The sequence below is a fragment of the Oreochromis niloticus genome, linkage group LG4 (assembly GCF_001858045.2).
Source record: "Oreochromis niloticus isolate F11D_XX linkage group LG4, O_niloticus_UMD_NMBU, whole genome shotgun sequence".
Classification (NCBI taxonomy): Eukaryota; Metazoa; Chordata; class Actinopteri; order Cichliformes; family Cichlidae; genus Oreochromis; species Oreochromis niloticus.
The window spans coordinates 548480-619740 of record NC_031969.2 but is presented as its reverse complement, the minus strand read 5'-3'; the positions used below and the strand labels follow the sequence as shown (position 1 = coordinate 619740).

General features: G+C 43.5%; 3 protein-coding genes across 7 annotated transcripts in view; 1 reads left to right on the top strand and 2 right to left on the bottom strand.

Annotated features, from left to right (window-relative positions):
* fbxl16 (F-box and leucine-rich repeat protein 16) overlaps positions 1-27241 on the top strand; it is a 30188-nt gene extending 2947 nt beyond the window's left edge. Inside the window, exons 2-8 of one of the 2 annotated variants that reach the window (XM_025906668.1) lie at positions 6821-6934; positions 9949-10654; positions 12158-12400; positions 12575-12840; positions 20645-20729; positions 20988-21051; positions 22309-27241. In XM_025906668.1, the coding sequence (XP_025762453.1) occupies positions 9956-10654; positions 12158-12400; positions 12575-12840; positions 20645-20729; positions 20988-21051; positions 22309-22457 (1506 nt within the window). In that variant the 5' untranslated portion in view covers positions 6821-6934; positions 9949-9955 and the 3' untranslated portion in view covers positions 22458-27241. The remainder of the gene's footprint in view (positions 1-6820; positions 6935-9948; positions 10655-12157; positions 12401-12574; positions 12841-20644; positions 20730-20987; positions 21052-22308) is intronic. The other variant, XM_003457929.5, reaches the window with a different exon arrangement.
* A 5932-nt stretch (positions 27242-33173) lies between these two features.
* glyr1 (glyoxylate reductase 1 homolog (Arabidopsis)) lies at positions 33174-51639 on the bottom strand. Of its 4 annotated transcripts, XM_003457941.5 has the most exons (16): positions 51483-51639; positions 50436-50472; positions 50277-50356; positions 50055-50193; positions 45913-46023; positions 45393-45476; positions 39514-39567; positions 38351-38401; positions 38106-38179; positions 37893-37992; positions 37624-37734; positions 37080-37181; positions 36772-36934; positions 36052-36231; positions 35705-35829; positions 33174-35533 (listed from the first exon to the last, which is right to left on the bottom strand). In XM_003457941.5, exons 1-16 carry the CDS (start codon positions 51518-51520, stop codon positions 35459-35461), a joined length of 1524 nt encoding a protein of 507 aa, XP_003457989.1. In that variant the 5' UTR covers positions 51521-51639; the 3' UTR covers positions 33174-35458. The 4 variants fall into 4 exon arrangements, with proteins under 4 accessions (XP_003457989.1, XP_005462921.1, XP_005462922.1 ...); XM_005462864.4 differs by lacking the exon at positions 39514-39567 and having other exon boundaries at positions 35408-35533; XM_005462865.4 differs by lacking the exon at positions 45393-45476 and having other exon boundaries at positions 35408-35533.
* A 3203-nt stretch (positions 51640-54842) lies between these two features.
* On the bottom strand, positions 54843-70932 carry ppl (periplakin). The gene is made up of 22 exons (XM_005462862.3): positions 70717-70932; positions 67457-67556; positions 67004-67158; positions 66538-66658; positions 65943-66068; positions 65813-65854; positions 65198-65359; positions 65013-65120; positions 64482-64577; positions 64281-64403; positions 64045-64191; positions 63811-63962; positions 63618-63727; positions 62311-62468; positions 62007-62185; positions 61760-61898; positions 61382-61575; positions 60633-60783; positions 60463-60546; positions 60251-60367; positions 57987-58079; positions 54843-57911 (listed from the first exon to the last, which is right to left on the bottom strand). The coding sequence occupies exons 1-22, from the start codon at positions 70764-70766 to the stop codon at positions 55239-55241; spliced, it is 5280 nt and encodes a 1759-aa protein (XP_005462919.1). The 5' UTR covers positions 70767-70932; the 3' UTR covers positions 54843-55238.
* Positions 70933-71261: the final 329 nt, after the last annotated feature.

Genomic DNA, 71261 nt, shown 5'->3' with positions numbered 1-71261 from the left:
GGTGGCCCCCACCAGAATATATATGTTATTACCATATTACCCAAACAGAGCTCTTAGAAGCTTGTACTTATAGTTTCTAGAGTTTTCAGCTGCCCGGCTCCTGTCCTGCTCCAACACACCGCTTCTCACGCTCACGACTTCTCTTTATATCCCCCAGGCTTTTACATGCAACTGTTGAATGTGACTGATTACTCTCTGCCATCATTTTTTGGTGTGTTTTGCGGTTTGATCTTTATGTCTGGCGTCTCTTTTCCAAGTGCATGCAGCAAATGGCTGCCTCTCCTTGAGCCCCATTCTGCCATAGGTTACCTAAAAAACATCCGACCCTTTGGTGGTCCGCTGTTTCTGTGCTGCACGTCTTTTGCCTGCATTGGTCTTCTGGCTGCCCATGTTGTCACAATTTTCAGATTGTAGTGCTTTTACCAGAATTTTTGATAATAACATCCTAACTTTATAACAAAAGTATTGCATTAGTTTATATGTATATGAACATGGGAGAAATACAAACATACATATTTACATGGCGATGAAAGGTGTTTAAGCCATTCACAGACCAGTACGATCACGTGTATTCTTTTATATTGTAGGTTTTTTGATCCAAAGCAGAATTAGCACATCTGTTTCCCTCTCTTCATATTAAAGGTGAACAGTTATCTACTCTGACCAGTTGGCAGCTCAGAGGAAAGAGAGAGAAAGAGAGATGAGGACACAACGTAGAGTAGAGAGAGAAGATGCTGAACTCGTATTTCACAGCTGTTCACCAAAGCTCTCAATATGTGGTCAAAAGAGATGTCAGTGCTAAGAAGGCCATCACAAGAAATACCAACCAAAACTGTTCGAGACATGGCAAAAAATTCCTGTTTCATCTGATAGATTCTTAACAAGGAATGCACACAAAGACCACAGAAGATAATTAAAGTGAATGATCTCACACTTCTTTCCTTGGATGAGAAAACTGTCTTTACAAAATCTAAGTCAGTAGCACTGATCCGTATCACTATCACAGTCTACCATCAAGACATGTGAACGAAAGGCTTACAACACGGTGCAAACCACAGGTTACACTCAGTACAGGAAAGCCAAAAAAGCATCTAACAGTTCCAGTGGACCTGGGTCACTGGTGTTTATGATGCGACTGCTGATAGAAATAGCACGGTGGATTCTGACGTGTACATGGCTACAGTCCTGTGAAAAAGTCTTTGCCCCCTTCCTGAATTTTTCTTTTTGCCTTTTTTTGTATGTTTGTCACACTGCCATGTTTCATGTCATCAAACAAATTTTAATATTAGACAGAGACAACATGATTAAATAAAAAATGCAACGTTGATCAGCCACATTGGAGAGTTTTCTAGCATGAACAGCCTGAGACGCTTTGACATCTCAATCAGATTTAAGATTTAAGTCCGGCCTTTGACGAGACCACTCAGTTACAGCTAGCTCTCTCCAGGTCCTGAGACAGCAAAGCAGCCCCAGACCATCGCACTACCACTGTTGGCATGATGTTCTTTTTATGAAATACTGTGTGAATTTTATACCACATGGAATAAGACTCAAACCTTCCAAAAAGTTCAGTTTCACAGAATTTTTTCCCTAAAGTCTTTTTTCTTTGGCAAATCTAAGATGACCCTTTGTGACCTTTTTTGGTCATTTTTGTCCTTTGGGAAAAAATATTATCCTCTGACCTTAAATAAGATAATTGAGGCCTGCAGTTCTTTAGATGTTGTTCTTTCAAGACTTCTTGTGTGATTTGTTGATGCAGCCTTGGAGTGATTTTGTTAGTCTGGCCACTTGTGGAAAGGTTCATCACCGTTCCAGGTTTTCTCCATGTGGTTTACTAAAGCTTTACAAATGGTTTTGTAACTCTTTCCATAGAAAAGTTACAAAACCAGGTTCTATTTAAGTGATTTCTTAATTCAGCAGGTCTGACAGAAGGTCAGGCCCGGGTGTGGCATGTGAAATTCAACTCAGCTTTCCAAAAAATGTGGTTAATCTCACATTATTCAGTTCATTCATGACTCTGTTGGCTCTACCCAACAGAGTAAATGGTAAATGGTTCTTATAGTGCTTTTCTACTCTATTTGAGCACTCTTTATACAACATGTGCGGTCCCCTCATTCACACAAGCACTTCTTTCTGCACCTAAGTGCTTTCTATCTAACATTGACACTCATTCATACTCCAGAGGATGCAGTTTGCTCAGAGAGCAAATTTGAGGTTCAGTATTTTACCCAAGGATACAAACTGAAGGAGAGAGACCACAAACAAGTAGCTGACAGTGGCTGCAGTAAAGGTTTAGCAGAGCATCTCAAGGGATTCAACCGTATAAATTTTAAAAAAAGTATAGAGTGTAAGAATAAGAAATGAAAACAAAAATATTTAGAATTTTTGATAGTTTCTCTAGTTGTCTTGATGCATGCTCAATCATGCAGGTAAGGAAAAAAGGTTGATTCTGTTCATCTGGACGTTTTCAGTGGGAGAAACATTTCATCCAGGTGACTTCTTCAGTCTCAGCTGACTGCAGGTTTCCTCAATCTTACAAACAGGACATTTGCACAATGCTTGAAACCAGCCCACTGAAGGAACAATGGGCTGTGAGGTCAGTTCCTTAATCATTAATATAATTCTCATGATCATTGATCAAAACTCACTGAAAATACTACATCCACATGAACAGAATCCACCTTTTCTCTAGTTGGTTTTGAGCCTCTGATAATCAGCAGTGTTTGTAAAAAATACGTCCTGGGAGAGGAATATATCATGTCAAACGTATCGGTCCAAGTACAGAACCTGGTGGGACTCAAGCAACTCGTTTACACGAACAAACTGGAATTTATCAGTGGAATGAATTTCCTTTAATAACAGCAGTTTGTTTTAGTCATTAATGGCATTGAATCCTGCATCAAGGTCTAACAGGACCTCAGTGCAGCAGAGACAAGCTCACAGTCAGAGGCCATAAGACGATTGTTTGTCACCTGTACTCGTGTAGATTTCTGTAGCTGATTGACAGCAGCTGAAATCCATCTTTGATTGGACGATATCTGGGACAAGTAAAGGCTTTTAAGGAATATTGTAATGACAACACCCTTAAAGACTGCTACATAGTCGACTAATAAAGAGAAACTGATCATATTTAACATTGAAGTAAAACTTCAACAACAAAGTTTAACAGTGTTGTATGGACAGCTCTGATAGACATGTTGAAACATGGTTTGAACTTATATATCATAAAGTAGTTTGTAAGTCAGGCATGCTCTCCATCTCAGACCCGTGTGTCAACTCCCCGTCATTCCCTGTTGGTTCCTTATAGTAGAATTAGATCACATTGACCTTTACGGATTGTTTTCACTACAGCACATGTGAAGAAAATCAAAGTATGAAAAATGCAAAAGATTCACAACTAAAATGACATGTACAAAAATATGACAACCATAAATGTGAATAGGCAGGTCTGGGCTCTCAAAGATTGGGTAAACTTAAAAAAAAACAACTTATATTTTACAGCAGCGGTCCCCAACCTTTTTTGCGCCAGGGACCGGTTTATGCCCGACAATATTTTCACGGACCGGCCTTTAGGTGTTGCAGATAAATACAACAAAAATAAAACTAGTAACGGTACCGAAAGAAGATTTATTCATAACATACGTGAAAAGACCCAGGAAAACCGGGTTAACGATAAAAACGATAACAGAATAACGCTGAAAACCGATAAAGACCCTGAAAACCATACATTTCACACCTGAGCCTCAACTCTCACGGCCCGGTACCAAACGACTCACGGACCGGTACCGGTCCGAGGCCCGGGGGTTGGGGACCGCTGTTTTACAACATCTTCAGCAGAGATATTCATGACATTAGGTAATTTTTATTATTTATCCCTTTTTAAATACAATAACCTTCAGATTAGCCCTGTGAGCAGGTTAGGGTCTCTGTCAGAAAGTGTTTGAACATGTATACACCTGCCTGCTCCCTTAGGTCGGCCAATCAGCAGCTCCTTAAGGTACCAGAAACTAAGTATAACTTTAGAGGTGACCGTGCATGCTAGGCAGGCCTCTTCTCTTCTTAAAACTGATTTATTTGCTGAAGCCTTTGGCACTATGTTTCATTTTATTTTTCTTTATGCTGTTTGCATATGTACAGCACTTTGTGAAGCCTGGTTTCATGTTAAAGTGCTGTATAAATAAAGCTGGTATGGACCTGTGCCTTCATTTAAAAGCACACAGTCGGTGTGTTTTTATTAAAAAATAAAAAACTAACATTAAAAATAATTGTCCCTTGTGCCTCGCTCAGGACAATATTGTCCATTTATTTATTTGTGATGTTGTGATTATTTCCACTGTGGTAATGCAGATGAATATAAAAAGGGTTTGTGGTCAGATTTGGTTATTTCAGGCTAGCTGACTCAGAAGGAATCATCAAACCCTGGTAGTGAAAAGTAAATGAGACCCTTCGTATGCTCGGATCTGTTTGGACCTGACAGTTTGTAAGAAGATGGAAATGTCCAGTGCTCTGCCATGAATATTAAACTGCTGCCATTTTGCTATTGAAATGATTATCCGCTATAGTGATATTCAAAGATAGGTATAAACAATATTTTGACTGACGGTGATGTTTACAGTGGGTGTCAAAATGATTTATAACAGATATTTTCTTTCAAACAAACACGTCTGTACCTCAAAAAAGTAACATAAAGGGAAAAAGTCCAACATTGTGATGGACTTTTTACATTTGGGAAAAAAATGTAAAAAGTTGTTGTATGGCAGTAATAAATATACTGAAGTTACCATAATTACTGGGATATAGCAGATATAACTAATGTTAATGCAGGGCCTTTGTTTGAAGAAGAATATTTAACAATATTATATTCACTTAGTTAATTTCAGCACTTTCTTTTTGCTGCTACAGGATATTATAACTGAAAATAAGCAAGATGAACTTCTTTCTACAAAAGCTTGGTCGAGTTGCAGAGGAAGTCAATTACATTAATAACAGTAACATGTATTTGAAGTCATTTTACTTTTTGTAAAGTCTCATTAAAAATATTATCAGTGCCTCGGGGGATAAAAATGTCTCATTTGTAAAACTGCTGTAAAGTTTTATATTTGTTACTTATTATTATCCATCCATCCTCCTCCCAGGCGGACATGCCCAGAGCGCCTCACCCAGGAGGCATCCTTGCCAGATGCCCAAATTGCTCAACTGGCTCCTTTCAGTGTGAAGGAGTAGCGACTCTACTCTGATCCCCTCTCGAATGAAGGAATTTCTCCTATGTCTAAGGGGAGGCTGGCCACCCTTTCTGCAATTTCTGCCACTTATATGTGGGACCTCGTTCTCTCAGTCACTACGCAGAGCTTGTGACTATAGGTGAGGGTAGAGCTTTGCTGATGAGTCGGACTAATTTCTAACAACGTGGACCAAGCTCCTCAAATTGTTGTATAGGGAACGAACAGCTTGTAGCAATGGGCCACAGACCCCATACTCACAAAGCACTGGGGTCAAATGCCTTCTCCAAGTCCAAAAAACACATGCAGACTGGTTGGGCAAAATCCCACGCACCCTCAAATCTCCTTGAGAGGAGAGAGAGCTGGTCCAGTGTCCCACAACACGGACGTATCTGAGGTTCGACTTACAGACAAATTGTACTTTCCAGTAGTCTGGCATAGTCCTTCCCAGAGAGGCTGTAGAGTGTGACCCCCCCATGTACTCGGGGGTTCGGGGGTCTGGTCCACCCGAGTCTGCCAGTCCAGAGGAATTGCCCCAGATCGCCACGCGATGCTGTAGAGACGTGTCAACACAACAAGCAGGGACTAAAATATCTAGATTTATTTTAATGTCTAACAACAAACAAACATACTACAAACACACTAAGACATCACACACTGTCATACAACCAAAGCCTTATTTGAATCTAAATTTTGCACTCCTTTCCTTCAGCTCTTTGAATTTCTTAGAGCCTGTCTGGTTAAAGTCACTGGGTGTCATACACAGTGCATACACACATGCACGTGCATTTACCCTCGCCTGTGTCACTGTGTTTCTCAGAAGAGTCCTAATAGTTTTCACAGCTCCTGCTGTGGTCATGTGGGTGTTAAGGACAGTCTCAGATTACTGACCTGTAGCATCCTGGTCTTAGCTGATAGGAGTGGCATGCTAGTAGTTGTACTCTGACCTTTGACATCAACAAGACCTTTTCTCCCTGCACTGGATATTTTCTCTTTTTCAAACCATCTCTGTGACGTCATGTATGTCTGTGTGGCAGAATCCTACCAGATCAGCAGTTTCTCAAACACCAGCCAACCACATTCACTTAAATCATCACCATTCTGGTCCCCAACTTGAACTTCACCAGGTCAGCTCGACCTTGTCTAAGTGCACTGAGTTGTTGCTAGGTGACTGACTGATTAGATATATGTGTTAGTAAGCAGATGAGCGTGTGTACCTCATGGAGTACATGCCTGGCACATAGATTTATTCTTTTAAGGAAAAACAGAGATAGCAGCAGGACCCTCTAAGAAATGCAGCAACAGGTGGTCTGTGTCGAGCTTTCAGCCTTTCCTCGTGTTTTTTACTCTTTAAAGCCTCAACCTGTTATTTGTGCTTTATTCTCAGTCATGTATTAATATTTTTATTTACAGTTTAGTTTGGCTTTCTGGTTTCCTTCTTGCCCAGTCTTTATGTGCTCTGTCTGGTTTGCTGATTGGATGCCTTTGTATTACCCCTGCTTTTAATACTACTCCACAATTTGGATTAAAGACATTTATTTTATTCTGTGTTTTTGCATGAATGCCATCCATCCCTTTTTTAACTGATGGGCCTGTATCAGTGGTCACAGGGTGGAGGGTCGGGTAGCTAACAGGAGAACCCACACAGATGGGAGAGAAACATGTGAACTCCACACAGAAAGGCCCCGACTAACTGATGGATAACAGGCTGTCAGGTCAATTTTATTTATATATCACAAAATCAAACAGTTGCTTAAAAGTGCTTTCTATATTTCCTGAATTATTTCACACAAACTCTTTGCAGTTGTTTCAAATATACAATATTTCATGTACTTTCATTTTGTTATTTTTTTATTGTAGTCTTTCTTTAATCAGCTAGTACTGTGGGAAACTGAAACAGACACTCCACAGCTGCACCCACAGTTCATAATGCTGAGTGAGAATTACACGTGAGGGATCAGATTACTGACATTTCCTGCAAATATCACCTTCATGGCAATATGTGTGTTTCCTCTACTCAGGAATGTTGGATTTCATTGAGAGATTTGTATATATTAGTGCTTTTTTGGAACCTTGTAAACTCTGTAACATAAATAGTTTAGTCTGTTACAGTTACTGTCGTGGAGCAACTGTAACCCACATCATTTCCTGTTCTGATTCTGATTTAGTGCTTTCAGAGAGAGAAGCCTGTAATATGGGACAAATGTCAAGATAATTTAATTCACTTCAGCTTCATTTATATAGCACCAAACTGCGACAACAGTCACCTTAAAAACATTTACTATTGTAAAGACTCCAATAATACAGAGAAGACTGATAATTAAAGAACCCTCTGTGAAACAATCCCTTCCTGTGATCAGTGATGATGTGATGCACACCCAGACAGTTTGATACTGACCATCACAGAGTGGCATGTCTCTTCCTGTTTCGATCCTTTATTTATTCATCAAACATCTCGTTTTCAACACAGACCTGGCTATTTCATGTGAATCAGTGAAACTCTGTTTAGCACTGCTGCTACGTGGCACAGCAGACTGTGTGTAGCATCATTTTGCTTTATCTGTGCAGTCTTTAAGGTTAACTTTGCATCTGTGATATCAGAGTGACTGTTTCAGCTGCTTTGCTCTGATGGGTTCTCCTGACGTTACTCTGAAGTGTTTGCTTTCTGAAACATTTCATTGTGCTCGCTGTAGCCACAGTTGCTGACAACACTGGCGTATTATGTAATGGATGAACTTTGTTTATGCTACTGCAGAGGCAGTGCCAGTCTGCTGAGGAGCTGACAAGACATGAAAGTGAGAAAATGCACAATGTGTTCTTACTGAAAAGTGCCTTTGTTGTGCATACATGCACATATAGCATCACAGCTAGCTGTGTTAGTAGAGGGAGATAGTGCTGTGCATCTGAAGCACCATAGTCACCATGTTGTATAACTGAGTGGTTTGAGCTTTCATGCTACTGATACAGGGAGGGCACATGGAACAGGCCACACTCATTTACACTGTGTTGTCTTTTACTTAGATATCATGTCAAGTTCTTTTAAACATTAGTGAGACGGCTGAGTGTTCAAATAACAGGGTTACTTATACGTTTCAAACGTAACATGAGGGTTAGTATCTCGCACAAGACTACAGCAGATGGGGATTGAACCAGCAACCTTCTGATTAGTAGATGACCAGTCTAAACTCCTGAGCTACAACTGACTTACCTCCTCAGTAGCAGATGTTACAGTAATACCTGCCCTGGTAGGTTCTCTGAGGGCAGACTGGTCCTGGGCAGCAAAGTGTGATTCACACTGAAACATGTTAACTCACCTGGATCCAGGTTATCCATGCCCCACCCTAGAGCCAGGTCTTGGGGACAGCTACATAGGTCAATCCTCCTGTGGACCCTCCTCCCACAGAAAGGCCATGAGGTTCTAGTGCAGTATGGACTGGGCAGTGATCAGAGGCCATGGTGGTCTTGTGGGAGTATCTCTGGGTCTTCTTAAGCAGTGAGGGAAGGATGGAGGAGCGCTGTGGATGCTGTACCAGTCTGTCGTGGTGAACAGAGAGCAAAGCTGCGGACTTAGCATCTGATCTATGCTCTGCTCCTCAAATGTTGTGAGCACTGACTGAAAAAATGAGATGACAGATATAAGCCTGGTTTCTGAGCTCTCCCAGATACAGAGACACACTGAAAGGAGCCAGTTGAAGTGGTAAAAGTGTCTAACTACAATGCCTCTAGATGGACACGTCCTGCAGAGGGGAAGCCCAGGGTAGACACTGAGATTATGATATGATGTCCTGCCAGAGGAGGCAGAGGAGGGGGCTGAGGAGATGTAGGGGGCCGCTCAGTTTAGACTGCTGTCCCTGCTGCCTGGACCAACAGAAGGACTTTGTTATACAGTTGCTGCTTAAATGCACAGCCTTTACTTTGAAGGTGAAGCATCTCTGTTTCCAGCAAACAGGACTTGTAAAGAATTCCACCTGACTTCATACAGAATGTGTGCCATTTTAAACACACAGCAAATTCAAAATATTGGACACGACAAGCTTCTGTTTATGAAAATCTACGACATCATTTGGGTAAAATGAGCTTTCAAATAAGATGTGAGAGTTTTCACAGTGGATGCAGTTTGGTTAACTTTTATGGTAACTACTATAATTTGTATGAAACTAATGTTTAGGAGTATAGCTGTAGTTACTGGCTTAGATCAAGAGCACGGTGCCAAAGGAAACACACCTGTCCCTCGCACGCCTCAGCACCCGTGCTCTTCCTGGAAGGCCCAGCTTGAAGCACAATAAATGAAACAATATATTTAGACAAACAGCACAGCATCAGCTCTGCTCACAACGAAAGCAGTCATATTTTTTGGGCCTTTTTATTTTTGATCGGGAGAGTGAAGACTGACAGGAAAGAAAGAGGGGAAGACATGCACGCCGCGGGCCGGCCGCTCTCAGCCGTGCAGCATGTGGTCATCTGCTTATTCCAGTGAGCTAAACTGGCGCCCATGACAGCAGAGATATTAAAGAAAAGAAATGCCACATAATAAATCTGCAATATCAGTTTAAATAGTTTAAAGTGATCTCAAATGTATTAGACCTGTAAATCTGAATATTGTTTAAATCTAAATTCATAATCATTTCCACAGAAATGTGTTAGATTAGTAATTTTTCATTCCTTTGTAAATTTGTCTCCAGTTTTTCAGTGTTTAATGGCGCTCTTTGCATTTGCTTTCTTTCACCAGATTCCCAATGTTGAACATGTCCACACCGAGTGAACTGAAGTCCCCCTGTGTGACTCGTAACGGTATGGTGAAGTTGCCCCCAAGCCAGCCCAACGGCCTGGGCAGTGCAAGCATCACCAAGGGGACGCCTGCCGCCAAGAACCGCCTGTGTCAGTCCTCCTCTGTACCCTCCATCCTTCCTCCTCCACCATCTTCTCTATCCTACCACCATCACCACCTGGATGGTCCAGGTATGCCCCACGCTGCAGCTCCTCTCCTGCCCTCTGAGCCTGGGAAACCTCTGGTGGGTCTGAAACCGGCTCTTTGCCAGCTCCCTCCTCTCACCCTGCCCAAACCTGTACTGCTGGAGCGCCAGCTGGTTCTGGATGAGAAGCTGCTCAACCGGCTGCTTTGGTACTTCACCACAGCGGAGAAATGTGTACTGGCGCAGGTGTGCAAGACGTGGCGCAAGGTGCTGTACCAGCCTAAGTTCTGGGAAGGAGTGACACCCATCTTGCATGCTAAGGAGCTGTACACCTTACTGCCCAATGGGGAGAAGGAGTTTGTCAGCCTCCAGGCCTTTGCTCTGCGTGGATTTCAGTCGTTCTGTTTAGTCGGTGTTTCAGACCTTGACATTTGTGAGTTCATTGACAACTACCCGCTGTCCAAGAAGGGTGTTCGGTCAGTCAGCCTCAAGAGGTCCACAATCACAGATGCTGGTTTGGAGGTAAGTGGCAGTGTGTTTGGAATAAAACGTTCAGTGTGCCTGCAGCATTAAAGTAGTCCAAGCCATACCTGCAAGAGTGGAGCCATTCCAGCTCTTCCTCGCAGTTTCATCAGCAATGAAAGCACCGCCATTGATGTACCAATTTATTATCACTATTTGTGGATCGAGCCATTAAAAATGTAGATTTTACTCCCTCGTGTCTTAAATTGCATTTGTGTTTGATCTTTATAAACTGCTTTTTTCCTTCTCCTCGTTTAGTTCATGCTAAACCCTTATTTGAAGACGAATACAGTTTTTGTTTCCAGATAAACAATCTTTGGCTCACTTTCCCTGACACAAACCTCGTGTGTTTTTATGCAGTGAACATTTCAGTAGCATGTGTGTTCTGCTGAGACAAACTGGTGACATGTAACCAGCGAAACAGAGGTTTTAAATAACTGGCAGCTGTTATACCCAAACTGTGTCTGTCTTTACATCAGTTTCAGCCCTGAAATTTAAGGCATCACTGCTGATGACACTACTGCAGTAACAATATTATAAAAGTCTGTGAATTAGACTCTTTTTGCTGAAAATATAAAGACTTATAACCAGTGACAACTGTTGCATGAAACATGGGATTGATGTGCCAGTAATGAGTGGAGCAATGATGGATTTTGCATAAAGAATGTTTCAGTTGTATTTGCGTATATGCGTTAGCTCAGACAGCTGACTTCTCACGTTGATCGTTGAAGCGTGATTGATCGATGGTCTTTGCCCTGCTGACAGAGGTCCAGTTTTAGGTTTCTTGAACACAGAAGGTAGACAGTTGATCACTTCATGGTCAGCTTAGGTTTGTGCTGGAGCCTGTATCAGCTAACACAGGGAGACGGGCAACCATACACACTCACATTCACACCTTTCACTGTCCTGTGGGAGGACCCCACAGTGATTGGATGATTACTAGATATTTAAAAACTGGCTTTTAGATCAGAATTTATGGTTCTCTTGATCACTCTTATTGATTGGCCTTACACATAGTGGCAGTGTGCCAGTAATAGCAATCACAGCTTTCTAACACATGGTATACTGAGAATGAAAGATTGTGGGCTTGAGTTTTTTTTCATCCATCTCATTAATCTGAGCACAGATGTAGATTGTATTATTGCAGGGTCTTTACCTTATAATAATAAGTGCCTTGAGGCATCTGTTGTTGCCATTTGGTGCTGTATAAATATATAAAATCTAAATGAATTGAACTGAAAGATTTGCACGACTGCTGGTGTCAATGAGCTCATCATGAAACCTGTGGGGCTACCAAAGGTTTATTGCATGTCAGACACTAGGTCTGATAGTGAGGACCTCAGCACTTTCTCTCCTTGCTGTGTAGCCTCATACAATGATTTCAGTCATTCATTTTTTTTTAGATAATATGTTTTAAAATGTTTGCTGTCCAGCACAGGCTCAGGAGACTTTACAGTGTCTGTGGGTATAATTACATTTCACATGTTATTTCTTGTGTTTCAGGTTATGTTGGAGCAAATGCAGGGCCTGATGCATCTCGAACTGTCAGGCTGCAACGATTTCACAGAGGCTGGCCTCTGGTCGAGCCTCAACGCTCGGCTCACTTCCCTCAGCGTCAGTGACTGCATCAATGTGGCGGATGATGCCATTGCTGCTATCTCACAGCTCCTGCCCAACTTATCAGAGTTGACCCTGCAGGCTTACCATGTCACTGACACAGCCATGGCCTACTTTACAGCCAAGCAGGTAGGAAGTTCAAATAATAATAATATAAAGTGCTGCCTAGTCTAGCTGTCCTCAAGCTTTTTCCTATATTGGACTTCTTAGAATCCAAAGAACTTTTTTTGGCTTCATCTTTTTTAATGGCAGTAATTCCTTACTAGTTACTGACATAATTAAAAAAGTAAAATTCGTCCACAGGGCTACACCACCCACACTCTGCGGCTTCACTCATGCTGGGAGATCACCAACCATGGTGTGGTAAACATGGTCCATAGCCTGCCAAACCTGACTTCTCTCAGTCTGTCTGGCTGCTCCAAGATCACAGATGACGGTGTTGAGCTGGTCGCTGAGAACCTGCGCAAGCTCCGCAGCCTGGACTTGTCTTGGTGCCCTCGGATCACGGACATGGCTCTAGAGTACATTGCCTGCGACCTGCACAAGCTGGAAGAACTGGTGCTGGACAGGTCAGTGTTCTTTGCTGTCCTGCGCACGTAGACGGTCATATTTATACAAAAGGAAGTTACAATATTTAATCCGCTTCAGTGGCAATAAAGATACAACTCATGCTCATGCAGGTATTTAAGCTGGGGATAAAATGTTTACTGGCCAAAGGTTACAGATGTGGAGAAGAATGCTGTGTTTCTCATCCATCTAGCAGTGCTAATCTGCTGCCAGAATGAACTTGGGGTATTTTGCTTAAGGTCACTTTAATATATGGAGGGCCTGCTGTCTGTGAGCACTGAATAGTGGACAACCTGCTCTACAGCCTGAGTTGCAGCTGGTGTTTTGTTGGTGCAAGAACTTGTAGACTTGGCCAATTTATCTTTAACACAGTGATGATTTAGTATGTATCAAGTGATTTTCTAACATTTAAGTGTCTATTTCAATCCTCACATTTGAAGGCAGCGCCTGTGCGCCACATGTTAGTGTCCATGGCAAGGCACTGAGCTCCTCTGCTATCAGTGTGAGGAGCAGTTGTCGAGTGCAGTAATGTAGTGGAACTGGAAGAAACGTTTTCATTTAAGGCTTTTACACACTAGACGCATAAAATCTTTGTGCAATAAAACTCATCTACTTATAATAAAGCCACTCACACTGACCGTGTAAATCTGCAGCATTCATGTTTTTTTAGAACTATAAGCATATCTGAACAATCAGACCTCTGATTGGGGAACAAGTGCACTTGTAATTTCGTGGAACAACTTCCACTCATGGATCAAACGGTGAAATCCTCCCCGCTGCTGCCTTTCCTGGGAAATGGATGAACCGAGAATTCCAGTTTCTTCCTTTTCTTATTCAGAAACACCAGCTCATCATCGCCTAATGTCAACTTTGGTTTTTTCGCAGTATGTTTTTCAGGATGACGTTTTTGCAAAAACACAAGGCTTTCAATGTGTGTGTAGTGTGTTCAGAGGCACTGCAAGTTTGACTCTGAAAAAACGGAATTTCTTCTCACTTTTCCGCAGCGTGCTCAGTGTGTAAACGCCTTTCTCATTCATTCATTATTCATGTAACAATGTTGTTGTTGTATCATAGCTTGCTGTAGTTAAATAAAATAATATCAAGTATAACACAATTTCAGTGAAAAACTAAACTTCAGTAACACAGGAAGCAGATTTGGATTCCATGCATTTTCTGATTCAGGATGGCAGGCGGCTAGAGCCTATCCCAGCTGTATAACCTGGATAGGTCACTAGTGTGTACTTGATTATGTCATTGGGGTACTAATTCAATAAAAGGACTCGCTGTTAGGATCCCTGACAATGCATTGCTTTAAATGGAGAAAATCTTGAGGGATGGCTGTTATGAGGAAAAGCAGCCCAGAAACTCTACCAGCGGCATACATCGTTGTGTGCCTCAAATTTCGGTCTTTTACGCAAGCTAATCTGCCATTTTTTCTTGGTTAGGTTTAGGGATTAGAGATCTGATCTAAATTATCATATTAAAATTTGGGACACGTCATCAGTAGTGGACCTTGGATTCATCGGGTGTTTCGGCCATTATCACTAGACACCCTCATCCAAGGATGATCCTTATCAATCCTGGGCGTGTGTCTCGCGGTTAACTGACTGCCTTAGCTGCCCAAGTGATGTCAGCCCTTTTTAGCCATAGCCAGTGACTGGCCCTCTCAGCAGTGTTAGCTAATTCTCATATAGCCTGCCGTTGTGCCTGTCCTCTGATCCCAATCTCTCTAAGCAGTTTTGCTGTTGGTTGGTCAACTTTCTCGGCTAGACACCTGAGGACCTGGCTGTGTCTCCATGTGTATCTGCCTGAGTAAGGCTAGTCCTACAACCAACCAAGATGTGCTTGAGTGTGGCTGAGATTGTACACAGGGGGCAGGATGGGTCCAAACCACAGCTGCAGATTTATTGGGGAAGGTAGCATGTCGTATGTCGCTCGGATGATGAAACTTAGTCTATTAGACTCCATTCCCCAGATTTCACTCCATGAGAGTTTCCTCTTTTCCACACTCTCCCAATTCATCCAGCGACCCTGCTTGGCCAGCGCTATGGCGCTGGCATGTCTGGCTGTTTCCTCCTGTCGACGCACCTCCTCCACTACCATTATTCGACGTTCGGTTACAGATGCCTATTGCCACCGAGGGGTTACTGCTCCAAGACCAAATCCTCCTCTGCCCTGTTGGACGTGACCCACCACGTCACGATGCCGAAGAGCAGGTTTGGCCTGTAGCACAGATGTGGCCGGGGTCCACTTCCTCCCCGTTGCTAGGGTGGGAGCAGTGCCTCTCACTATGGGGTCCCAGGAGTCCGTGAGTGACATCTCAGGCCTCATTTTTGCACATTTAAACTCCTCAACCAGGCTATGGATAGGCAATGCCAGTATCCCATCGCTGTAGGGACGACGCTGCTGAGGCATTTGGGAAGTCTGAGCCACTTCTTAACGTAGGAGCTCACTAGCCTCTCTAGTCGATTGGCATGATTGAGCGAGACCTCGTACATTGTCAATGGCCACAGTAGTCTGGGTAATAACCCAAACTGGAAGCACCACAGCTTCAGTTTCCCTGGGAGTGCAGTGTTGTTAATCCGCTTGAAGTCATCAGTCAAGTTCTGCCTTAGTTGTTCTAGTTGCCACGTATCATTGAGGTCTGCATTGTACCACCGTCCCAGGCTCTTTATGGGCTTCTCTAAGACTGTTGGAATTTGTTCTCCACTGATATAGAATTGCTCGGCTGTCAGCTTTCCTTTTATGATGGAGATGCTGCGAGATTTACTTGGCTTAAACTCCATTCTTGCTCATTCTATGTTTTCCTGGAGCTTCTGTAGCAATCGCCTAGTACATGGTTTTGTTGTTGTAATGATGGTCATGTCATCCATGTAGGCTCTAATGGGAGGAAGACGAAGGCCCCTCTTGAGTCTCTCACCTCCCACTACCCACTGAGATGCCCGCATGATCAACTCCATTGCCATGATAAATGCCAAAGAGGAAATCGTGCAGCCTGCCATAACTCCAATTCCCAGGTGCTGCCAGGCTGTGGTGGTGTTCTCAGCTGTCACACAAAACTGTAAATCCTGAAAGTAGGTCTTGACCAGTCCTGTGATGTGGTTTGGTACGCTGAAATAGTTGAAGGCTATCCACAAGGTCTCGTGCGGAACTGACCCAAAGGCGTTGGCAAGGTCTAAAAAGACCACATGAAGGTCTCTTTGTTCTTTCTTAGCAGTTTGAATCTGGTGCCAGATAACACTGGCATGCTCCAGACATCCTGAGAAGCCCCGGATGCTGGCCTTCTGCACTGATGTGTCAATATAGTTGTTTCTTTGCAGGAAAGTAGATAGTCTTTGGGCCAAGACACTGAAGAAGATCTTTCCTTCTACATTCAGCAGGCTGATCTGGCGATACTGGTTAATAGAGGAGGAGTTCTTCGACTTAGGGATCAGAATACCTCATGCTCATCACAGAGCCTTTGAAATCACTCCTTTCTGCCATGCTACCTTCATCAGCTTCCACAGGTATTTGAGGACTCGTGGGGTGTTTTCATAGAGCCTATATGAGATGCCATTAGGTCCTGGGGCCGATGCTGCTCTTGCCTGCTTCACTACCTTCACCACTTCACTCCATGTAGGTTGTCTTATGTCCATTTGGTGTTCAGGTGCCTTGATATGCAGCATATCACTCGGAATGGTAACTGGTTCATGCCTCCGATCCTCCAAGTAAGTTTTCCTCAGATGATCTTCCAGGTCTTTTATGGCCATTTTGAGGCACCCACTCTTCTCTTCAACAAAAAGGCTGTTAACAAAGTTGTTGGGTTGATGTAGAAAAGGGTCCTTGTCTGTTCTTTCTTCTTGTTGTCGTCTGAGGTGTTCTGCTCTTTGCAGCTTACTTAGTTGTTGGTTTATTTCCTCCTGCAGGGCAGTGAGTCCCTCCCTTTCTGTCTCATTGGCCCTCCTCCACTGCTTCCTCAGTTGTGTTCCCTCTTTCACTAATCTGTCAATTTCCCGCTGTGTCCTAGACTTTAACTGGTTTAAAGGGCCTTTCTGCTGTCTCTGACTCTTGTTCTTTACCCCAAATCGCTCAACCCCATAACTGTAGATGATGGTCCCCAGGTTCTCCAACTTCCTTTCAACTGGACCCTTTTGTTGATCGAGTATAAGAGCCAGTTCCGAGTCAGTGGTTTCCCTCTCTTTTCTCACTGGATCTGGGCCACAGAATCTGATCTTTCCTACCATCCATCTTCCTTTCCCTTGCTGGAAGTGGTTGTCTAGACTCAGTGTTGGAAGATTCTGTCGGCTGTTTCTGGATGGGCTCTGGGCTGGAACATGGTGTTGATTGTGGCTGGCTTACATCTATACACAAGTGTGTTGCTAGCATTTGGTGGCTTGATTCGAAGTTAGCTTGATATTAAACAGCTGGGCCCCGAGCTAGAATCTAATATTGGGTGTGGCTGGCTAAGCTCTAGACTGGGAGCTGCTACTGGCTGGATTTGACTGAGGTTCAATCTGGAGACTATGGGGGAGTCTGTACGACAAAGAACTTCGATCGGGGTGCTGATACCCAGAGGACTGTGGGGATTCTCCTGCCTCTGGGCTTCAATCGACTGATTTGACTTACTTCTTAAAAAGTATGTGTCAATACAAGGCCCCTTTCTCAGCTCGCTGAGGCACTTCTTCCTGCCTTGGTGGATTTTAAGGCCCATGTCAGTTGTTAGTTTTGACCAGCCACAAATGCAGTTCTGCAGCTTCTTTCCTACCATCATTGATGGTCCATTATTTGCAATGCTTGTTGATCTATTCATCGTTGGTACCGTTCCATGGTTCATTGCAATTAAATCCGTCTGGAAAGGGTCTTCTTCCGCCCCTGCTCTCGCAGACCCTAGGGGTATCTTCTCCTTTGAGATTTCTGTAGCAATATTGGCTGTACCCAAATACGCTAAAAAGCGCTGGGTCCTGCTGGTATGAGGCACTATCCCACACCAGCCCCATTAGGGTCTATTCCCTCCTGTCAGCAGTCTTTCCAGGCTGTCATCTGGTCTTTCCCTGATTGTCAGCTGCCCTTTCGTAGCGGTCACTGGATCACTCCAGAGTTCTGATTCAATAAAAGGACTAGCTGTTAGAATCCCTGATAATGTACTGGTACTAATGTGTTTGTGCTGTGGGGCTTGACACTTCATGTAAGTTCACTTGTTATTTTCTAATTTAAATTCAATCCAATTTTATTTGTATAAAATCAAATCACAACAACATTCTCCTCACTATTGTTAGGTAAGACCCTACAATAATACAAAAAGACACCAACGGTCAGACAACCCCCTATGAGCAAGCAGATGGGAAACAGTGGGAAGAAAAAAACTCCCTTTTAACAGGAAGAAACCTCCAGCAGAACCAGGCTCAGGGAGGGGGTTCAGACCAGTTGGGTGTGACTGGAGGAAGACAGGATAAATAACACACTGTGGAAGAGCGCTAGAGATGAATAATAACGTATAATTAAATGCAGAGAGGTGTACAAACAGACAGTGAGTGAAAAGATGTAAGAGAAGGAGAAATGCTCAGTGAATCACAGGAAGTCAAACTAAGGGAAGATTCAGGCCCTAACTATATGCTTTGTCAAGAAGACAGGGTGTCTGTTCCAGAATGCAAGCTGGTTAGAAACCATATTTCTAAGATTTTCAGGGCCGAGTACAATAACCTCAGTTTGATCTGAATTAAGAAGCAGAAAGTTAGCGGCCATCCAGGTCTTTATGTCTTTACGACATTCCTGCAGTTTAACTAATTGGTGTGTGTTACCTGGCTTCATGGACAGATAGAGCTGCGTGTCATCTGCATAGCAGTGAAAATTTATGCTATGTCTTCTAATGATGCTGCCTAAGGGAAGCATGTATAATGTAAATAGAATTGGTCCTAGCACTGAACCCTGTGGAACACCATAATTGACCTTAGTGTCTGAAGAGGACTCTCCATTTACATGCACAAATTGGAGTCTATTAGATAGATATGATACAAACCACTGCAGTGCAGTACCTGTAATACCTACAGCATGTTCTAATCTCTGTAATAAAATGTATTTTATTTATTTAAATGTAACCATTCTGGACCACACACTCAGCTCTTCGTCACAGTCACAGACTGTCTTGTTTGTTCTCCAGCTGGTTGCAGACTTTTGCAGATATTGATTTTCAGTTTGATGTCCTACAATTGCATCTCTTGCATAACATCCTGTTGCACCTCCAACTTCCTCAAAACAGCATGACAACAAAAAGGATGTAAATCCATCCCAAGTGATTTTCCCAGTTCTCATAGAGAATTACTGAGCCACATCATCTCAAACTGGAAACTTATTTCACATCTCAGCAACGAATGCCTCTGGTTGTAACTCATAAGTGCTTCTGTTTACATCACGTCAGTGAAACAGTCAGCCAGGGTTAGGAAGTGTGTTTACTGCTGTTTTGGGAAAGCAGATGTAAATTATTTCCATCCTGATCCCGATCCCCTAGTTTTTTGAAAACCATGGCATCAGTCTTCCAACTTAAGTCTCACCTCTGACCTCTGAGACTGTCTCCTTCCATACTGGCAGGGAGGGGCTCAGGGCTAGAAAGACAAACATCCAGTCAGCCATCAGCTCTCACTGCCTGCCTTCCCTTACCACTGTCTGATGATCCTTCCAGTCTTGTAACTGCAATAATGTGCTCAAATCCTGTTCCCAGAATCTTTATTTTCTCGCTAGGTTCCCTGTCATACTCATGAGAGCCATTAAATACATTCCTGCTGCCAGTCTGAGAGACATGACGCTGGTTTAAAAAAGGATCCTCAAGGTAGTAAAATACCTCAAATCTTTGTCAGCAAAATAATTACAGTGAAAATACTTTGAAAGATGCAGCAGTGATTCCTGATCCCAACAGACTTGGTGGAATTCCACTAAAGTAAAAAGTCGTATATCTGCAGATGTAATCATGTTTTCCCAGTTTAAAACCTACATTCAGTTATAATTTTACAGAGACAATGTGAATTTGACTCTAATGTTTTCAGGCCCTCCTTACTATGATAGGGCAGTAGAGTCAAGTTAAGTTCAAGTAAAGCTCTTAATGTCTAAAATGTAAGCGAATGTAAGCAAATGGGTAACTATGCATTGATATCGTCCCTGCTAGTGGAAAATCTGGATCATCATTGGTGTGAACATCTGTGTTTGCACACACACACACACACACTGCTTTACTGTCATTAAGGTCTACACCTGACTTTGTTGCCCATTGAAGTTGGCTGCTGTTTGGTTTTTGTGAGGACTGAAAGTTGAACCATGTGGTATTATTATTAATCTAAACTATTTATGAAGTTTGACTATTCACTCAAACACACTGTTTCCATCTGTAAGATATGATTTTATTAACTAGATTACATGAGAAAGGACACTAACTTCATCAAACACGCCCACTTTGTCCAATTTTCTTTAAACTTTGTCTGTTACAGTCAGAGTGAGAGCATCAGCATTTAAACAAGTGACAGAAGAATTTGATCCATAGTTCAGAGTTTTAATAGTAATAATTCAGTGTTTTGTTTCTAAATTCGATGGATTTGACAGATACAAGTTTGCTTCTTTAAATTCTCCCACGTTTCCTTTGTTCGGCAAATAGCATGAATAAAAACACTTCTTTGGCCTTTCTGACCTCTTTTATAACCAAATGTCGTGATCTGCTCTCTGAGAGCATGCTCTGTTTCTTTAATAAGAAAGTACTGCGTAACCTTTTCTACACACAGTCCTCCACTCAAACGTAGCGTCATTAGATGAAGGTGTAATGTTGCTGATTGTGTCTGATTTTAGGTGTGTACGGATCACAGACACAGGCCTGGGATACCTGTCTACCATGTCATCATTAAGAAGTCTCTATCTGCGCTGGTGCTGTCAGGTAACAAAAACATGAAATTTATTGAAATTCACAGTAGAAATTGTATTTTAAAAAAAGAAAAAGCAAGTTGGCAGCATTTGTATATGCTACAGTGCAGCTATAGGAACAGATTGTAGCTGACACCATACAGCTCTCTCTTATTTTCAATATAAACCTTGTAGCTTCTGTTACTTTAACAGTAATATGATCTTACTTCTAACATATTATATCCAGGCTAAGCAGTTCTGGAATTTTAAATGTTATTTTTCATTATTGCAGGTGCAAGATTTTGGGCTGCAGCATTTATTTGGCATGAGAAGTCTTCGCCTACTGTCTCTTGCAGGTATGATCATCTTGATCCATCTTTCGCCAAATAAAGTCCTTTATAATGTGGGTCTGTTGTATTCGAGTTAGTGACATGCTTTCAGCGTACAACCCTGTTTGTAATATAATATATGGAAATAAAAACAGAAGGCACTGATTTCCAAATAAAAAAGGATTAACCATGGCACGCTGCAGGCCTCCACATTCCTTTATGGTTTCATGTGGTGACATTTCGAGCACACCTGCTCTTCATCAGAGCAGCTCCATCTGAAATCATCTGTGAGCTGTGGATGGTAAGTGCACAGGTGCTTACACAGCACTTTTCTGCTCTCCCAGAACAACGGTTAGCTATTCTCTGATGGAGAGTTTATCAAAGAGCGTTTAGTGACTGAAATTGGTCAAATTGCATGATGTATTATTATTATCCGAATTTCCCGGTGATCTCACACAGGCTGGCCAGGGGCAGCCAATAGGATTGGCTGTGGCCTGCCGGCTGAACAATGACTGTGCCAGTGCAAAGTGTCTGAATGTGTCAAATGTTCTGACTGACACTGTAATATTAGAAAAGGTGCAGAATCACACAGCTCATTAAGTTAAGTGCAATACTTTTGTTTTGTTTGCCAGAGAGTCTTCTGAAAATAAATATATGCAGCGGTTTACAATAGAGGACTGCATGGTCACATATTTCAAGAACTTAGCTGCAAAGAATTTGTGAAGGTGGTCATCTGCAGTACACAGTCATGAAAGCATCTGTATGTTAGCGGCACTCTTGCAGGAGTAACTGTTGTACAGCTGTTCCACTCTTCTACACTAAGAATTGAAATGTTGTGTTTACTTGGCCCTCTCTGGGAGTTACAGTCCCTGGGAGGGCATGTGGGAGTCCTGTTACCACTTAATAAAAACTGAGATCTAAAGGACTAGCTTCAATATTATAAGAACTCAACCAACCTTGATGTGTTAGCCATGTGTCGTTTATTATTCCACCACAATAACCAAAGGACTAAATGAGGAAATATGCTTTAACAGAATAGGAGTGTGCTCCTCTGCTCCTTTGTCTGTATGTTGTTCCTGATTCCACATTTTGAGCATCTGTATGATAATGTGATCATAAATGTAGGCTGTGTGCTGTCACTGTGACATAACAAGCCATTAGAAAATATCACCATTTTTACTACTGACGGACTTTTTATGGAATAAATATTAATCACTGGAGAGCAGCGATCAGTGTTTTTTAGCAAGCTCACTGCTGAAGTGTTCTTCTCCTTTGTTCTCCTAGGCTGCCCCCTGCTGACCACCACTGGTCTGTCAGGCCTCATCCAGCTACATGAGCTGGAAGAGCTGGAGTTGACTAACTGCCCCGGAGCAACTGCTGAGCTCTTCAAGTACTACTCCCAGCACCTGCCTCACTGCATGGTCATCGAATAAGGCCAGCCCATGACCGACAGACCACCATACTTCCTGTTTTTCTCACTCTTATACTAAATGCTAACTGCTCCTCTTGTAACACTGTTGCTCATTACCTGACCCTACACCCAGCCCGTCTTCCTCCACACCACTCCATTGAGTAGACTGACCCACAGCTGGACAGAGAGGAAGGAACTCAGACGATGGTACGTGCCAGACCGGGACGATAATGGGATGGTATCTGAGGAGATGCTGGAGTAAAGAGTTTGATGTAACATCTCGTCTCAGAGCAAGTTTTTTTTTCTGGCTGTTGTCTACAGAGAAGACGGCATCTTCAAAGACTCTGATAGTGTTGACTTAATGGATACTGAAGCGAGTGACGGGCAGATGCAACACGGGAAATAAGAGAAAAGGAAATAAAGATTTATGTGTTTTAGCTGTTGGACCTTACATATGCGGTCATACGCCGTAAACATCCTGTATATGGTGAAAGCAGTCAGTGTAAGTCCTCAACACCACGAGGACTGACATCTCAGACTCAACCCATCAGTTGGTGTAATATAAACGCTTTATTCATTCTTTTTCTCAGACGTATTTGGCGCTTCAGTTTTCTTTGTTTCGGGAAAGCCATATGTCATCCCACCATACACCACATGCCAGCTGAAAAAAACAAGAACAGTTCAATCAGTGACGACAGGGATGGGAACATCTCTCTGTTTCTCCTTTGTGTGTGTCAAGTGTTCGTTGTGGACTTGGAGGACCCATCATTTCGGAATAAAACCACCACTCCCGTTTCTGTGTCTTATCAGAAATCAAAAAAGAAAACTAAAGTAATAAGAAACCACAAACAAACAATCACATCTGTTTACGTTGGGTTTGATTTTGGGGGTTTGCACTCTGGTGTGATTGTTGTTCCATTTGGTTTTGTGCTCCTTTCTACAGTTTTTGCACACAGATGTAGTTTACAGGCCTGGAGGAGACACGGTGAGAGTCTGCTAATGATATGATGCTCGTGTCTCAAATGGTGAATAGAACCGAATTACAAATGTGACGAGACATGGGCTCTCAAGTTCAGTAAAGGGGTTCAGATTTGACTTCCTGAACTTTGAGTGTCTGAATTTGAAATTGTGCTCACTGAAGCTACTTATTTATTGTGTGCAGTTTGCTAAAGCCAGGTTACTTTAAGGCAGTGAATGCAGGTGGGTTGCTCTTGGTGTTCAAATCAGAGAAACTATTCAGAACTACTCTAAACTATTAGAACAATGTCCAGTAGAAACAAGAGTCTCATTGGTGAGAAATGTTGCCACTAAGCCACAGTCAGAGAAATCATTTGACGTAAAAACAAACAGCATGAACGAGGTTTCACATTTTCAGTCCAAACTGATAATGAGCTCTAAGCTGCCTTCTGCTGGTCACTGGTTGTGTTTGTAAAATGACACTGGTAACCATAACATCAGTAGCTGGGAATCCCGCAGGTCGCCTCCTAAAGAAAGGAGCAGAAGCAGACAGGTGTAGGTATGCCAACCCTAACCAAACCCCTCTGACCCAGTTTGGTATCAGCTGTAAACTGTAAAGTGAGCAGCATAACACTGACCAGGGCTTTGGACTGCTAAACCGATAACTACTCACAGTGTTTGATTCTACAGTAGGTAATAAAAGACAAAAGCTCCCCGTAAGCCAAAGAATCTTACAGTAAGTCGTTTTCCACCCCAAATCGGCGAGTCCAACAGAGAGCCTCCATCCTGCCTCGCTGGTTGAAGAGACGGTATCAGCGTCAGCCGTCGTTTGCTTGTGACAAATGTTGCTTAAATGTGGCTGGTTGTTCCTAAGTGACGACGATGAAACGGACCGACTGTACGAACAATGTAGAGCATGCATGTTTTTAGTTGGTCTGCCTTTTTGTTACAGATCGGTTCCTTTTAGATGTTCTTCAGCATTTCTTCATTGGACATGAATACATTTATTTATTCATGTATTTATTTATTTATTTAAATCAATTTGTGTCTGATGTAATTTATTTATTGAAGAGACATTCTTAAATCGATTTTGTGTTTGTTTCAGAACCTGCTTTTAATCTGGGCTTATTTCATTTATTGCTGTCACTGCTACGATGATTATTATAATCACCATGAACCATTGACATCAATGAATTGTCAGAATACACAGAAGCATCTTATTTTCATCTGTTCACTTCTGTCAGCTATGTTCCCCTTTCTTAAAAATAAGGGAGCAGATATTGGCAATTTTCTAATTATTTGTAATTGTTCTGAATATGGCAACAAAATTTATATATACATATATGTGTGTGTGTGTGTGTGTGTGTGTGTGTGTGTGCGCGCGCGCGCGCTTGTTGAAGATTGAATGGAAGATTATTAACATAATACTGGATTTGATTGATGTAAATAAGATCGGAGCATGATCCAGCACGCTTGTTCTAACATACCACTTTTATTAGTTTAGAGAGAGACTTTTAAAAACACTTTATGGTGGCATGACAAACGGATGGTTTTCTTATTAGTCTGACTCGCTGCTTAAGTGAAAATCTATTTTTATACATCACCACACTCACATCCAAGTCCTGATTAGCGTGCCCTTTGCAGCTATTTGCAGATTAACTGTCAGCATTTATTGATTTATTCAAATTTCACTCGAAGTTTACGTTTGGGGAACCAAAAAGGACAGTTTAGCCATGTTCTTATACGCATCATTGAATTCAGTTTTTTTAATGAGTAATGCACAACGTGTGATAGAAATCGTACTGCTCAGCTGTCACACTGTGTTGTGCACCATGCTCCTGCCTCGACTCTGACTCCTGATCAGCACAGCTGTGTTTGTGCTCTGTCAGTATTTTGCTTTGGATGAGCTTCCAACAGCTTCACATATATGTTTACGTAGGAGCGCTGGGATGCACAGCTGTATCCTCACGACAAACAGCAACAAACTCAACTCCATCATCTGCCCTTATTTTGAGTCACTTCCACTAGAGTATTGTGTCTACATCTGAGGAGTGCAGCTTTACAAAGCAGCCAAACAAATAGTTTACTGAATATGACACACAGACACACACAGTGTGTGCTGATTGCTTATCTGACCATGCAATGACTGAGAGGAAGTGCAGGCCCGAGAGCTTCTTGTGTCGTACTTGTACCTGCTGATGTGGACCGTTTGAAAAAGAATCTTTCCTTCTGAACAACAAAGTGGTTTCATAAAAACATGAAACGAGCTGATGTGTGTATATTTAGTGACAAAATCCATTTTGTAATACTAGTTAAATAAAAATGTACTGCTCTAAACTACAGGTTGAACTAAATAACAACAGCTTGTGTCAAAATATTCTTAGTTAAATCACTTCCTGTGCACGTGTTCTGAAGCTCCCACTTCTTTTCACATGACACACATGCTGTGGAGCTGAAGTCTGGACTGCTTCTGTTTCTTTAAGATGTTCCAGCTCTCACCCAAGGAGCGCCTTCAGTTCTGAGACCAGCTGGTGGAGAGTCCCAGATTTTAAGCCAGCTAGTGGGACGTGTTCCTTACGATGGTCGGTGACCCGGTATTGGATGCCACACATTCAGACAAAAACTGCTTCATCCAAGGACAAAGTTCCCAAACACAAACTAAACAACGTAGTGTCAGCTGTGCAGCGGGGAGGGCTCAGAGCCCAAACAGCCACTTTATAAACGCATGGCATAACATAGAAGAGCCACCTCCACAGGACAAGACTCTGCTATAAGTCTGCATCTAAAGGTCAAAGGTCACTCTTTGAGGATGGCAGTGTTCACATTTTGGACAGAGAAGACAGATGGATGTCCACTGTGAATGACCATCTTTGAACAGAGGGCGTTCAACGATGGTCACTCTTTGAACACCACTGTGAGACCTTACAACACCAACCTAAAGTCCAGTCACATGATATATTCACTATGGGACAAACCTCTGCTGATTCGCCTTTTTTCACACCTCGGCTCATGTGATGAGGCACATAATCAATAGTGGGTCAGTGACCCTCTTACTCCCACTAAGGCTCACATACCTGGGACTGTCCACCAGTTGATCTCAGAACTGAGAAGTGTTCTTGAATGAAACGTCTTTAGGAAACTTAAAGAAGTCCAGTCGCTCGTTAGATTACCATGACCTGGGTGACTGAGAACCTACACACACAATTATAACATACACACCACTTGTGACCCTCGAGCGGTCAGCCACAGTATTTTACCAGAGAGAACAACAACAACTGGACTCCTCCAGAATAACTAAGAAATGCTGGGACGTCCTGCCCCCACACTGAGCTAAGGGCTGCTCTTTCACATCAGTCTCATTTCCCTTGTCTGTACTTTGTGCCACAGAGAGGTACTACTTCATAATGTGCTGATCCAAAAAATGAGGCAAACAGTTCAATCACAGTTGTACATTGTGTAAAGTGTGGAGAACAAAATGATGTAACTATGATGGAAACCAAAATCCAACATAACCCTTAGACGACAGGATTCAAACGATGATACTGAAACACTTTTATGAGTAAAAAAATAAATAAATTAAAACTTTGTTGCACATCTTTCTTTTGGGTTTTCTAAAGCATAGGTTCAAAATATGACACAATGTAAAATGTGTTGACATTTTAGGAAGAAAGTCGGATTTTAAGAATAGCACTGATATCATGTTATCTTTCCAACCAAACCTTTCAATCTTGAAAGCATGCTGGAAAGACTGGAGGAGCAGCTGGTCTGTAGAGATGAAAGTATTTCTCTGTTTTTAATGCATGTGTTTCACTGACTGCAATCAAACATTAAATATACAAGTAAAATGTGGATCGCAGATACATTATTATTTACACTAGCATAACAGTGGAAACACGTGAGACTAAAGGGAAAAACTGAGGAAAGCTAAATGTGAACGAACCAGCGTCAGACAGATCTATCTGAGATCCCAGCTCACATTTTACCAGAACCTTCTACCGGACTTAGTGCACGTTAGCTTAGCTTCGTCAGGCTGCATGGCATTTTTTGGTTGAACTCATCTGTTGTTGCTCTTGTGAATACTTTGTTTGGAATGAAGTTTATTTTTAGTTCCAAGTAACATCGCTTCCACTGATTGTTCATATTTTGTCGATTGTCTGCAGCTTTAAAGATGCTCTAACATCGTCTGTCAGCACTGCTAATGTTAGCCACACTCGGCAAACTGATCTACACCCTGACATTTCAAACGCACCCATCACTGAGTGTCGTGGCTGACGCACAGCATGTGTGTGTCCTGGTCCGAGCTGGTCTCTGAGACAATGCTCAGCCTTCTGCCCTTTAGCACAGGAGTAAGTAATTCCAGATTTGTCTGAAATAATACAGCATGTTTCTGCTTTAGATTAAAAATGATCACATTTCATTTGACCAAATATATATAGAGATCCTGGCGCTCACAAGCCTGACCTGAGTCTTGTGTCTGAAAAGACTGAAGCAGTCGAGGAGTCTGTCTCGTTCAGGACACAGTCGAGTAGTTCACACTATTTTATTATCAGGCAAAGACTCGGGCTGCACAGCGGCGCACACGAACAAGTACAATTCATCGTTCAAGGCATATATCAGACACATGAACACAGGAAATATTTGTTATTTGGGGGGATGCTCTCCCTGATTTGTTGTCCTCTGGTCTTTGACCTCCAGTCAGGGCTCTGTGTGAGAACACGCCTCCCTACCTTACAGCATGTTATACCCAGTGTTGGGGAGTAACGGAATACATGTACCGCCGTTACGTATTTAGAATACAAAATATGAGTAACTGTATTCCGTTACAGTTACCGTTTAAAAAGGTGGTATTCAGAATACAGTTACTTTGTTGAAATAAATGGATTACACGGCGGTACTTCCCTGTTTCATATTGTCGCGGGTCAGGACTGTTTGGGTTTGTTTGACAGCTATGTTCTGTTGTTCCAGGCGGCAGCGTTACGGTTGCCATAGTTACAAGGTGACGCTCTCTCTCTGCGTGTTTCCTGGGTGAGAGAGCTCTTTTTTGTTGTTGTTGTTGTGCTAAGCTAAAAGGCAGAATGCTACAGGCATGGCCCTAAAGAATGTAGCCTGATGGGCAGTGTAGTCCGTGCTGCAGCGAGAATGGACTACCATACACGTTATGTGTCTGTGAGCGAGGGACGGAGAGAAAGGAAAAGTCCGAGCTGTCACGGAGCAAAAACGGGAGCTGGAAGCATGTAAATATAATAATAACCACTGCAGCCAAGAAGAGTGCCTGACGAGCCCAGCTGTAAGTAAGCTATTAAGACTCAACTGTACACTGTGTTCGTGTTTTCCTCCGAAACAATAAGTTCCGTTGGAGCAGCCTTTCAACGCCTCTCTCTGTCTCTGGCAAGCAAAGTTGACCCAGACAACAAAGTAAAGCTAGTTTTCGGCTGCCAGCCCGACACGGAACCCACCGTATTAGCCAGAGGTCCCTTTACTACGGTTCGGAGCCGCGGACCTTCAGTAACAGTAATAAATCATAGCAATAGTACATTCACGTAGTTGTAAACAGCATGATAATATATTAAGTAATCCAAAGTATTCAGAATACGTTACTCTCATTGAGTAACGTAACGGAATACGTTACAGAATACATTTTGGGGCATGTATTCAGTATTCTGTAATGGAATACATTTTAAAAGTAACCTTCCCAACACTGGTTATACCCCCACACGAGGCCAAGGCAGCCTCTCCCTGTCTGTGTTAACCCTTCACACTGTGGGCTTATCCTTCTAACGAGGAGTGTATCAACTTTATTATGAGCATACATTGCAATTAATATTAAAAGAAACTTTTATCAAAAAACGTATTTCTAACAAATCCCTCCATTCACACCGTCAGGTGTCAATCCCATTCATGCAGATCCTCTGACTCATCCTTCCAGGATTCCCAGCCAGGTGTGACAGTCAGCCTGTGCTCTGTCTCCCTGTCAGGCAGGACACTTCTGGAGAGTTATCTTCTCAGTTACAAAATCCAACAAAAGGCAGAAGTTGTTCAAATGTTTAAGCATACTCAGTGCTGCCGAGTCCCCAAATGATGTCTCTACGATTCTCCGGATCCTCACCACCTACCTGCGTTTCTTCATCCGAGTCTCCACCCTTTTGATTATCATTGCTGTAGTATAACATTCTGCAGTAATAATATAAAGGAGAAACTTTATATATCAGATCACAGCTGGAGTGTAAGTGAAACATCATAACCTGGAAATATGAAATATCATTGGCTGTTCACCTGCAAAAAGAGCTTTGAAGCTTTATTTAAATGAAGTTGTTTATTTATGAGAGGCTGTTGTTAAGGTGTGACACATCTTCATCAAACTTTATCTTTAAACCAGTGTTTCTAATTTAGTGCCATTAGCAGCAGTATTGTTAGGGATGAAGGTACGACATGCATCACACACACGCCTGCTTTTATGCTATTCTGTTTTGCCACATCATGAGACTCGTTGCATCCATTTGCTCTCACACAGCTTTAAGTCCACGTCTAGTAGAATCATAATAAACGTCATTTATTAGCTCTGTGTTTTTATCAGTTTCTATCACGTTCAAAGAACAAAGCCACAGTGTGAATCCTGCAGCAATTTGATTGGGTGTTTTATACTCATCAGTGATCCTTCCAGGCTGTGGCAACAATTTGGAGTCAGCCTCCTTTGAACCTGTGGATAAATGAATCCACTATTCCATGATCCAACTCTGATCCTAGTGCCTTTCCAAGTATGAGGTAAAAGCAGAAGCAGCCACACAGGATCTGGATTTGCAGCTGAGTGACAGAGGGTGAGTCTTTTGTCAGTTTTACTGCAGGAGGGTAATCAGTTTGATATGACAGCATCAATAACTATAGCAGGTTCAAAGATATTTAGCATTCACTGTGTCCACATCAGTTACATTTAGCTCTGAAAGGACAAGTTCATCCTCTGGTGGCTCAAAGCCTGTTTGAGGCCTGGTGAAGTGAAATGACCACAAAATTATATTTTTAGATGAATTATAGTTTTAGATGACAGAGGAACAGCTGTAGTTTTTATATTTATGAGGATTTGATGCTCTGAGGTGTTAGGAACTGGTGTCACCATATGAAGCAGGCTAGCTGCTAAACAGGATTTGCATACTGTGATTACTATAGTTACTTTTGATAAGATCGGGACTGGAGAAGAGTTTCAGATTCAGCAGTTCATGCGCACCTTTGCTGTTTGTGATGTTTACCATTTGTAAAATGATTAGAAAAGTCACACCAACAGCCACTGAAAAACTCACTGGGCTGTTTAATTAGGTGTTGTTTGAGTCTGGCTCTGCACACCACCGCGTTGCAGCTTGGCACGCTCCTGTTGGAGGAGGGCGCTGCTTCACCCCTCACTCTTTCGTTCCAACGACTGCATTGATTGAAGGGCAGGGCACATCGTATCCCCTCGTTGTCTTCCTCGGCATCAATGTGGAAATCTTTTAACCCTTTGAGGTTACTGCTGTGTTTGTGGAATGCTCTTGCAACAGGTGCCAAGACCTTTGACCTTAGCTGCTGTCTGGGATGTTAGCTAATGGTCCCTACTTCCAGCTGCTTCTTTGGAGATCTCTCATCAGCACCCAGTCTCCAGGTCTGGAATTCCCCGCCCTGAGATAATGTCTTGCAGTAATCTTTTAGCTACTGCACCTGCATCTGTTTTACTAGAAGGGAAAACTTGTACCCATTTTGAGAACATGTCAACAATAACCTAGCAAAATAAAAATAAAATTATATATATATATTTTGTTTTTTTTTACCAACAGTGAACTAGATGATCAAAAGGCTTATCCAGGCATAACTGTAGAGTCTGAACACCTAAACATGGACTGTTAGTTACACAGATCATAGAAAAGTTATAAATCTGGAATCCCTTTTCTTGTGTAACTGTTGTACCATCCCTCCTGTTGACACCCGTGTGTGAATTTGAGTAAAAGAGAAAAAGTTAGGTATTTTGTTCTCGGGCCATATGAGGGCTTCTCCTCTGGGTAGCTTTGCCCTGGTTTCTGTGGTTTTTATGATCTGGTTCCATATTCTGCTGAACTCTTATCTGGCACAGAATGTGGCAGATAAGAGTTATGTCTGGATGGCCCACAAGCTCATGCTAGGTTAGAACTTATTTCCAGCAGCTGCTACTGGTTTCAGGTAAAGCAAGGTCTCTGTCATTCCCCATGTGTCCACCCTTTTCGTCCACCGTCTGGGTCGGCTAATCCTAAACTAGGTGTATCACCAGACTTACCATCTGATATGATCACGTGCGCCAGATAGGTGAATTTCTCCGAAGCCCACTGTTACTCAGAGGCTCACCATTGACTGCTCTCGGTAAGGTATTGTATATCACATTAGTTTCAGTCATGCAGGCCTGCTTACTTCAGCTGCTAACACTGCTGCATTGACTGTGTGTGTTATTGTGCAAGCTTTACCAGTTTGTCAAAAACAGGAAGCTCAGCAGTCTGTTGGCGTCTCTCATTTTGTTCACTCATGTTACACTCTCTCTCTGACAGTCAGCTACTGTCAAATCTTAACCCAGCAAGCTGACAGGACAGTGTGATGACAACACAAATGCATGTTTTCAATATTTTTTTGAAATCCATATAAAAGACCATTACCTTCATATTGTATTGTTTAACGATTAGAAATCTTAACATGTTAAGATTTCTAATTCTGTTTGATCACTGACCAGCAACACCAGCGTCTACTAATTAATTGCGACAGGTCTCTGTGTGTACTGCATGAACTCAACAGACACAAACTACCAGATGCTAAGTTCTTCAATCGTTATGATGAATTTTGATGAGATATGGCCTTGTTTATGAGTGTGTGCAGGTCTGTGTCTCTGTGCGTGCATGTGTCTTTTACCTTTTTATTGCGATGCTGAGGACTCTTCTCTTTCTCACCCTCCACCCTGAGACAGTTGGCACGAGTTTTCAGGACAATCCTTAACCCAACCTCCACGTGTCCCCACACTGACAGCCTTCATTGTTCCTCCATGTTTTCTTCTCCCACATCAGCGGTGCTCTCACTCACTTCCTGTCCCCGTGTCAGTCTGTTGCTCAAGCTTCACTTGCAGTTCCCTTTCTTATTCTGCGTCTCACTTTTGCACCCTGACATTTGCAATGACTTCAGCCAGAACACTCAAAATCACTCTTTCACACTTTCCATAACACATCAGGATATTTGCAATACTTTTACTCAGAGCACTCGCACTCACTTAGCAGCAGTCGTTCCTCCAAACCAAGACCCCAACGGCTTCAGATACCAGTAGTCATTCTTCAGGAACTAAGAGCCCAACTACTTTGTAATAGTCATTCTCAGTAAAATCTGACTACTTTTGATTGACACAGCTATTCTTAGGGATTAAGACTCCAACTACTTCAGGTTCTGCAGTCATTCCAGGAACACTGAGTGTCCAACTGTTTCAGCTAACAGATGTCTTTAGGGCATCCCAACTGAAACCCCAGAACCTCCCAATACAAACCTAGTTTTAAGGTGCTCCTTTGGGCTGAGGTCTGATGATTGGATGCCATGTGAGTACAGTGAACTTAGTGCCAGGTTCATCAAACCAGTCTGAGAGGGTCTGTGTGACACGGTGTGTTACCCTGCCATCCAGCGATGTCACACTGGTCGTAAACAGTAGCTCTGGCCTCAGACTGCTCAAAGCATTGTACACCTGAGCAGCATATTCAAATGAACAGTGTGCTATTACTAGCAGAAGACAAACAGTCAGTGCGCACGTACACGTCAGCAATTAGGAGTTTAGGATTTATTAAACAGCACAAAAGTCTTGATATTTCCACATGTACACAAAATCATAAATAGCCCCAAAGTTCCTCCCACCTTGCATCAATGGGATCCCAGTCATTATTTCATCACAATAAGCCAGATTATATAAGCCATATATTTATAAACCATTTACATTTGAACTGAGCAATCTACAGTATTAAGACACAGATGTTAGACATTCGCTCTGTAGAGTCAAAACCAAAAGTAGCTTCTTCATTAATCCTGATTACCGCAGATAGAAAAGGAACCCTACTTATCCTAATGTGCTATTTACATCTTCTAAAAACAGCTCTTTGAAGTCTAGAGCGTGTCTGACAAACCAAAATTAAAAACTTAACCTTGGCTAACAAAATGCTTCTCACAGATCGCTTGGTAACTACGTTTCAACAAACGTGTAGAGCTTCAGATGATAAAACCATGAAGAGTCACCGGTGGGTGATCGGCCCGTTTTGGCTTCTTCATGTCGTACTGGATTAGATACAGTAGACCAACCTGGTGGTGCAGACGCACGTTTTCAAAAGCCATTTGGTTTCAATTTCAATCTGAAAATAAAGATGACCCCTCACATGTCTGTAGGCCTGCCTCAGCACTTCCTGACCATATGGAACAGAATAAACTTGGACTAACGGCTTCAAACACGACACCACCGACACCAGAAGTATCAGAATAATCCCCTTGGTTGACCGGTGCCCATGTCCTGCCAGTCTGAGAAGATATATCACATCTTTGAGTTTGAAGCAGAGAAGAAGAAACCCTCACCACTGTGCCACATCTGTACTTGTATACACTGTCTTATCGATCGCAGGTACGTTTGATGCTACACAGCAGAGGTCGTCATGGGTACCAGTAAAGACTAAAATCACTAAGCCCTGTGCAGACACCAGGGTGTTGGCTTCATATCATGTTGGGAAGTCAAAGCCTGGCCCATGGGGCCTGAGACTGAATTCATACAGCAGTGTTGGGCCGTGTTGTTCCCTCAACATCTCACTAATGGTCTTTATCTGGGTGGCAGGAGCCTCTCAGGGCCAACACACACAACACACACAGCAAGATCTGAACATGAAACACCCAGTAACATATTGTAGATAAACTACTATAACTGAGACCTCCAACATCTCTTTGGGATTTCATTTTAATGATCATCTGTCACAAGCTGGGTCACAAACCTCACTGATCAGTGTTGTGTCTACTGAGAGCAGTGCCAGCCTGTGATGACCTTTACTCTGTAGTCAAACCTCCGCCCACTTTGTTTGCTCGTATTTTTATTGAGGCCAGCCGACCGAATCAATATCAAGCATTGAGACTCAGACTGGGTGAACACGGTCATGTAACAAATTGTGTCTGAAACGACCTGTGTGTTAGTCTGCTTTGACTAAAGTCGAGGGCCTACAGTTTAAGTGTCACTCTGGCCTTGGTTCTAACGCTAGCGTCTAATAATGATTCAACACTGAGCCGCTGTCCTGGAGTCATGGAGTGACTCTGGAGGCCCAGTTTTGAACTTCAGTTAAAGAAGAAGTTAAAGACATTTAAAGAGGAAAAACACAAAGTCTTCCAAGAGAAAGGTCGAAGCGTTTCAAAAGTGGAAATCTCAAACCATGAGGAGAAACATCTGCATTTTAAGGCCTCGGCACATCTGCAGCTTTGTCCTCCACTTGTTTCAAACAAAATCACACTAATGGAAAAGCCTAAATGATGTGGTTACACACGGGAAGAAGCCAACTGCACAAAGAAGACCTTAAAAGAGGCATAAATAAATACGTGTATTATCGAAGGACCCGAGGGGTTACAATATTAAGGCAATGCAGTGGCATGTTCTGTTGCTTACTCTCATGGATTTCTGGAGCAGAGATCACACAGATAATTAAACAAAAAGGGAAAAAACTAAAATATTTTAGGGCTCTGAATCCACATGGCAATTTGTTTAGCTTCACAGTAGCGCCCAGCATTACTCATACTGTTTTATAACAACGATGTCAGGAACCAGGCAAAGTGCCCCTCTGACGGCAAACTGCAGCAATGCAGTAGTTCAGCCTCGTTCCAAGCACTCTTACAGCATAAAATTCCCACAGTACAGTCAGTGCAATGCTTAATGTTGCCTCTAAAACACGGAATTACAGTCCGGAATTGTGGGCAGGTAACGCGGCTGGCACTGGGGTGAAAAATAAAATAACAGAAGTTTCAAATTAAAAACAAAAAACCTTTAATGACAAGGGAGAAAAGGAGGGTCCACAGGCCAGGCCACACCTCGCTCTAGTGAATGTAGGCTCTGTAAACTGCTGAAATGTCATTGTCCGACTGGTCCAGTGCCTTGGCCCGCTTGTACACCTGCAAAACAGAAAACAACGGCTGGACAACAGAGACAACACTGTTCTACTGCCCCGAGGCATATATGCTAAAGGACAAGCAGCATGAGCAGGAAACACTTCATTTCCATAAAGAAAAGTTTTAGAATAAAGAATTACAGAAATTTAGAGGAGAAAAATATGAGAGCTGTACCTCGTTGGCAGCTGCTGCCATCGGGGTTGGATGGTTGGCCATGTCGCCCATGGAGATGGCTAGCCTTAGGTCCTTCTGAATGTGTTTCAAATAGTAGTCTGGTTTAAAATTGCCCTGTAAAATATCTGCAAGGGGCAGGAAGGAGGTCATTATAAGCTTGGTTAGAGTAGGACCTCATGATAGTCATGGAACTTGTTTTTGTCCCAGTTAAGACTAAAAAAAAAGAAGAAAAATAAGCCACAGGCTCGATTTGGCACGTTCCCCAGTTCAACCATAGATCTTTGACTGTTAGGTGAAACCACTGCCCTATGGAAACAAGTCAAAGTGAGCACTCTGTGTTGACTTACTCTGGCATTTCTGGTCCACAAAGGTGCTAGCCATCTGACCCTGGCACAGGATGTCCAGGAAGGTCTGCTGTGATTGGCCCGTGGCCTGTGCCAATGTTAGCCCCTCTGCAATAGTGGCCATGAAGCTGCCTTGAACCATGTTGAGGATTAGCATCATCCTTGCAGCATTCCCTGCCTCACCTTAAAAAACATACACATACAAGTGTCAACATTGTTTTAAGTTATATTTTTACACACACACACACACACACACACACACGTAATCTGGCCCAAATCCTCTGTGCCATCAGTCTGCACTGGCTACACCGCACGCTACAATGATTCACTACAATTTTTATTTACATAGCACCAAATCACAACAACTGTTGTCTCAAGGTGCTAAAGTAAAAGCCTGACAATAAAACAGGAGATCCCAACCATCGTATGACGCCCTATGAGCAAGCACTTTGGCAACAGTGGAAAGGAAGAGACCTCCCACAGAAGCAGGCTGAGGGAGGGGCGACGGGTTGGGGTGAGGGGAGAGAGATGCGCTGTGGAAGACAGCCCCAGATTAATAATAAAAGAGCAGTTTTCATGTTTTCATCTTGTCTATATGGGCTAGTGCAGACTGATGGGCAAAAGCACACAAATAACTCTCAAGTTCCTTTTGCTGCATGTGCCCAACACGTCATCCGTCTGAATGGGCCTTGCTGAGTGTACTGAACGCTGATCTTTCCGTACCCAGAAAGAACGAGGTCTTGCCCATGGCCTGGAAGCAGCTGCTGCAGTCCTCGTAGACCGTCCTGTCGCCAGCTGCCAGGATGACCAGCATCCCGTCGTTGGACAGCTGCTGGCTTCCTGCCACCGGAGCTTCCAGGAAGCGGCCGCCCCGTGACGTGATCACCTGACATTCAAATACTGAATAAGAATTTATTGATACTACTGATACACTCAGCTGTTCCTACTGTAGGTATTTCTAACCGAGATGAAGGGAGCATGAGACATCAGAGTTTTAAAATCATTTTTATTTACTGGATGCTGGTGTTTACCTGTGAGAGCTCAGTGATGGTCTCTGGATCGACTGTAGACATCTCTACGTAGCATTTGCCCGGTCTGATTCCTTGTAGAACTCCACTGGGTCCCAACACCAACTTTATAAAAGACAGAACGTGAATATAGAACCATGTGATTGTTGGATTGTCTCTATATTAGTGTCTTTACCTCACAGGATAACTGTTGGTGTGATTTGGAGTTAAATAAATATCAACAAACTGTTAAATGAACAACTTTGTCACATCCATCAAAGAGCCATGTTCACACCCATGTTCCTTACAGTGAAACACAAGCTGGCGCCAGCTCGTCACCAGTGACTCAACTTGCAAAAATCAGAGCACCTTTCTGTTCATTTATGGCCCCGCCCACTCACTCCTGACAATCCCCACCCACCCACTCCGAGTGGAAATCTCTGTGCACATAAACACAATGCATGAAATCACTGATCCATTTGATTTTTCTTCATGTTTATTCTGTCATCAGCTTGTTATTTGCAGACTGGTGTTGAACATGCCATGTACTGCAGTGCAGTGCACTCACGTCTCTGGCAGCCTTAGGGTCAGACACACAGGAGAAGGTGATGTCACACATGGAGGCCACTTCTGCAGGAGTGCGGCCTAACCGTGCCCCCTCCTGGATGAACAGGTCACACTGAAACATAGCAGGGAGGAATCAGCAGTAAGCCACACCCACACCCACGCACATACACACCTTTTAAACAAACCAACTATATCCATGTTGGGCACTTAAATACTTAAATGTGGTTGTCTTAGAGACAGCAGCCAATGGGTGATGATGAGTGTGTCTACCTTTTCTGCAGTGCGGTTCCACACTGTGACGATATGACCCATTTTCAGCAGGTTGGAAACAATGCCGCTACCCATCAGCCCCAGACCCAGGAAGCCTATTCTGAAGAGCAGAAGCCGAGAACATACAGACCAAAACAAGAAAACGAGTCCTGTGAGCCCTCTGATCAATTTAGCAACAGTGTTGTGTAACCCTGCGATGAGGATGTGCCATACCGTTTATCTGTGGGTGTGATGCTGCCGTTGATCGCTGTGCTGTCTGCTGCTTGGATAGATGTTGACCCTGTGACCTGCACAATCAGAGGCAAATTTGTAGAAATCATGCTCACAGGAACCAAACAAATAAAAAAATCCCATCTCCCTTTGCCTGGTATGCACTGTGCATGCATACAAGTCTCTGCTCCTGCCAATGAACACAATCATTTCAAGCAAATCAAAGCAGCCTACATTATTGTTTTTACCTCTTCAATGATCTTCAGGCGTTTGCTAATGGGCTCCATTGACGAAGCTGGCTGTGGGCACAGAGGTGACAAAGTAAAAACGATGCAACTTATATTTAAAATGAGTTGGGTTTTTTGTTTGTTTGTTTTTTCCATATCAAACCAATCGATAATCAGTTAGTGATAAAGCAGCAAAGTGGACAGATGTGTCTAAAAATGACACTGAGGAGGTGATCTGCATCACATTCCTTATAGAACTGGGAACATCATACGATATCATGGTACAGAACTCTAACAGTGTCACCAGCTGTTATTATGCTTTATAAACACACTTCAGCATTTTTACATCATTCGTGTAATTAATTTAATTAGCAGAGGACCAACTTAGACATAGACATGTTCTTGAAAACACGTTAATGTAGAAGTGACTGAGTTCGTGCTGCAGACTAACTGGTGGTTGTTGCAATAAGAAACAATGTTGTGTCAGTGAAACAGACTGAATGTCACTGTAACAAGTCTTACACCAAATATTGAATTTCATCAGATGTGAAGTGTTGGAGATCTTAAAAACAACTCTTCTCCAGCTGAGATCATGCCCCACTAACTTCATCTTAATGCCTACAACAGTGGAGCCAGTCTTACATCACCATGGACAGAAGCCCCTGAACCAAAACTGACAGCTTCAAGCTAAGATCATGCTTGCACACATGGACAAGCCAAATGACTTTAATGGCCAGATGAGACAAAGAGCTAAGGCCTTCAAAATGAAGCACACTGTGCCAAACACGGTGGAGGCAGCATCGATACTGGCACACTGCACAGAATGAATGGAATAAAAAAGGAGGAATGACACTCCATGACACTGATCCCAAACTGGTTTTGAAATGCATAAGGCAGCCTAATGTCCTTCCCAAAGGCCCAACCTCAGACGTATTAAACACTGGTCCATGCCAAGAAACCAAACCAACCAATTTAACTGAACTCCTGAGTGCTGATGGCTCCCAGAGCATCTAACCAAGTACTGGTGCAGGTATGTGTGTGGGAATTACAGAACATTCTAAATAAATAGAAACTTGCGCACCAATTTGTCTGTTGTTGTAAAAAACCATTAGAAACTTAAATGACCCTGACATTCATGCCTATGCTGAGCATATGGAAACCTCTGACCACATGTTTCTGCTTACCTTTTCAGACTGGCTGAGCAGAAAGTGGTGAAAATGTGGATCATCCTTCACAGGCTACAACACAATCAGAGTGCAGTGGATGAGTGTTCATACAGACGTGCAGTGATCTGACAGGTTACAGTGTTAGAGCCACTCAATCATGTTCTAAAGCTCCTGCAGCAATCTGATTAAAAGCTAATGTTGGCAGTCTGTTACTCTACAATGTTTTAAAAGAAATCATTTGAGGTAAACATCAACACACAGCACATTAAGGCAGACCCACAGCAGGCACGGTGGTGTTTGCATCATGCCATCTTCCCACAGCCACGCTGGCCTCCACCCACTGCCTGTAATGATCTCACCTGCAGCCTCTCACGCTCGCCCTTTCTCTCTCTCTCTCTCTCTCTCACACACACACACACACACACACACACACACACACACACATTTTAGAGATGCTCTCTGGCAGAGCACCAGTTTCAGGATTTTATGAATTTCGGGCTTAATTAGGGAAGCAGCAACAAGTCTTGAGCCACTCCTCATTTCCTTCATTTTATTTTGCTAGGAAAATGAGACGTAGGTGTAACAGCTGTAAACAGACATGGAAGTACAGTATGGAAGTTTGTGCTACTCTAATGAGCTTGAAAGAGAATATTTGGTTCAATTCAATTTTATTTATACAGCACTAAATGACAACAACAATCGCCTCATGGTGCGTTATACTGTAAGGTCGACAGAGAGAACCCCAACAATCATATGACCCCCTATGAGCAAGCACTTGGGCGACAGTGGGAAGGAAAAACTCCCTTTTAACAGGAAGAAACCTCCGGCAGAACCAGGCTCAGGGAGGGGCGGGGCCATCTGCTGTGATTGGTTGGAGTGAGAGAAGGAAGACGGGATAAAGACATGCTGTGGAAGAGAGACAGAGATCAGTAATAACTAACGATGAAATGCAGAGAGGTGTGTGGAAACACAGGAAGTGAGAAAGGTGACTGAAGAAGAAACACCCAGTGCATCATGGGAATCCCCCAGCAGTCTATGCCAATTGCAGCATAAGTAAGGGAGGATTCAGGGTCACCTGGTCCAGCCCTAACTATATGCTTTAGCAAAAAGGAAAGTTTGAAGCCTAATCTTGAAAGTAGAGATAGTGTCTGTCTCCTGAATCCAAACTGGAAGCTGGTTCCACAGAAGAGGGGCCTGAAAACTGAAGGCTCTGCCTCCCATTCTACTTTTGGGTCTAGAGATGCTTTTTAAGTAAAGGTTTAACTACAGCCAGCTTGAAGGCCTGTGGTACATAGCCGATTATTAGAGATAGGTTGATCATATTTAAGATTGAAGCATTAATTAATGGCAGGACTTCTTTGAGCAGTTTTGTAGGAATGGGGTCTAAAAGACACGTTGATGGTTTGGAGGAAGTAATTATTGAAGTTAACTCAGAAAGATCAATTGGAGAAAAAGAGTCTAACTTAACATCGATGGTACTAAAAGTAGCTGTAGATAATATTACATCTGTGGGATGATTATTGGTAATTTTTTCTCTAATGATTAAAATTTTATTTGTGAAGAAGTTCATGAAGTCATTACTGGTTAACGTTAAAGGGATTGTTGGCTCAGTAGAGCTCTGACTGTTTGTCAGCCTGGCTACAGTGCTGAAGAGAAACCTGGGGTTGTTCTTATTTCCTTCAATCAGTGATAAATAGTAAGATGTTGTAGCCAGGTACACACTGCTCACACCATTCCAACACACGCTCCAAGTTTTCAGTCAACAGCTCTTTGGGAATCATTTAGTTAGAGCAGAAATTCTTTTCAGAAGATACAAATTCATTATTTATACTTGACTGATCCTTTGCTCAGTGCCAAGTGGCCTGTCGAGTGAAAAAGCAGCCAATGTCCAAAGAACCAGTTTGAAAGACTTCCAGAAAGCTGGACAACTGTTACTATGGACTACTTACAAAAAGAAAAAAGAAAGAAAATAAAATTAAAACAGTGGCAGCAGCCAATGGTAGCCCTCAGCATCTCAGTAGATGTTACTGTGGTATGAATTTCAAAATCCTACATTGCTTCGTTTCAGAGTTATCACATTCACAAACCTGGGAGTGCCCGTTGCACACCCGACAGTAGAGCTGGGCGATATAAGATTTTTTCATATCACGATATGTTTTTTTCATTTCAGGCGATAACGATATATATCACGATATAAGCCAAATAACTATATTTGTAAGATTTAAATGTGCCGTTGCTCACAAGTAAAATGTGAAATAATCAGCAGCTTGTTTTAATTAAAATATTTATTTCCCATAATAAGTTCAACAGGGTAGATGTACTTAAGGAACATGAGACTTCAGTTTCAGATAAAGGCAAATATTGTAAACTACACAAAAGGCAGCCGCTAAAGCGTTTAAGTTTCAAAATAGAACAAACAAAACAGACCACTAAATTGTCAATTCCACTTAGAAACAAAATTTTAATTCTAAAAATAAATCTTAGGTCGTTTTACAGAAGAACAGACAAAATTGACTAACTTTTGTCAATATCAAATAAACTGAGAACTAAAAGGAAATTCTCAGGCTACGTCCACACGTACACGGGTATTTTTGAAAACGGAGATTTTCCGTTTTCGTTTTAAAAAATAATCCCGTCCACACGTAAACACAGAAATGAAGGAAAACGCTGCTAGGAACATGCCAAAGCAGCAGGTGGCGATATATTCCTAACCGTGTAGAAATGTTGGCCAATCAGAAGTCTAGAAGCCTCGGTAGGAAATAGTAAACAAAGATGGGGCATAGAAGCAGAACCGAGTCGTATGTGTGGAGGGACAGTAACTATGTGTGTATATGTAAGCATTTAAACACTGCAGAGAGTACAATTAACGGTAACAGTATTGTAGAAATTCATTTCACCGAAACAATAATGTGGCGCACAGTGTGACGTCAAAAAAGGCGCACACCTTTGACGCTGCGTTTTCTCCGTTTTTCTTGTCCACACGTAAATGCAAAAACGGAGTTTTCGAAAATATCCACCCTGGCAGGCGTTTTTAGAAATCTCCGTTTTCAGTGACTGAAAACGCCGTTTACGTGTGGACGAAAGGTGCAAACGCATAGAAAAATCTACGTTTTCAAAAATACCCGGGTACGTGTGGACGTAGCATCAATCTCTCCTTGTTGTATAGCTTAGCTTTTCAAACAGTTTTAACAGTGACTTTAGTCTGACAAAAGCCGAATGACGAATTAGCGCTTTCAGTCAGAGATTGAGCATGCACCGCTTTATTGTATATCCAGACTTGCTTTCGGCACAATTTACAGTGCGCGCTACTCTGTTTTTTGTCAGACTTGAAATAGCCGAAATACCTTCACACTACGGAACTTCTGTGGCCCTTCCGTTTGACAATCTCTCCTGCATTGGAACCATCATCTGTTTTCTCTTCGGTAACCTTCGCTCACGCTCTCGGTTGATTTTTCTCTAGTCGGCAAACTCATTTCCTTCATTACCTGGGCGGCCCGGCTGCAAAAACAAATACACATGTGCGCCTTGGCGCTTGTGCTGTACGTAACAAGTCATGTGACGTGACGCTGCGGCTGTGATTGGTTCGGCTCTGCGCTACTTAATTTGGATTGGCTGTTCTTTTTTTTTTTTTTTTTTTTTTAAGAAGACAAGAGAGATGAGGTCTATCGCAATAGTTTAATTTTTCTATCGAGAAAAAGTTATTTCGCAATACATATCGTTATCGTTTTATCGCCCAGCTCTACCCGACAGGGTGACAACAAAACCTCATCAGCCTTTTAGTCTGGCTCCTCTGTAGTAAAAGATAAAGAAATAAAGGGTGGCTCGAGACTTTTGCACAGTGCTGTAATTGTTATTATGGAGGCAGCTGTCAGCGGATCTGTGATGCAAACATACACGTGGCCCTGCTTTTTAAGGTGGCCCTGCTTTTAAGGTGGCCCTTGGTACGGCTTGTTAAAGGAGTAAAAAGAAAACACACACACACACAATCTGAAATGAAAGAAATATAAGATCTGAAACAAGTGCTGCATGCTGCATGTAGCGTAAAGCTAGCTGGCACTCATAGCTTTGGTTAATTACGAGAGGACGATGCATCTCTCCTGCCTGTGAACGTTAGCATACTGTAGTTACAAAACAGGGCACAACGTTAACATGAAAATGTGTGTTAGACAGTGCTGATTGAACTCTGATACTTATCATTTCTGATAAGAAACCCACAAGTCCACTGTCATTCTCTATGCAAGTACAAACCAGTGACATTTGCAAAGGCCCAGTTACAGTAAGACTGGTTCATTTTAGCCAGAAACTGATTGAACTAGCTTTACATCACTGAAGAAACATGCAGTTATTTCTGCCTAACACGACGGACAAAGACCAAAGAGGAAATGGATGTTTTGCATAGACCGAAAACTAAAACAAGGAAACGGGATGAACCAGCCATCAGAGCCTGAGGAGCAGCTGGCTCACTGCACTAACATGAGGGCTTGAACTGCTTCCTGGGACAATAATTAGCTATAACGTGCAGCAGCAGGCTAACGTTTGGACACCTTCACCCACCCAAATGTTTACTGACGAATTAAAAACTGTTACTGTCTGCATTTGTTTGGTGGGTGAGCTGTTTCCATACGTACACATACAAACCTGTTAAAGGGCATTTCATTCAGCGCGGTCACATGACCGTCCCCGAGAAGCAGCTCGGTCCTCATTACGTCACAGAGGCTGCCTGCCTCCTAATCCTTCTGTCAGGGTTAGGAAGCAGGCAGCCAACTAAACTAAAACATCGATTTTCCTGATCCAAATCGATTTTAGCTTGAATAAAGCGACATCGATTCATTAAATCCTAAATCAATTTTTAAATATAAAATGTATTTTGCCAGAATCTCAGGTTTAAGCTCAGAAAACTATTTCACCACCACCAAACAGCTAAAACAGTAAATGAGTGCAGGAACACGGATTCTGCTCAAAGATGTAAACACAGAGCGTGGATCGATCACCCGACAGCACGTATGCAGACATGTCGGCTGTTGAAAGCCTCACAGATTCTGATGCTGCAGGTTTCATCACTCTGACCAAAATTCACTGAACCAGCAGCAAAAGAAGATCAAACTTCATGTTTGATAAACATCGTCATGAATTCACTCTGACTTTGGCTGTTTAGCTTCCACCACAATAAAATCTCCCTTCCTGCACAGCTCTGTCTCTCTGTGTACTTCAAGAACAGTTTCCCATCTCAAATCTCTGTTTTCTGCATCATTTGCTTTCTTATGACGCACCAGTCTACCGCTGTGTACAGCGCTGTCGGCCGCGGCTTTTCCTTTTCTTCAAAAATGACTTTGGACAAGAAAGCCTCATCTCTGCTGTTCAATACTGAAGAAATGTAAACTTTTACAAATTCTGCCAAAACTCTCAGCTGTGTCTGTAATCAAACCTCTGTAACTTTGCTCTGCTTCACTTCAGCAGCATCAGGTCATGTTCAGATGCTGATTCATGGTTTTCTTCAGTTTTTGTTCTACTGCAGAATATTTTTAAGGTTATCTGCTGTAAAAAAAGATCTGCTTCATGTTTCTCTGTTTTATCCTCAGTTACTTTGACACAAAGGCATCTGCTGTGATGTCAGTGCTGATTAATGATCAGAAATATAATATTTCTAAGTCATAAATTAATCGAATCAGTCCTAGAAACCGAATCCCAGCCCTAACCAAAACTCCATGTGGCACTGAGCCCTGCATGCAGGGTTGCTGACCATTTCAAGATCACAGCACCAAACAATGTGAGCAGTCTACAGAGAGCGGCAAACAGGTCAGAAGGGAAAGGTCTGCAGTTGCTGGTGAATTAAAGCCAAAGATTAAGGTCAGGTAGAAGTCAAGACAAGGCTTGGTGGGAGGGGGGCGTTCACCTACGCTGCTTTCCCATTTGAATCCTGAGCCCGGTCCAGCCCCCAGCCTCTCAACAGTGGACGGCTCGGGGTCAGAGTCAGCTAAGTCCTTAAGGAGGAAAAAAGACACATATTCACCTTTAAATCAGTGGGAAATCTGCAGAGGTCAGTGTCTGCTGCAGGGGGCGCTGTGTCTCTATCATGTGCAGGAGACTCAACTGGATTATTTTTAGTTTGTTTGTTTGAACCGTCACACATTCTTAACAGGAAACAACAGATGAATTGTGAAAAGCAATGGAAGCTGGATGTGGTTCACTTTTACTCTCTAGTCCTCCACACTGTTTGTTTCTGTTGTTACAAAATGTAACTCAGGTGTATTTTTATAATAATATTCCAGCAAACAGTCCAAGCAGGTTTCATTCTGATACTTTGTGCTGGAGAAAAAAGACGAGCACTGACTGGAAGGGAACTGTTTTTAACATTTACAATAAAACAGAGTTTTCTCCACTTCTCAGTGGTGTTGACCTGTTAGCGTCTGAACTCACCTTCTCAGAGGGGTCCTTTAGGGCACTGAGGTCCTCATCATCCTCATCCAGAATTTTTAGGGGCTTGTTGGGCGTCTTCTTTCCTTTTGAGTCTCCTTTGCCATCTGAGTTCTTTCAAAAACACACACAGTGTCACTGAGCTGCCAAACTGAAGTGTTTATTCATATTTCATGAGAAAAGTGATGAGACGTGCTTTAAGTTCATGGAGAGAAATCTGCCTCAAAATAGTTACAAACAAGGCTGCAACCGCTCATCGAGTGATTCTGTAAATCGATAATGAAAAATTCGACTCGATGCTTCGTTTAACATGCGGCTCTCATCACTGTCACCATGGAACCGTTAGTGCACATTTGCCACGACAAACAGACGTGCAATAGAAACATAGTTGGTAGCAGCGAACGAATAGAGTCTGCCAACAACGAGCCCACGCAGACGCAACAGCAGCAGTGATGGTGACACTGGGACAGTTCAACGTGGAGCCGGAATCTGCTTCAATGCAAAGAGGCGGAGCCAAAAGAAAACGTGTTTTCCAAAACAGCTGGAAAGAGCTAGCGGGAGTCCTTCATCCAAGCACCTGATCAACAAACTCTGCAGCTGCTCCGTCCACGGCGGTTTGTGTTACACAGCCAAGAAAACATTTTTCAGACTCAAAGTGAAATAATATAAAATGCTGTGTACATTAACTTTTATTCATATTTTTCACAAGCCAATAAAAATGTGCATGGGCCAGTAAAACTCTGAGCCACTGAACTATTATTAACATTAATTAACACATGCACCGTTATAAGATCTGTGTTCAGCACAAACTGTGTGTCCAAGCATACGCTTGCTTTTCTTCACTGCAGCCACCACGTTAGAGGCTTACAGACTTGAACACACACACAATAAACTCAAACATGAACACAACAAATCGACCTCACCCAGGACATCAAGTGTCTCGAGTATTTCTGCTTTTAAGACAATTTTTCTTTTCTTTATTTTTGCTCATTAATAAGACAAAAGTATTTCTTATCGGATTACTTGATTTATCGATGGAATCGTGGACAGATTACTCGATTACTAAAACAATCCACAGCTGCAGCCCTAACCTCATCCACCATGAACCCCCCTCTGCACCACACCACGTGGATCCATGTGTTGTGTGGAAGCTGAGACTGTCACAGCTCCAAACAGCATCTACCATATAAACGTGTACACACTGATCACGCACTCAGTTCAGGTTCGGACAGTTTCCTCATTCAAAACTCTTTCTGTGCGTACAAATGTCTGCTACATGCAACATTTCTCTCGAGTGCACCAACTGCCTGTTATGCACAGATCACATGCCAGCGTGGGGAGACACACACATTCACAAATGTAAGCTGCATTCAAGTCCCAGTGTAAAACTGGGACATCTGGGCTTCTTCTAAACGAACAGAATGACCAAAGGACAGATTTATGGTTACAGACACCACACAGTACCCTGTGAAGGTTAGCATATGGTTTAAATAAGCTGCTGCTACATGCTAACACGTTCAGGGTTAGTCATTAAGCTAATATTAGTGTTAGCCTGCTGTTATTAGATAACGGTAAGATTTGAATCAAATATCTTTATCTATATTCAAAATACACAATAGACTGAATGTGGTGTCTGTAACTGGTAACAAACACAACAACAACAACAACATCCACCTTTTTTGTGGCATTCGTGTCACATATCAATTTCGCCGTTAGTAGTTAGTAGTACTGGATTGTAACAGAAAACCAGTCGAGTCGAGTCACGGCGATCTGTGGCGAATCGATCCAAATAGGTAACTAAACGCAAGCTTCAGAAGAAGCTTGGAACTGGGACAAGAACACAGCTTACATTTGTGGATCTGTGTGAAGCTGGAAGCATGAAGCTCACGCAGGCATGTGACCTGTGCGCATCAGGCGACTGGTGCACGTATTTAAGGTTTTGTAAGTGATGGAGAGGAACGTTGCATGCAGTACACAGCTGGATGCACAGAAAGACAAAAGCATCCCATTTGTGAAGCTGAACTTCCTAAACTGTGCATAAATGATCAGCATATAGTTTTACATGTGGTCAGATTGCTTCGTAGGTGTGTGGAGCGAAGCACGTGCTCAAAAGTTACACACAACTCACTGCATGTGGCTCGTGCTGTAACCACTGAGGCTAATTTTTCTCCATACGTGTTCCATGTCGCTATTTGTTATACTGAAAAAGGAAATCATGAGAACAGCATTATGTTCTGCAGCCCTTCAGTTTTGAGTTTCAAACACTGTTTAGATTTGAATCTATGAGGAAACCAACCTCTGTTCCATTTACACTGGAGAACGCCTGCTTGACTTAACATGCCCATAACATACGTCTACACTCAGCAGCCATGCAGTGGGAGCATGTGACATTACACACACGCCACAGAAGCACCCCTGCTAACATGGCAGTCTAATGCTTTATGGTTATTAACAGCAACATTAATCACATGTCACCAAATGAAACATTAGCAACCTGACAACAACATTTCAGCTGTAGACAAAAGAGCCGTAGACCTGCTGTACAGTGTCACGGGCATTTACAAGCCACACGCGTCCAAACGTCATCCAGCTACCCTCACATCTCATGTGATGAAGGTGATGTAGAGACTAGTCTTTGCTCACAAAGACACTAAAACAAATGTCGGAGGAAATGATGTAATCATACATAACGCACAGAGTGCACTCCCATCTACATGCTGATGATCACCTTTGATTTCTCAGGGGAGAAGCTTCAGCAAATGTCGGTCCTGAACAGTCCTACGACCTGTGGATTACTGACAGCTGTTCATCGTGTACACCTCAGACTCTCAGTACAGCTCTGGGTCATGCCACCTACAGACACGCTGTGACAAAGCTGCAGTGGTTGGATGTACTAGTGCTGGACTATGGGAGGAATCTCCTTCTTCTGAATGTGGATAAGACAAAAGAGATGCTGACTGACTTCAAAAGGAAGAGGAAGGATACACCACCCGTGGGATGTTGATGTGGTGGAGAAGTCCAAGAACCTGGGCATCCACATCATCAACAGGCTGAACCGGCAGACCAACACAAAGGCTGTATGCGAAGAGGACGAGCAGGCTCTGCTTCCACAGGCAGAGGGAGTGTGTGCTCTGCTGTGCGAGCAGTATCACAGCTGCTGACACCAACAGACTGAACGAACCCGACAGGAAGACGGTCTCTGTGATTGGCTGCACTGGACACATTTTAAATTGTGTTGGTGACGAGGTCAGTGAGCAAACTAATCTAGGAGTAACTCCAACACTTTGATTAGAAACGTTCCCAACATTAAGCGCACGCAGCCAGCAGTTTTAAACAAAAAGTCTGTTACACACCGCGACGAGCAAAGAGTCGGAGCTGTTGAGACGGTGAGCTCAGGTCGAGTAAAAGAAAATATGTTTCTAGCATCTTTCCTGTATCACTGCTAAAACCTTCTCTTGGAAAAAGCTAGCGGGAATCCCAAAGAACTGCTTGAGCCAGTCGACGTGATGTCACGTGTGATGTGCAACACTGTAGGCGAGGGTGAGAATGGCAGGCAGACTGGATATCCAGAGGAGCACCGTTTCTAACAGACTGATTCATCTCCATAAACCTGGGTAAAGAGGCGGGACCACCTCCACTTTCACTGTGTGACCATTGCACTCTGTAGCTACAGGTTTATGCTTGTAAACAGCACACCTGCCGGTGCAGCTCGTGTTGTTTTAGTGTGGTTACTAGGCCCCATCGTCATCATCAGCATGTGAAGATTTCCACATACAAACTGAGTTTTACAAAGAGCTCAGAGCATGCAGCACCACAGGTGTGGGTCCTGGGGGGACGTGGCCACAGACTCACTGTCACTTCTCTGACCAATCCCAGCACACGACTGCCTTTTAACGTTTTTGATTAAGAAAGGAAAAAAACAAAGAAAAACAAACACACCACAACTGTTTGTAGACAGTCTATGTGAATAAAGACACTGAGCAAAAAGCTCAGTTATAATTAGGCAAATTACTGTGGTGCTGCTTGCTATGAACTTAAAACCTCCAACAGAAAACTCCAGTCGTCACGTGATTGGGGGTTACATCTAAGTAGACTGTGACTTTTCTGCATCTTCTCGGTGTTAGGTGTCAGAGGTCCTGGCTCACCTGTTCTTTCCCCTTTGCTTTCTTTAAGAAGTCCTCCACTGCATCAACAGCTTGCTGGAAGCGCTTTCCTTTATTTATCTTGATCATCTCTTCTTTGTGGGCATGGTACGGCTTCAGCTGTTCTACTTTGATCCAGGCACTGCAGACACACAACTCTCCCATATCAGCTGGAGAAGGCACAGCATGGTTAGCCAGAACAGGAAGCTGATGATCCATACTTACTGGTCCTCTGTTCCAAAGAACTTCACAAAGTGGCATTTCTTGCCCCTGGGCTTTTTCAGGTCCTTGGGAGGGCTTACTATCTGAAACGAGAGTGTTCAGTGTAACGTTAGCATCATTTTCTTAATCTAACAAACGCGTGGACAAGCTGTGGCTCCTTACCTTTCCTGGCCATGGTGGGTAACGACCGAGCTTCCCCCTGAAATAAGACCACAGAGTTAGCACCGAGCCCGTGATCTTCACAGAGAAGCACTCAGGCTCACTGTTCTTTATATCTCTGCTCAGCAGTTCCACAGTGAGCTGGTGGCTTTGGCAACGATACATCAGCTAACATTATCAGTGACATCCAAAGTCTGACTCTACATGAACTGTCAGATAAAGAAAAACTGGGCCAAGCGCGGATCATTCCCAGGTCTGTGTAGCATCAGCTGCCCGCCTCAAACCCCAGCGGTGTTGATTCGGTACTAAAAGCACCATAAGACAAGCATTGAGCTCGCAGTCTGACTGCTAACAGCAGGATTCGAAGACTGCGGAGATGGCTTGTATTGATCAGTGCCCGTGTACCCGTGACCAGCTCGCGGCGCTCGGTGGGATTTGTCCCCGAGCCTCCGCACACTGCCCTCGTCTCCTCAGCACTTGTTCGCCCCGGTTTCACTCAGATTGCTAACTGCATCGTCTGTCACCCTTCCCGTGGTGCCGGTGTAACGGTCTCCACAAACAAATGCGTAAATGTGTGGAAATCTAGCCTTTACGAAAAACTTGCAAATGCGCCCGCCCGCAGTAACACGGAAGCCGAGCGCAGACATCCGCTCAGGCTCTGCTGCTAGCAAAGATCGTCACAGACCACAACATTTCCACGAGCCGAGGCACTGAGTCCGTTTAACGTAGGTCTGCACATACACACGACGGCGAATAAAATGATCTTCAAAGACAAGTTTGCGTGGGGAAAAACACCTGCCTAGTTTGGGTTTAAACCGTTACTGTAGCTTGTTTGCTAGCCAGCAGCTAACGTCGGCTGCAGGCTGAGTCAGCTCGGTTAGCGATTTGTTTGGGTCGGCTATCCACTAACCCAGCACGGGAAACACTTGCCAAGGATTACACCTGGTTTACGCCACGGAGAAACATCACTGCCACGCGTCCTAATGCAGCTCTGCTCTATGGTCCGCAGACAGGAACCGGAGCACTCAACCTTGTGTAAAGGTTACTCACCACACTAGATCCCCGATCCTCAGATGCACCGTCGCCATCTTACAACTTTAATAAAACGTCGCACTGAATGAGAGGAAAAGACAACACACACCCACTAATCACATGTGAGGCCAGCCCCACCCCTTTCTCATACGTCACATCCGTCGCTCTGTTGTTTACTACACGTTTGAAGCATCAGCAACAGCAGCATGCACAATATCTACAGCATGTCCTTCATACACACATAACGATATAAATCCACAGTAAGAAATGACTCAGCCACGGGGAGCCACACGCTGGTCCCAGGCCTGCAGAAACGGGAAAGGTTACATCGGGAAGGGGATCCTCCAAAAAACCTTGGCCGAATCATTATTACAAAAATGCGCTTTCCACATAGGGTCGGCCAACTCTGCTGCTGCCTGAAGACAAACGAAGAGGGAGGGAGGGTGTGTTAGGAGGCTGTGAGAGTGTGGAGGCAGCTATATCTACAGGAGAGCAGGTGGAAAGGAAGGTCAGGAGCACTGGAGGTGGATTCAGGTTGTTCTACACAGGTGTGCGGTGACAGTAAATGGGAGTGTTTCTTATATAATGCTTCTCTACGTTACGTGAGCACTCAAAACACTTTACACAGCATGTCTTATTCATCATTTAAAGACATCTTTCTGTCTGTCTAACATTCACACATTCATACTACGATGAATGTATCAGGAGTAACTCTGGATTCCGTATCTTGCCCAAGAATCTTTGTCATGCTGAGCTTGTTTTGGCATTTCTAATTTTTGAGTCACCAGTAATGAGAGCTGTCACCTGCCGTTGTGGTGGTACCGCGGAGTTTCCCCGGGACCTGTGGCTGCTGGCCCTAGCACCTCAAACCTGGAAGACACAGTAATGATCTGGATGGTGGAGTGCAGCAGGACTGTCTTCCTTGTTTGCACTCACCTTAGATGAATATGCAGGGTGCAGAAGGAGGCTGCATGGAACATGTCTGCATGTTGGTGACCTGTCCACAGTGTACCCTGCCTCTCACCAGCTGTCGTAGGGTGAGAGGCCCTGAATCGGATAAAAAACTGATGGATGGAATAGAAACAAACGGTGACTCAAGGGTTTTTCACTGTACTGCATCGGTAAGAAAGGAGCTCCATCTCATTTTGTGAACTTGTCATAGTTAAGTTTTATTTCTTTGTTTTTAATATAAATCCACTTGTTGTGATTAAAGCAGTATATTTAGAGTAACACATAACACATGCCAGTTTTCTCATCTTACATTAGCACTTTCTGTGAATATTGAGATCACACCTCATCAGTTCAAGCCATTTTCACATTGTATTTAGATAAACAAGACTGCATACTGGAATTTGATATCCCTTATTTAACTTAACTTTGACAACTTTGATCCTGATAAAACATTTTTTTTCAGCTTCCAAAAAATAGTTTAAAAAAGCAACTTGTGTAAAATGTGCTGTTTATTGTCCTCCGTCAGTTTCTAAGTCAGTTCTTGACTCCCTGGTACAACTCTCACACTATAGAAAAGCTCTCTGATTGACGAAAGTAAGAACAACCCTAGGTTTCTCTTCAGCACTGTAGACAGGCTGACAGAAAGTTAGAGCTCCGTTGAGCCGACCATTCCTTTAACCTTAACTAGTAACGATTTCATAAATTCCTTCACAAATAAGATTTTAACTATTTGAGAATTGGGGTGGATGAGGTTTGCCCTGAGTTCCTGAAGGCTCTGGATGTTGTGAAGCCAGCTTTTTACCCTGTTGACGATACTTGAGGGTGCATGGAAGTTTGCCCAACCAGGTTACATGTGTTTTGTGGACATGGAGAAGGCATTCGACCGTGTCCCTAAGGTGTTCTTCGCGAGTATGGGGTGTCTGGCCTGCTGCTCCCTACACAACTGTTCCAAGAGCTTGGTCTGCATAGCCGGCAATAAGTCGAACTTGTTCCCGGTGGGAACGAGCCTCTTCCTCAGAGATAGGGTGAGGAGTTCAGAAGTAGGGGTTCAGAGTAGAGGCGCTACTCTTCCACATCAAAAGGTACCGGTTGAGGTGGTTTGGGCATCTGACAAAGATGCCTCCTGGGCCCTGGGCCAGACCCAGGACACACTGGAGAGATTAACTCTTGGCTGGCCTGGGAACAACTTGATGTTCTCTCGGACAAGAGGTGGTTGAGGAGAGGGAGGTCTGGGCTTTTCTGCTTAGGCTGCTGCCCCCGGATAAGTGGAAGAAGATGGATGGATGGACCTTCACTCCATTTCCAGAGTGTAACAATCAATCTTAAATGCCCATGGTGTTGATTGCTACTAATGACAAGAAATAAAGCCGTTTCAACGCTTAGGGCTGAACCATTTTTTAATGGTGGTGGTGGGGGAGCACTATGCAATACATTCAGATTTAGAAATTATATTCATTGTTAATTGTAGCTAGCTTATTTTAATAAACAACACTCATAACAAATCATATGCATAACTATGGTGGCAACTATGGATTGTGCCACCACAGTAGATTCGTCCCTGAATTAATTTCTATCCCTGAAAAGCCTTCAGCTGATCCAAAATGCTGCAGTGAATATACTGACAACAACTAGAAAGAGAGAGTGTGGTTGTCCTTTACTGGCTTCTTTTCGTTGGCTCCCTGTTAAATCCAGAATTTAAAATGCTTCTCATCACATACAAGGTCTTAAATAATCAGGCCCCATCTTATCTTAATGACCTTATAGTACCATATCACCCCATTAGAGCACTTTGCTCTCACGCTACCCTATGAACTTGTTGTTCCCAGAGTATTTAAAAGTAGAATGGGAGGCAGAGCCTTCAGCTTTCAGGCTCCTCTTCTGTGGAACCAGCTTCCTGTTTGGATTCGGGAGACAGACGCCCGCTTTTCTTTTAACATTACGCCTAAAACTTTCCTTTTTGATGAAGCATATAGTTAGGGCTGGATCAGGTGATGCTGAATCCTCCCATATTTACAGTGCAATAGGTGTAGGCTGCTGGGAGCTTCCTGTAATGCAATTCACTCTCTGCATTTAATTATTAGTTATTATTAATCTCTGGGTCGGTTCCACAGCATGTCTTTGTTCTGTCTTCCTCCCCTCCTCTCCAGTTGCATGCAGCAGATGACTGCCCCCTCCCTGAGCCTGGTTCTGCTGAAGGTTTCCTCATGTTAAAAGGGAGATTTTCCTTCACACTGTCAAAGCACTTGCTCATGGGAGGGAGGGGCATCCGATTGTTGTTGTTTTTTCTGTATTATTGTAGGGTCTTTACTTTTTACAATATAAACTGCCTTGAGGCAATTGTTGTAATTCAGTGCTACATAAATAAAATTGAATTGTGATACCATAAATTCCATACATGTTTTCCACAATCAAATACCCCACAAGACATTACATTTTTATTGAATTTTTTATTGAAAGCACACAGCCGATAACCCTGTTTAAAGCCCATAAATAAATGAAACACTTAGTACTCTTGTGAGTTTTAGTGACAATATATCAAAGATACATTCTTAACCCTGTCACCAAGTTAAAGAAATTAAAGATCGAACTTTTCATCATCAAAAATTTATGTAGCTGGCTGTGATGATGGTAATATCAGTCCATGTATTCATGCCAGATATGCATAAGAAAATAAATACATGGTGTATTTGGGACTCGTAGGTAAAAACACATAGTAACTGAGGGTCACCACAATATTAAAGTGAGAATATAAGTATATATTAAAAGCTAGGAAGACCAGTCAAAACAGATTTTTTTTTAGAATGAAAATCAAAAACATATCTTTTAGAGCCCCCTGTTCTTGCCTGATACCAATGCACCAAACTCCTGGATAGAGATTTCTTTATTTAAGTACTGCTGAAGCTGGCGATTTGTGATGTGTCCAAGGCGCAGTGCATCATCGATGGAAAACTTTTTTCCTGATTTTCTGTCATGAAGCACAGAGGATTCTCCCTGCGGCCCTTTGACTGAGATCTCTTCCCAGTCACACTCCTGGCTCTGCAGGTTGACAAACATCTTCCAGTCGATCAGCCCTAGTTTGTAGGCTTCCTCTGGTCGCATCTCCTTGCCGGTATCTGGGTCGATGACGACAATAGACCTGCGGAGATGGCTTTCCCTCTGTTCCCTCTTCATCCTCACAGCTGCCAGGTTCTTTTTAAGCTTCTCTATTTCATCATCCTTCTGGTTTGTTACAGCCCTCAGCTCTGCCAATTCCTTCTGTAATGAATCAAGCCTCAACTCCAAGTTCTTTGAATCCTCTCTTGGCGCAGACTCCGTAATAAGCCGAGTCTCTTTGCTTGTGATCTCAATCTCTGACCGAAGCTTGCGAATCTCATTTTGCAGCCTTTGGTTTTCCTGCTGCAATCGGCTACTTTCATCACGGATGTAGTCCAATTCTTTGGTAGACTTGGTGTTAGAAAACTCCATATCAGAGAGCCTGGAATTGAGGGTGGATAGTTCTTGGTCAAGTTCTCGCCTTCTTCTTTTCTCATCTTCCAGAGTTCTCTTTAGGTTCTCAATCTCAATCTCTGCCTCTGGGTCCCGCTCAACTTGGACTTTCTCAGTGCGGACAACCCTTTCCTTCACATCTACCTTTTCCAGGGTGATCTGCTGCTGAATAAGGGCATTCAACTCTTTCTCAAGGAGGGTGCGTTTGTGCCGCTCTTCGTCAAGTTGTAGTTTGAGAATGGAGTGTTCCTTCTCCTGTTGAGGATCCTGCTGCAGAACCACCTTTTGTTTGACTGTCACCTTTTCACGATTTTCTTTGTCACGGATTTCTAGCTCATTAAGTCTAACCCGAAGCCTCTGGATCTCTAGTTCTGCATCACGCCTTGCCCTGCGCTCACGCTCCAGTTCTTCCAGCTGCATGTCCAGGTCAGTCTTCTGTCTCTGCAATTGGTAGAGCTCTGTCTTTAGGCTTTCCTTCTGTTTTTGCTCATTGTTGATGTTATGTAAGAAGCTGTCACATTCTGACTTAAGGACAGGATCCTCTTCCATCTTGACCACTTCTTGCTGAACAATCTTCTCACGGACCTGAGACAGATCCATCTTTCTTAGTCTAATTTTTTCTTCTTGTTCTGTCCGTTCTCTCTCAAGGTCCAGGCGTTTCTGCTGTTCATCAGCCAGCTTCCTCTTTAGCATTTCAATTTCTTCCTTAGTCTTTGGATCTTCTCTGTACTGCAGCACTTCATTGACAACCTCTTTGGTCTGCACTTGGGGTTTGGTATTCTTCCATCTTTCGATTTCATCTCGAAGCTGGCGGATTTCCATCTCAGATTTCTCAGTCTGGTGGCTTTTATCTACAATTTCATTGCGTAGTCTCTCCAGCTCTCTTTCAGTTTGTGGATCTATCTTATATTTGATTACTTCTTTGATGATCTCTTTAACTTCGACTTGAGGCCCTCTGTTCTTGAGCATGGTCAGCTCATCCTGCAGAGATCTCAACTGGAGCTCCGCATCTTTATACCGCCTCTGTTGCTCTACAAGTTCAAGACGGAGATTGGCCACTTCATTCTCAGCCTTGGGATCGGGCCGGACAATCTCTCGTACTTTCTCTTGAATCACAACCTTAGACTTCTCCTCTTCCAGGCTTGCAATTTTCCTCTGGAGGTCAGTCTTTTCCCGCTGTGATGATCTTCTTTTGGCCTTCTCATCTTCGTACTGCCTCCTAAGGTTTTCAACCTCTCTTTCAAAGGCAGTATCCTTCTCAACTTTCAGCACTTCCTTGATGGAAATCTTTTCCTCAGCCATTGATTTCTCCTTCTCCAGTCTTCGAAGCTTTTCTTGAAGAAATTGCAACTCATCCTCCAGCTGCTTTCTGCTTTCTATTTCCTTCTGTTTCCTGTCAAGCAGCACCCGGTACTCACTTTCAAGTTGGGGGTCATTCTGGACTTTGATCACCTCCTCTTCAGTGATTACCTCCTGTTCCTTGTTCTTCTCCTCAGCCAGGAGTGTAACATGTTTTTGGATCTCAATGAGCTCGTTGTCTTTAATCAACCTCTGCCTTTTTAGCTCTTCCAGCTCCTCCCGAAGCTTTCGGACCGCCTCCTCCTGACCACGGTCTCTTTCTATACGCAAGACCTCCTTCACTGTGTACTGCTGTGCCCCTTCTTTGACCTCTGTCTCAAGGCCACGCAGCTTCAACTTTAGTACCTCAAGGTCATTCTCCAGGACATGGGTAGTGCGGCGCTCCTCTGACAACTTCTGCTGGACTTTGTAGACTTCCTCATCCAGCTGGGGGTCTGGAACCTTTTTAATTAGCTCCTTCTTAACAATTGTATCCTGGGGCTTTTGTCCTTCAAGGACATAAATGTCAGTCTGAATGGTCTCTATTTCTTTTTCTAGTTGCTCCCGCCTATGGATCTCATCTTCTAGCTGTTTTCTTATTCTCCATGGCTCTTCACCAGGGGCACTGGCTTGGACCGACTTGACATTTGTAACTGGGATAATCTCAGATTGCTATAGAAAGAAAATAATCATTATTATTACTGTTGTTTTAATGTTTATGTAGCAATGATATGTGAAATAGTTTACCTGGTTCAGAAGACTGCTGGCAAACTCCAGATTCTGCAGTCTTTGCTTATTCACAGCATTCACCTCAGTAAACTTTGCCTCAATAGCTGCTTCCTGCAAACGATAAAATAACATGTAATGGAAGTCATATACAGTAACTTCTGTAGGGGTTTTTGGCTTATGCCCTTAAGCTGAGGATTCTGTTTGTTAACTTGCATGAGTCTATTTGTGTCAAGAAACATCTCTTTCGCTGTAGATACATTTTGCCCATAGACAGTATAAAATATTGATGTTGCTTCTGGCCAGTGTCAAAGTGCCTCAACAATGCATTCTATTTGTACGCCACCAGATGCCGATAGCCGTGGTTTCAAAGTCCTATTGAAAATCTATAGGAAACAAGCTTTCTGTTTTGACCTCTGCAAACACGTTCCTGTTAAGTTTCTGGGCTCAGTTATTTTGCTTCATAGTGGATAATAAACATATTCTATTTTGTGAATCTTGGCCACACCACATTTCAAAATGGATGATTATCTGTACAGCTTGTGATTGACGTGTCAGTGAGGAAGTGGATTCTCAGTCAGACATGACCCTCCTTATCACATCTGTCTTTTTTTTTTTTTAAACCAAGATGGCAATAGTGAAAAGATTCATCTTGAGGAAACCGGTGGATGTCACAGTAGCAATGGCAATCTTATATACGGAGAGAAATTTACCTCAAAGGGGTTGCAAATGCATATGATATGATCCACAAGTGTAAACTTGAGTTACAAGTGTGTACAATAATTTTGTGAAACTTTTGAGGACTTGCACGAGTGTGCTATGTTTGACCAAACGTCGAACAATTTTACAAATGCGTACATACAAACATGAATACATTCTGATCATTTACGCACAGCCTCTTGAATCAGATAATTTAACTTTTTGAAAACCTTTCTATGCATACGAATGTCTAAAACTACACTTAACATCTCTCTCACTCACTTACAAAACCTTAAATGCATGTGGATGAATCGCCTGAGACACACAGATCACATCGCATGCCCACTTGGGGTTTTGAGACAAGTTGAAGGCTGCCAGCTTCACACAGATCCACAAATGGAAAATGCATTCAAGTCCCAGTGTAAAACATCTTGGCTCCCACTGCATATAAGCACCCCACCCCCCAATAAAGTGGACGTTCTTTTTTCTAAATAACCTTTACCAGAAAACATTACAAATTATAGACACTACAGAGTAGCCTATAAAGGTACGGGTACTCCGGCTTAATCTCGCAGTCCAAAGACATGCAGTTAGTGGGGTTTGGTTAATTGGTAATTCTAAATTGCCCATAAGTGTGAACGTGAGTGTGGATGGTTGTCTGTCTCTGTGTGTTAGCCCTGTGATAGACTGGGGACCTGTCCAGGGTGTACCCTGCCTCTCGCCCTATAGTAGCTGGGATAAGCTCCAACCTCCTGCGACCCTAACAAAGAAGAGAATAGATGGATGGATATAATCCAGGTAAGTGGAATAACACTTTGATGTTATCGTACCCATCTTACAGTTCTCTAATCCTGAACATTTCGGATTGTGCAGGCTACTGTGTAGTGTTTGTTATTGGTAAATCTGTGTTTTCTAGTATTTAATAACTGAATCCCAATAGGTCAAGCTTAGTCACAATGCCAGCAGATCAGTTGATCTTAATGCAGGTCTACAGCTCAGCTCATGCTGTAGGCTGGGATTCAATTGGCAAATTTATTACAGGGCACATTATTTAAGCTACTTTAGTATCGTCACAGGTGCTGCACATCTGCAAGTCCATCACCAGCTCCTTGTTTTGTGATGCATCTGACTCATCACTGATATCTGCTCTGTTCTGTGCTGGGGGTCTTGCTTCTCACCTCACATAGGTTTGTGGAAGAGTGGGGAGGTCTGAGAATGCTTGCAAATATAAATATGACTGAAATGCAAATCTCAAATGTTGTTTTGACTATGTTTGTGGCTGAACTCAGCTTGTCTAAACAACCCGATAACTGCGTCATCAGGGTAATCTCAGAGTTTGTTTGAGAGTACCAGAGAAAACTCTGCGTAGTTTGAAGTGCATCCAATAGAAGACTGGAAAATTTCTGATTTCATGATTCTTTCAGGATATATCAGGTTCTCTTGCTTTTGGTTATTCGTTGTTTAAATTTGTATCCCAGCTGAAAACGAGCTCAGAGCTAGAAGATTTGTGTTGATCATAGAAGTTAGCAACACGAGTTTACAACTTTGCTGTGTATTTTCACTTCACCGTGCATGCTGTGCCTTACCTCCGCCTTGACTGTTGCTGCAGGTGATTCCAATCTGGTCCTCTTGTATGTCTGAGGTACAAGTCCATCTTCAAGATCGAGGATGGATTTGAACTTCTCAGCTTCAGTCTCATAGTCCTGCAAGAGTGAATCAGTAAACCACCATCAAACCTTTAACTTTTCTAAAAGACCATATGGTAAAGAAAAAAAAAAAATCAATGGAGAAAACCGACTTTGACAGCTTGCTGGTACAGCTGGGCATTTTTGGAGACATTGTTTAAATCAGACTCCTTTCTCGTTATATCAGATAGCAGGTTCTGTAGAAAAGGGCAGAGTTTTAATAAATGCCACTAACATTCATGTGTAAGGAGAAATATGCAGAATTATTGCTCAGCATTCATACCCTCTGATTTCTCAGCTTCGTCTCCACTTGTTTTGGGTCATCAGTGTCTCGGGGCTCGTAATTTGGAACACGAGAGAGCCAGCTGTTCAAATTGTCATAATCATTGCGGTAGTTTTTGTATGCCATCTTGGCTCTCTGCAGGCTTTGAGCCCTGCACAAACAAACCAAAACATATCATCAGAGATCGTATGTACATATGATATGACCTTCTGTGCTTCAGGGACCCTGATGGTCCGCAAGCCAAAAAGCGTTGGTCAGGTAATAAAGTTGTTCCGTAGTGCTTCAAGTGTCACTCGAGTCTTCACGCCATCTCCATGCACCTTGGGTAGGTGATGTTGTGCTAGAAATTTCTGGCCATTGATGACGTCCTGTGCTGTATTTGCTTTACATCGGAGATCGTGGCTCAGGAGTTGGCAGTTCGTCTTGTAATCGGAAGGTTGCCGGTTCGAGCCCCGGCTCCGACAGTCTCGGTCGTCGTGTCCTTGGGCAAGACACTTCACCCGTTGCCTACTGGTGGTGGTCAGAGGGCCCGGTGACGCCAGTGTCTGGCAGCCTCGCCTCTGTCGGGCCCCAGGGCGGCTGTGGCTACAATGTAGCTTGCCATCACCAGTGTGTGAATGGGTGGATGACTGAATGTAGTGTAAAGCGCTTTGGGGTCCTTAGGGACTGAGTAAAGCGCTATACAAATACAGGCCATTTACCATTTTATATATTACTGACGTGCTTTCCTGCCCATCCTAACAATTTACCTCGAGTCAGTCTGCTGGTTGAGGTTATTGTATCGCTTGTTGAGTCTCTGGACATCAGCTTCCTGCCTCTCGATGTCAGGGCAGTGCTCTTGGAACTTGTTGGCCATGTTCTCACAGCTGCTCTTGGCCAGTCGCAGGTTCTGCTCTGTGTCAGAGATCAGTGTCCTCTGTGACCGCAGGTCTGCTCCGATATCCTGCCAGAGCAGCAAAAGACAAACTGCTTGAGACAACCTACAGTAAACAGACACGTTCCTCCAACTGTCCGTGAACGTGTGGCAATTTGAACATGAAGGAATATAAACTGAAACAGTAACAACAATTTTCAGTTCAGTTTATATAAAACTGAATAAATTCTGTTCTGATATAAGACCATCTTACTGCAAGTTCCCGCTGGGTTTTCTCCATTGAAGAGATGTCAGCTGGAGCAACCTCCTCCCTGGCCAGCTTGTTCTCGTAGGTGGACAGTAAGGTCTTTCCATTTTGCAGAGATGACTCCAGCTGGTTGGAATTCTTCAGCCTAAAGCAAAGTTCAAATATGCCTGTCACTGAGCACACTGAAAACAGAAAAAGCAGAGGCATGCTGCTGCACTGATGACACTTTGAAAGCAATAATCAGGTCACATACTTCTCCTGAGAGCACTGAAGAAGTTGCTCCACCTTGGTGTACTTCTTGTTGGCCTCATCCACTTTGCTGTGAAGTTGAGATGTGCTGGCACAATTTGGGTTTGAGACCAAGAAGCTCTGTGCTTCCTGCACTTTAGAAGACTTTTCTGGTTCAATCCTTCTGACAGCAGCAGCAATGTCCTGGAGAGAAACATCTGCACTGGTGAGTTGCACAGTGCAAAAACACACTCTTTGCTTGGTGGGCTAAACTGAGCAGAGAGAAGCAGCTTTAATATCAAACCAAAGAACCAAGCGGACGTTCTTACTTTCATGTCCTGCAGGCGGTCAGTACTGTCCTGCAGTGACCTGTTCTGTTCCAGCGGTGGGCGCACTCGAGCATAGATGGCTTTCTCCTGTTTGTCCAGGTCACTGACAACCTTATCCAGACCAGCCATCAGCTGGCGGCACTGCTGTTCCTGTTTGTCTGAGGTTACACGCAGCAGTGTGTGAGGGCAGGAAAACATATTCATCACACACACACTTGATCTGAAATCTTCCAGCCAGCAGCAAGTTTGGATTTATATTGCCTTCTTTTCATGCTTCATGGTTATGAAAGTCAAAATTTCAACTTAATGAGCATCTTGAAGTTTTGAGTTTCTTCTGAGTAACTTAAAATTTCAAGAACCCAAAGTTTTGACTTACTACAACTGTTTATATATTACTGTGTCATGAAGGCAGCAGTGCAGTTGAAGCTCATGCTAGCAGCCTGTCTATTCTGTGTGTGTCCTTTTTGTATGTAGTCTGCTCAGATTTACTGTGTGTGAGAAAAACAAATGTGTCATAGAAGAAACAAGGCGAACACAAAAGCAGACGGTCACACGAGAACAGTAAACTACACCTGGATCGCTCCACTCTGTGCTGGTTTTCAAGAAATCATGCAAATGACACGAGAACTGGACTGAAACATCAGTCAGGTCTAATGAAGTGATGATTCCACATTTGAAATTTTTGGTTCAAATTATTATTGTATAATTGTAGAGGAGAGAGGACAGCAGTGAGCGTATCCAAAGAACAGCTTCAAGAAGCCTGGAGAACTATTACTGAAGATGCTTGGATAGAAAGCTGCCTCAGAGAGTTCAGGCTGTGCTCAGCGGTGGTCACACCAAATATTTATACAAACTCTGTCTGTTTGCACGTGTTTCAATACACCACTGCACCCATTTCTCATGATCCTATGTCCTAATTATGAAGAAACTAAGGGGTGGCTCAATGTCACCTTATTATCTGAGAAAAACTGAATTTTTGGTGAGGAAGTTTCACTAACATAGTTGCTTGAATAGATAAGAAAAACAGAGCATGTTGCTGTTATGCGAGTTTCCTAGTGTGCGGATTGTTCAGATAAATCTACCTGTGACAAACAGAGCAATGGCACTAACTCTGAAAAACCAGGGCAGCCTTTTACCTGAAGGGAAGGCAGAGCAGTTGCATATATTTGAGTTTATTGGCAGCAAACAGTGTGAGTCAGAGGCACCAGCACACTGAAGATTATACTAGAAATCAGCTGGTCTGATATGTCATCACCAACTAACTTGGCTAATTAGGGTGGTAACATATTATTGTGCGTAATGCGTACCTGTAGCGGTTGCAGTTCCGCTCGTCTTCTTCAGCTCGTCCAAGCGTTTCTGCAGAGTTCCCTTGGTGACTGCCATCTTCTGTTTGATAGCTTTCTGCTGGCCGGTCAGGCTGCAGCACACATGACACACTGTTACAGCTGTAGATCCCCTCATCGGCTGAAGGAGTTTAGAAAGTCCTTTGTACACACTCACTTGTCAGCGATGGCCAGAGCCTCGGGGTCGGTGGGGGGGAACATGAAGCAGACGCCCGGGGCAGTGATCTTGTGTCCGGCTGCATCCTTCACGTCCCATTTGGAACCATTTTGCCGCAGGAGAGTGTACCTCTCCCCCCGCACGATCTGACCCTACACGTGGGAACAGTTAGAACGCATCACTGGATCACGCCGGTATCGTCTCAGTATTAAGTGTGAAGGACACAGTACGTACGTCATCGGTGTCAAATTCACACAGAGCCTCGACAGGGATCAGCTTCTGGGGCGTTTCCCTGCGGTACTTCAGAGGCAACACCTGAAGGCTGCGCTTCTGAAGGGCCTTAACCCGCTCGTCAAAGTTCTCGATGGCCTTGGCTTCGTCCTGCACACAACAAACGCACAAGCATGTCGTCACCGTACGCAGTCAGTGATGCGATCAGCTATGGTCTCCGTGCAGATAAAAGCACTCACGTCCAGCTCCCTGATCAGGCCCTCCATCTGATACATATCTTTGAACTCGGGGTTGTACTTCTGGTTGATCTCTGTGTCCAGACGCTTCAGTAGGTCCTGAGTGTCGCGTGCCTCCTTGTGGAACTGCATGCAGACACACGCACGTACAGATGAGCTTCACTCTTTAAATGCGTCTCTGTGCATGTCACCTGTTACACTGACCTTGTGGTACTCATCCATGTGTTTGAGGTGGTTCTCCTCACAGATGAGCAGGTTCAGATGCTCCTTCCAGTCAGCGTGGACTGCTTCCATATGAGCCTGACAACAACGTAACAGTGTCATTATATATACACATGAGGCACTTTTCAAAAACAGACAGAGTTAATAATGAAACAATAAGAAGCACCAGTATAGCTTCTTACCGCCTTTTTACATCGATCTGAAGGATGAACGTCATCTTACGTTACCCATAATAGACTGTGAGATAACAAGTGGAAGCAGCTCATTTGTTGTCTGAGCTGCTCATATGCCAAACCAGCAGCTAGAGGGACTGGATCTAACCCACAATCAGTGTTTTTAACCAAAACAAGAACCATATCATCCCTCTGCTCTGTGAGGACTGAAAAGTGCCTTGAAGCCCCGCTGTCTTTAAGGGTGAAAACATAAACCTGCTCTACTGCAGATTCCTGTGGAGCCCAGAGCCCAGGCAGAAACGCACTAAGAAAGAGTCCAACGTGTGTGGATGATCGGTACCTCGATAACATTCTTCCCTGGATGGTCAGAGGCAATCAGCTTTTCTCCATCATCGTTCAGCTTGGTGATGGTGCCCTCCTTGGACTCCAGACATTTACTGATGAAATTCTGTTGGTTGAGACAAATTTGCTGAGCGAGCTGAGCTTGTTTCACTCGCCGTGTACGTGTGTGAATTCCACAGCTACCTCGTACTGCCTCTGGCGGGCAGGGTAGTCCAGGTTGTTGTCACTCCAGTCGTATTTGAGCCTCTCTTCCGCTTGCTGGTCCATCCAGTACAGCTCGTTGGTGCAGCGCTGCATGTAGTCTCGCAGGCTCAGCAGGTTGCGCTGTCGAGCGCTGGAGTTAGCCTAGCCGAGGGAACAGGAAGCTTAGAGTCACCAACAGTAGCTTTGTTTCAGGTTTTTACAAGGCCCTCCTGAACCAGTCAAGTCTAAGAAAGTTTTGTTTGCATTTGAATTCAAACGACATGATTCTGTGTTTTAACATAATTAGCATGAATCTGATGAGCTTGATTTATAAGTGGCCTTTCCAGCATGTATGAATGATAACACAACATATGGTACAGTCTGAGTTTACTTGTTATTAATCTTTTCAATGATTAGGTGCTGAAAAGATTTCATTTAGTAAAATCAAGTTCTTGAGTCTTTAACAAATTCATGTTTTTCCAAAAGAGAAAACACTTCACGTGCTGTCAGCCGGCTGGACGGTGTGTGCTGTGTGCATGCACTGCACTCACCACGGATCACAGTGAAACTACACAAAAGTGCACATATATCAAACACACAGAAACAAACAATTACCAGCAGTTTGTTGTACTTTGACTGAAGGCTGCTGACGTACTCCTGCAGAACAAAGCAGAGCAGACACAGAGAGTCAGCGAGGAACCGACACAGGACGTCAAACTGTGCAAACCTTTGATTCTGACATCACCTTGTCTCCGCTGGCAGAGATGTGAGGAGCCAGAGCCTCCACCTCGCTGTGGAAGATGTTGTGTTCCTCCACCTCGTTCTCCACAGTGGGCAGGTCCTGGCCAAAGCCCTTGTTTTGCAGATTGTCCTGGGCAGAGAGACACAGTGTGTATGATGAATGAAGATCAACTTTTATGAAATAAAACGTCTAACTCAGTGACCTACGTCTAACACCCTCTGCAGACACGTGACGTGAAATTTCTGTCATGCAGACATGGAATACTTTTATTGTAGACTCTACCCCGCTCTCTAAAAGCCTGGGTTCATGTTCACCTGTGCACTGTACAAATACCTGATTCCATTGTTTAAGCATCACTCATCCTAACCCACAGTGACAGTGATCTGCAGCGTGCGAGCCAATCGTGTTGGATCACCCACCTGCTGCATGTAAGCAGCATGTGCACACACAGCAAAGGCTTTCTCAGTTGTTGCAATGACATAAAGACTTTATAGACCTAACGAGGTGTTCACAAAACCTCCGTGTAGCACTGTGCTGGACCTAGCAGCGAGTGCTGCACACTGTGGCTTGAATTCGTGTTTGCTGGGTTTTTGTTTACCAGCTTTTCATCCATCATGTTCCCCCAGTTGATGCTGGGCTTGCCCTCAGTGCGGACCAGGTGGTAGATATGGCCGTGCTCCTCTCTCAGCTTCAGCACTCTGTCACGCAGTTGCTTCATGCTGAATACACACAGAAACAAGAACACGACACATTTTAGGTAACAGAGCCAGCAGGTAACAGTACAGCTGCACATGCAGTCTGTGCACAGCTGTTGGACATTTCTGTTTGTATGTGGATGCTTTTAGCTCTCCTCACAACATCCTCAAATAAAAAACGACATTCAAGTAATAATAACTGTATGCCACATAAAGCCGAGTGCTTTGCTGCTGTAGACCAGCAGTAACCAGGTCTTCCTCAGGTCTTCATGAATATTGATGCTGTAACATTAAGCTTGTGTTGTGTGCATCATGCACTAACAGGCACAACTAAGGTGGTTTGCGTAGCATGAAATAGCTTTCACTCACTCCTGTGCTATCATCTCAGCCTGCGGATGCTGAAGGCGCCTGGCGTTGACGACATCCTCATCCAGGCCATTCAGCAGCTCCAGAGAATTGAGGATTCTCTTGTTGGTGTCTTCTTGATACAGGGGCTGCTTCCCCTCATTGATCTTGCTCACATCCTGTGAGGAAAGAGTCAGTCATGTGGAGTTAGACAAACACTGCCAGCCTTTCATGGATTTCAACAGTTCAGCTCTGAATGAACAGACAGCAGCTGAAAGTGTATCATGACAGTGCTGTGGCACTGAGCTCAGATGGGCACTAACTGTGTGACTGTGGTGGGTTTTTATATCACGCATACATACTCGATGTTGAAGTAAACTGGTCTATTTCTCAAAGAGGCTGATACATATGTAATTACAGCCGACAGCACACATGAAGCTGACTGGACTGTTTGGAGACATGACTGCAGGACTGTACCTTGTTGAGGTTCTGCTCCACATCGTAGATATTCTTTTCCACTTTATCAGCATTCTTCTGCAGCTTCTCGATCAGTGTGGTGAGTTCTGTGGTGGGAGCACTGAGAGACGACACACAGAAACAGACATCTTTAATGATGTCACACACACGAGCTTTTCTGGATCCCTGTGAAGCAACTCTATAGCACTATATAACATATACGTCGTAATTACAGAAACTGAAAATGGTGGCTTCGTAACAAGCTCAGCCCCTTAGATCATGAGCCACAGCACAGCAGCTTGAGGGTTTTAGAAATACAAAACACCAAAACTGATCAGTGTTCAGCACCGCAAGCCCCATCACTAAAGCACTACTCCAGGGTTAGTACTTTAACGAGGCATCAAAGAAGTGCAGAGCACATGGCTGATTAAAACTAAACCAGCAGATCTGACAAACTGGGAACCCATCACGAGTAGGAAAGAGTGCCAAAGCATGTAAAGAGTTGAATATGTAGTCAGTCTCAGAGTCCTGAATGGGGCTACAAATGCAGGATAAATGTATTAGACTTCTTTCCTGTGCACTGTTAGTTTCAACAGTGACATGTTTGTACAGAAACTGACATTATGTTGCTCGTACAGTTACCAAGTGATCCAGGACCCAGCAGCAAGTACTCTGCACAGTAACCTGTGCTGTTCATTACACATAGTGATAATGAGTCATCATCTAACTGCATCTTTTCATCATGTGATTTCATCCTGGATCCTCATCCAGTGCACTAAAACACACCCTGGTGTCAGACAGGAATCAATGACCAGCGTCAATTTGGGTGAAAATGAACACAACTCACTACAGTACGGCGTAAACAGCCACCATTGAACAACACAGGAAATCATTCCTGCCTGTGGTCATCTCCCTGCACAACTCCTCCATCTAATGCATCCATCACTGTAGCACACAGTGCAATAGTTACACCTGTTTGTACATCGTCTACAGTGAAAATACCAAAGTAACAAAGTTCAGCGTAAAATGTCACTCGTACATAGTTAATCTCTTCAATACTCTGGATATTTATAATTGAGCCGTTTGTTTATATACTAGAGCAAATTCTTATATTTGTAACTTTGTAATAAATTGTATCATTTAATTTAGTCCAGTCTGTTATTGTTCTTGTTGTCTTGGAGCGACTATAATCACATCGTTTCCATTAATAAAGTGTTCTGATTGATAACATCAGAGCTCATGAGTCTGACTGTGTATGCTGGCCTCTCCAATGTAAAAGGATAAGGTGCCATTAGGTAACTCCCAGCTGACATATTCCCTAAAATGAGGGAAACTAGCCCAGCGAGTTTTTGTTTCATGCGCGCACACACACACACACACACACACACACCTATCATTTGTTACATAATGCACGATGCAGTAATTTCAAACCTGAGCTGATTTTTACTTTAACACAAACAAGTCTGAACTGGTGCGTACTGTCGAGCTGTTCTCTGCAAGCTCATCCAAAAAAACCAAAAACCCAACAGGCTGAGGGGGATTTCTGACTTTAGTGACAAACATGAAGAAAACGTCTCATCTACAACTTTACACTCGTCTTCTAAACATCACAAAACCAAATACATGAGAACAAAGGAGCTTCACATGAACGCAGCGGTCTCCTGCATGATTTCAAATGATTAGCACTACTTGTTTGCATAAAACTTGTGTAAAAGTGGAGAGTTGTTTTCATTGTGAATTCAGAACAGATGTGAGCTCACCCTGCTGTGGTCATTAGAGCACCAAAGAGTGCACAGTGTCAGATTACCAAACAAGAAGCAGTTCTGTGCTGATCTGCAATGCTCCAACAGTTTAACCTGCTCTGCTTTGTATTGTGTGTTTCTGGATCCTGGAGAGGTCACTGGCTTTAACGCAGTGTTCTCACTGAGGCTGTGTTAGTTCTGAAAAGGACCTGGCACTCGACAAACATAACTCACGTGTTTCCACAGGGAGCTGGTTAAATCAGAACCAGAACGCTCCAGCATTAGGTCACACAGGGTGTGGAAGCCTGCTGCTGTCACTAAAGCATCAGTGCAAACCCCGAGACCTTTTCTCTGTGTGTAGACTGAGACGTGCTGAACATGCTGTTAACCAACTGGAAGGTTGGTGGTTTGAGCCCCAGCTCCTCCAACTGGTATGTGAATCATCTCTGCACAGACACTGAGCTCTGCAGAGATCACTATTCCCCAGCTTCGCCGCCTCGCCTTTACAGTCGTCTCTGTTCGCTGGGCTTTGACTTAAAACCTGGCTCATCAATGAAGAGAGCTCATCTTTCACACACGCACACCTGCACCTGGTGTAGGACAAAAGGGTGGAGCTGCATAATTCAGATTCTATGACAATCTGTTGGTGGTGATCACAGGGCATGAGTGACTATAATGGCCGATATGCACTAAGACGGCTGAAACAGTGAGAAGCCAATAAATCACTGTGCTGGTGTGAACAAAGTTGCTTCACATGAACATGAAGCCACAGCACCAAAACAAGGACTCCTTTGCTGTTGGCGCAGGTGTGGCAGCAGGACAAACATCTCTCACTGAAACACTAATGTGTCTGATAACTGCTGCTTGACAGGGAGTACCATCTGTCTCTAAGCCAGCGCTCTGTAGAATCATGATTCAACACCCTCACTTTATCACTTTCACGACGGCCTGTACCCTGGACAACGCCAGTAAAACAGCTGAAGTGACTGGGCTTGGTGGTGTCATTATGGGCGAGGCTGCAAGGAATTCCTCTCACATTGTGTTTCTAAGGAGGGCAGCAGAAAACTTATCGAACCAGTTACCGCAAACTATCCACGGCTTATCAGCCACACCCACTCTCCAGTTAATGCACAAACTATGTAGTCTAACTCCGAGTTTCGGCCCTGCCCGTCTGTCTGTAGCTCATACAGACACCACCTCAGAACGTTTACATCCAGCGATCCATCAGGACACGATGATCCAAGCCTCTGTTAAAGCGCTCGGACGGACAGCTCCGCGTTCTCTCCATCTGCTGCTTGTTTAGCGCAGCGCCGCGACCGCTCTGTGTGCACAAACAAGTAATACAATATGCGCATATAAACTGCGAGCTCCAGTTCAGCCGGGCTCACCCGGGTGTGATCATTTAACCATCCTTTTGTCTGAGATGTGGCGTGAGTCCGCTGATCGTGTAGAAAGGTGAAATCACTACAAGTTAAGCACAGATGAAGCTCGCGAGCCGCTCTGAAGGGCTCGAGCGCAGAGGAACAAGCTCCTACTTACGTCTGTTTCGGCTGCGTTATCGTGGTGGACTTGCTCTTCTTCTTCAGCATGATGAAGGTCACCTGTCAGCGGCTTTCGACAGAAACAGACCCAGCAGTACAGGTGAGTCTCGGCTGCGCGCGCTCGCTGCGTCGCTGTGTGTCAAAGTCAGATATGTCCACGCGCCCTTCTCACTATCAGAGCGTGCCGTCCCAGCTCAAAGTACCAGAACCAATGAAGTCAGCGCTTCCAGCCTGACCTTCTACCTGTCAGTACCGCGGGGTGGGAGGGTCCAAACAGCGAGGCCCCGCCTTCATAGCCTTCCCCTCTCACACCCACGCAAACACGTTGTGTGTTCCACTGAAAAAGTGAATGAATTCTACAGTAAAACGAGGCGCGTCCATTTCAAAGTTTCAGTTGGGAGTAATCAGCAGTTTGTGTGCTGCACCTGTAACATCAGCACGGCTGCAGAGGCAGCAACAGGCTGGCTCAGGTATGCAGCCGACCAGCTGCTGTATCAACGCGTAGTGCCAGCTGCAGACCGCTAATGGCCGTGCCCACTGCAG

What these genes read in the sequence shown, in the direction of transcription:
- glyr1 (XM_003457941.5), bottom strand. Translation starts at nt 51,520, where the DNA reads ATGGCGACGGTGCATCTGAGGATCGGGGATCTAGTGTG. An exon ending in ATCACACCCACAGATAAACG is followed by an intron (nt 37,993 to 38,105) that starts GTATGGCACATC and finishes TCTGCTCTTCAG; the next exon opens with AATAGGCTTCCTGGGTCTGG. An exon ending in ACCCTAAGGCTGCCAGAGAC is followed by an intron (nt 37,182 to 37,623) that starts GTGAGTGCACTG and finishes TCTTTTATAAAG; the next exon opens with TTGGTGTTGGGACCCAGTGG.
- ppl (XM_005462862.3), bottom strand. Translation starts at nt 70,766, where the DNA reads ATGCTGAAGAAGAAGAGCAAGTCCACCACGATAACGCAGCCGAAACAG. An exon ending in AAACCCAGCGGGAACTTGCA is followed by an intron (nt 61,576 to 61,759) that starts GTAAGATGGTCT and finishes CTGCTCTGGCAG; the next exon opens with GATATCGGAGCAGACCTGCG. An exon ending in CAGCAACAGTCAAGGCGGAG is followed by an intron (nt 58,080 to 60,250) that starts GTAAGGCACAGC and finishes TATCGTTTGCAG; the next exon opens with GAAGCAGCTATTGAGGCAAA.